General features: G+C 34.0%; 2 protein-coding genes and 1 long non-coding RNA gene across 3 annotated transcripts; 2 read left to right on the top strand and 1 right to left on the bottom strand.

Annotated features, from left to right (window-relative positions):
* The first annotated feature begins 14,611 nt into the window (after positions 1–14,611).
* Positions 14,612–16,557, top strand: LOC134277276 (uncharacterized). Its single transcript, XR_009994221.1, has 2 exons — positions 14,612–16,402; positions 16,441–16,557. It is a non-coding gene; the product is annotated as an uncharacterized LOC134277276 (long non-coding RNA).
* Positions 16,558–46,229: 29,672 nt separating this feature from the next.
* LOC134277284 (chromatin assembly factor 1 subunit B-like) lies at positions 46,230–63,543 on the bottom strand. The gene is made up of 13 exons (XM_062759599.1): positions 63,486–63,543; positions 56,944–57,068; positions 56,694–56,799; positions 56,511–56,537; positions 56,160–56,271; positions 55,964–56,067; positions 54,514–54,610; positions 53,762–54,031; positions 51,585–51,682; positions 51,338–51,389; positions 48,403–48,528; positions 47,659–47,845; positions 46,230–47,298 (listed from the first exon to the last, which is right to left on the bottom strand). The coding sequence occupies exons 2-13, from the start codon at positions 57,064–57,066 to the stop codon at positions 46,966–46,968; spliced, it is 1,635 nt and encodes a 544-aa protein (XP_062615583.1). The 5' UTR covers positions 57,067–57,068; positions 63,486–63,543; the 3' UTR covers positions 46,230–46,965.
* A 1,515-nt stretch (positions 63,544–65,058) lies between these two features.
* LOC134277275 (RNA-binding protein 28-like) lies at positions 65,059–71,275 on the top strand. Its single transcript, XM_062759590.1, has 12 exons — positions 65,059–65,209; positions 66,557–66,602; positions 66,694–66,896; positions 67,364–67,484; positions 67,646–67,776; positions 67,867–67,979; positions 68,261–68,336; positions 68,455–68,547; positions 68,654–68,851; positions 69,192–69,398; positions 70,777–70,828; positions 71,123–71,275. Exons 1-12 carry the CDS (start codon positions 65,059–65,061, stop codon positions 71,241–71,243), a joined length of 1,512 nt encoding a protein of 503 aa, XP_062615574.1. The 3' UTR covers positions 71,244–71,275.
* The last annotated feature ends 814 nt before the right edge of the window (positions 71,276–72,089 follow it).

Here is a 72,089-nt window from a genome sequence, read left to right as displayed (position 1 = left end):
TTGTCACGTAGGCATGTTTCATGAAGCGCGCTAGCTTAAAAACATTCCTTAAATAAATTTTGGACATACTCAACGCACTTTGAAAATTTTTTTTCAAAGTGCGTTAAGAGTGTAGATTCTACATAAAAATTTTTACCATGAAGGCATTCAACGCACTTTGAAAAAAAAAGAAATAAAGACTTTGATATATATCTTCTGTCTTTTAATATTCGTTTATGTCGAACATGTAGAAGGTGTATTACACTTTCTAAACTTGTAGGTAAACATCAGATTAGATGTCATGATGTCGAGGAACACAACAATTGATGACGTCACCGTATAAGTTCACTGCATAACGTGTAACTAAATCTTTTTCTTAATAATAGTACACACATCCTAGAAATCCTTTTTCAGATGTCTTAATTTTTTCTATACTTCCTTTTAATCGCATGCTTTGTGATATGGTACTTACTTAGTGAGTTTCTCACAGATGTTACAAGAAGAGAGAAAAGTTTGTAAGTCATCACGGATGCGACCACAACAGCGGCAGACCTGCGTTTTTCCTGAAAGTAAGTGAGGTAAAATTCAATGAATATTCACTGAACTTCTTTTTTGTTCCAGCTGCAGATACTATTGCGTGTAACAGTGAGAAAATATTCATACTACTATTGATACATCTTCCATAGTGTTACTAAAGATATTAAGAATGATCTGACAAAATCAAACAACCGTTTGAAGGAACGAAAATATTCTACTCAAGATGAACCAGATTTGTGAGGTCTTATGGCTTACAAATTTTTTATCAGAGTCAAAAAGATCTCTCACAAAAATAAAGCCTGCATCAGCATAACTTTTTAAAAAAATGAAGACGATTGTTCATTTATCCAATAAAGCATCGTTTCAATGTCCGGATCCGACAAAGCATAAAAACACTCGTACAAAATGTATTTAAAACCAACACGACAAATGGTAAGGATTTAAAGAAAAAACTAGAGGTACTGTGAGCAATGAGCTCACTAAATAATACCCCCGCCTCCCGTATGAATATAATGGCAGTATCCATGTTTTGCTCTGGAAAATTCAAAATATATGTCAGATCAAAAAGTAAAATAGGAGGTGCACAATGGCAATATGTAATAAAGATTCTGTGAAAGTTTCATTAAATTTTCTTCATTGGTATGAGAGGAGTTGCGGATAAGAGAAGGGTACCCCAAAGCGTAACAGACGGACGGACGGACAGACGTACAGACGGACGGAATTAACGATTACTATATACCCTCCCGCTTTTCACGCGGGGGGTATAATGAAACATGCAGTTAAAAACCAGAACTACTTTCTTGGTGAGCCTTTAATGTAATATTATTTCTTTGATTACTGGGTCCTAGAGACTTTAAAACTTTTTAAAACTTAAATAATTGTGCGTATATGTTATGCTCGCTCAAGAAAAGAAATATTATTCACTCTTGGGAAGTCACATTTATATGTGTTTGGTTCTAAGTGTTAGTCAAATGACACACTATATTTTTTTTAAGTTCATAATTTAAGATCTCCTATAAGTGATATATATGTTGTATGCTTCGCTCCACAAAACAAATACCAAAGAATTAATTTGATACCCTCGTGTAGCATGATTTAAATAGCTGCCTGGTATAAATATAGTTAATATAATAGAGAATAAATCGGATAGCATCACCTGAGTGACTCACGAAACTTAATTTTACATCCTCTATTTTCAGCTGGTTGTAGTTAAGCTTCAAAAATGCAAGTATGCAGCTTTATATTTTTTATGATTGATTAGCAATCCTACAACCTACATGCATGATATGTAATCAAAACGAAGTATAATTAGAATATAGAATTGTCATCTCAAGAATTGATTTCTTAATTCATTGTCTCATTCATTTAAATTTTATGTCATTCCTATAATAAAGATGCTTAAATTTTACTTTACTTTTAGACGCGGCGGGGAGGGGGGGGGGGGGGGGGGGGGGGGGCTATTTATCATTCTATTGGCAAAAAAGTACATGAGGGAGGTATTTTTATACCACCGCTCCGAAGGAGACGGGGTATACTGTTTTACCCTTCTGTGTCTGTCTGTGTATCTGTCCGTAACAAATTTTTGGTTTCAGTTTTCTAAGCAACTGCTCATCGCAGATGCTTGAAATATTAACAAATTTTCTCTGATTTTTGCCGCGGAGCAGAGATACTGACAGTTTCATTTTGAGAAGAATCTTTTTACCTTAATTCTTTAAAAAGTTATTCTGTATAGTTCTCTTTATTGATAATAGTTCGAAAGATGTTTTCATGATAAATAAATATATGTTCATGTGTGATAAAAAGTAGGTAAATAACGATGGGATAACTTACGCTCTCAATTCAGATGTCGTAAACGATTATATACCAAAACTAGAGGTACTGCGAGCAATGAGCCCACTAAATGATAACCCCGCCTCCCATTTGTGTATAAATGGCAATGTCCATGTTTTGCTATGGGAAACCCAAAATATGTGTCGGATAAAAAAGTAAAATAGGAGGTGCACAATGACAATATGTAATAAAGATTCTGTGAAAATTTCATCAAATTTCATTCTGTGGTATGAGAGAAATTGCGGATAAGAGATGGGTACCAAAAAGCGTAACAGACAGCCGGACAAATGGACGGACGGACATCCCGATTACAGTATACCCTCCCGCTTTTCAAGCGGGGTATAACTAGAGATGCTGGGAGCAATGAGCTAATGAATATAATGGCAGTATTCATGTTTTGCTCTGGAAAATCCAACATATATGTCAGATCAAAAAGTAATATAGGAGGTGCACAATGGCAATATGTAATAAAGATTCTGTGAAAGTTTCATTAAATTTCCTTCAGTGGTATGAGAGGAGTTGCGGATAAGATATGGGTACCCCAAAGCATAAAAGACGGACGGACGGACGGACATACCGATTGCTATACAAGATACAAGATACAAGATTTTATTAATCCAATTTGGGCCCCCGGACGAGCAAAAAGATTTACAAATAGAAGGAGGAGGATCCAAATGATAGAACAAGCATGATGATGATATTACAAATAAAGAGCAATTGTTAAAAAAAAAAAAAAAAAGTACCGTATATAAGAGATATACTGAATATACATACATGTATTGTATTGTAAGTTACATACAAATATATATAATTTATGCATATATATATATATATAGTTAAAGGCAAGAAACTGGGAAAGAGGTATATAATTTTTTATGCTTATCACAATATCTTCAATTAAGGTAAATTACTAAGGAATCCAGCAAGTGATCTAAGGATGTCTGGGTCTTCATTAGCCATGAGCCAATAAAATATATATTCTCCCACTTTTCAAGCGGGGGATAATATAAATGTGTAAAATTCAGTCAATATTTGTGACAGCTCATCATATATTATTCAATTTTACATATATTTCACATTTAATATGCATATTTTCTTTAATTGATCTGACTTGAAACTTGAACTTTGAAAGTAAATATATCTTCTTTATTTGCAAATAAAATCGAAAATCTAACAAATAGATTTTTAAGACGTCTTTTATGTAGCATTTCAGAATATTGGTATAATTGACAAACTTTCTAAAACCTTGCACGGTCAGTTTTTGCAGACCCATGAAAATGACATTTTTGTGCATCTGCGCTTGCGCTTGTTTCGGATTTTTTTTTTTCATTCTTAATTTCTTACTTCCGTTAACTTCGTTTTTAGAGTTCGTCTACTAAATATGCCAAGTGATTGCTCGACCGGATGAAATAGCAGGCAAACAGAGATTCATCAAACTTGCATAAGCCTGAAATTCCCTTCTAGTAGCCTTCTTTTTTGCCATAAAACTGTTCATCAAGTCCTTCAAACTACTTCAGGGGGCCGACTCGGGTTTCCAATGCGTAATACTTCGCGCATCACGGTAGAATAAAGCGTATTTACTGTTTTAAAGCAATTTTTTTCTGTAACGTGTACCCCAGCGTTTGGGTTCTTATAGGGGATGAAATTTCCCTCTTACTCTAACTGAGTTACTCTATCTGAGTATTTGATCTAATGATTTAAATATTTACAATACAACAATTTTCCTTTAACCTATCTGGGTTATTATTTCATTTCTTTAATCACAAAATATATACAAGCGTGGTTAAATTATGACTTGGTAACAAAGCACCGTGTACCTTGCCCCAGGTTCCTATTGATGGCGGATACTAGGAGTCTCGTTCTTATGCAGATCTACAGCCCCCAGTATCTCAATTCCCCGGGTTTCTCGCCACTGGTGCAATGTATTCTAATTTCTATTATTTCACCTTTTCTTATTCTTACCCAAATTATTCTACTGCTTCTGCTTTGCAAGTCCGCAAATGACTGACTAACTAACTCTTAAACTCCCAGGGCGTTCTTTTATATACCCCTTTTGGGCGAGTCTATTTCAACTCAGATAGGGGAGACAGGTTATTCCGTTTAACCCGCATTCTTGGTCTTCTTAGCGTTTATTGTTACCACAAATCATTACATTTCATTTAATTAACAAAATTTTACAAAATTAAGAAATAACAGGTTGAAAAACTTTTACTACAATTTTTATAACTGATTTTAAAAACGATTTCTCAACTGAGAGGCAGATTCACGTCGTAATAATGTGTTTTTGAGTTTCTAATAAGCTGAATCTCTAAAAGATGGGGAAATAATAATATTCTAAAAAGAAAAGGTATTAAACATATGCCCTTGAAATTTTAAACATAGAAATTGGCAATTTCATACATAATCCTTGGTAATTGTACCTGTATTTTGAGACGGTCCCTTTAAAATACCTGGACAACAGATTTTCCCCAAACTTGGCATGTACACTGAAGTTAATGTAAGTAACATATGTTGTAAAGTTAAACAGTTTCGCTATTGCAGTTTTCGCACAATAAAACCCTAGTCAGCTCCTTTAACTTATTAACTGGAATTCTTATCATCATTTCAACCGAAATTCAATCTAACTCAAGACCCAAAAAGGTTAGGAAAGTCAAAGGCCACACTGTTAAATACTTGCAAAACCACACAAAGATTTACATAAGTTTACCACATGTGTTACTATCCGCTCTTCCAGCAAACAAAAAGGCAACTAAGTAATGCGCCACAAATTCCTGATCAGATTGGTGTTTCAAAATCTACTCCAAGGATGATGAAAACTCCTCAAAAAGACTACAAGACTCTGAACAACCGTAGGCAGGCATTTGTGAAAAAAATAAATATCATTTATTTCAAAACCCAAAAGTTCAAGATCTGACTGTGAACTGGAAGCAATTTAACTGAAGACTTAAGGTCCATTTTACCTATTAAAGCTTTCTTTCCCAACACACTTAGTAATCCAACAACATTATTTAATAAAGAGTAATTGACTGAACAGAAAGACGGATCAAGAAGGGATCTAACTTTTGAATTTTCAGGATACGAGACAAATGATGAATCACCCTAAGTGAGCCGTCTTTATACGTACTAAGCCCAAAAGTGAAAGCCTAAGATTGGGAAAATGTCTTGAATGGAATAGACCAGCAACTTTTCCTGCATAAATTTCGTTTAACACTAGAATTTTAAGATCATTTTCTCTAGCAGACCTTAAATTACAACAACTAATAGCTACTCATGGACTATTGTAATTGAGTTTTAAACCTTCAGAAAACCTCTTTAGCAAGATTTCTAAAAACTTCCTATCATTTTCAGAATGTTGTAAACAAGCTGCAAGAACTTCCACATTAATTTGGGAAAAACCTAGGCCCTATAAATTGTGGTACATTGTGGTACATTGTGGAATCGTGCTCTTGGCTGTTGAACTTCTTAATGAAGGTACCTGGCTCCTGTATGGCAATGGGAATATTTGATCTGAAAAATCTCTTAGAAATTTTTTTGATATTTTGTAGTAGGGCCTACACATATCACTGAAGATGAAAGCCACCACATTTCGAACAATTGTGTAAATAATGACACGGCTGTTTACACAAACTCCATAATTGTTAAAGTCATAGCTTTTGAGAAACCGACCCTACCGAACATTTTTGCACAGGACCAGTGAATGATGTGGTACCATATACCTTGGTCAAAGTTCTGGTCAACAATTTGCCATTAAGCACTTGCATGTGATATTTTGCAATTCTCTTTTGAAATTGCTCATCATAAAATTACAACCCTATACCTGCACACCTGCTAGCCCTTGGTGAAAAGTGTGGATGCACTAAAGCAAAACAAAAAAAATGTTGGATGTAGAGTGGCATAAGTTGAAGAGAATATAAAAATTGCACCAGTCCACTGCTGTACATTTGAAATTTATATTGTAGCAAGTTGCGGTTTAATTGCTATTTGACCATTCGAGACTGTTAGTGTTTGTTTACCGACCGCCAAGAGCGGATTGGATAGTAGCCGATCTAAATTATGTATTCTCCCTAATAATTAACAATCTTTGCTTGATTGATTCTAAAACCTTTGCCCCCCAAGCTACCATATATACTAACAATTTTATTACCTGTTGTTTCTGCATGAGTAGAAGGATCTGTAACTTTGATGGAGGGGGTAGTTGTGGAACCAGTTGAAGAACTGGGTATATTCTCCTCTGATACTGAAGCAGAGATATCCAGTGTTGACACATTTGAGGATACATCAACTAATACCCTTTTACGTTTACCCTGTGGTGCCGGCTGGGTAGCGGATTTCCGCTTGGAACCAGGTTTTCCTCCAGGCATATCGAATTCTTTTAGATCCAAAACACGTCTGTTCTTTTGAGTTTTCAGTGGAAAAGGAAGTACTTAGGGTTCAACTAAAATACAAGAAGATTGAAAAATGGGGAAAGTACGGAACACCAAATTAACATATATTCAAATATTTGTACTTATCTTTAAATAATTGCACCTATCTTCAAATAATTGTACCTATCGTCAATTCATTTTTAGTAGGTACAATGATAATTATTGATCGAATTAAAGGTTGATAAAATAGAATTGAAGATAGGTGTGAATAATTATACCTATCTCTAAGAAATTATACCTAGGAACAAATGAATTATACCTATCTTAAATTGAATTACACCTATCTTCAATTCAATTAAAGAGAAGTTTTATTGAATTGTACCTATCTCTAACTTATTTGAAGATAGGTAAAATTGATTTAAATATAGGTACAATTAATTTAAAGATAACTTTACTTTAAATAGTCTATTGGAAAATAGTAATTTATCTATAAATGATATCATTAAAACAACGAGTTGCAATTTGAATGATACAAAATTCTGGGAATTGACTAATTTCCCACAGTTTTATGTGAGAGTATTTTCAATGTCTAATAAGTGCAAAAAAATCAAACAAAACAACAAAGTTCTGAAGGAAGAATTTTTATCCCAATTTATCTGGCACAATAATTTATTCCGATATGATTCTAAAACATTATGTTTTGAACAATGGATCAAGAGTGGTATATTATATGTAAAAGATCTTTTTGAATTAACTGTGAATATATTATGCTAAAAAAGACATTAAGACCTTTTTAATCCAGGCTTCATTGTTCCTATGCAAATTATGTTTACAGTCATAATGATGACTCGTTTTTGTGTAGAAACAATTGTTTTAAATCGATCAAATCTTTAAAAAGTGATTTTTATTATTCGGTCTTAGTTCAACCCAAATATCAGAATTCAATATATGAGAGTAAGTGGAATAAATATTTTAACATAGATGATAAGTCATCATGGAAGAATATATACATTTCAAAAATTTCTAATATGTATGACAAAAAGATTGCAGAATTTAATTACAAACTGCTTAATTGTCTGTTAAATACTAATGTAAGTGTAAATGGAATAAAGATGTACAGTAGCATGCACCAATGTGTGAGTTATGCAATGTATCAGAAGATAGTGAACATCTTTTATTTTTTTTGTACAATTACAACATATTTGTGGAGGAAAATTAGTATATTTTAAAATTTAACATTTCATGGAAACGTATTATGTTGGGATTTTTTTAGTGATTTATCAGAGAAAACATGTATTCATGTATTTGTTTTACAATCTATAAATATAAAATGAAGAGTCGATTCAATAATGAATGTCAGAAGATAATTTGAAATCATATGTTAAAAATTGGCTTGTTTTACAAAATTGGTAAAATACTGATAAAATAAGAAAAAACATGTACAATGACATAGCAAATTGTTTATGAACAAAAAAATTATGGTGTAGACAATAAAAAATTATGGTGTAGACAATGACATATCCAACACATGAAGAAACCAGACTTCATGTTTGGTAGCTAAGGGTCCTCATTATGGACAGTGCTGGTGTTGAATAGGACTCCCTTTGCTACCTGGATTCAGTATTTCCTTATTTTTCCCTATGTATTATACATTCTATGTTTATACGTGCTCTAAAAATAATTGCATTAAATTGAACAGACAAATTTGTGAATGTAATAAAAGGAAACAAAATGCTTTTTATATACCTATGATATGTATAATATATTTATATATATTTTTTCTTCTCTTTAAAAGTAATATAACTACTCTGATATGAACATAAAAAAAAACACACAACTTGTGATGTATGTTATAATTTATATCAACTATGTTGTATATTGCATATGCTTTTAATAAAAGAACAAAATTTAAGATAGGTTCAATTGATTTGAAGATAGGTTCAATAAAAAAAATTTCCAGAAAGGATTTGAAGATAGGTACAATTCAATAATACCTAGGTTCAATTATATATTTTTGTGTTTTGAAAATAATGAAAGGCTAATTGATCCCCACTGGAAAGGCTAATGATCCAATAAACCCAAAACTGTATCTCTCTAATAACGCCATTTAATTTTCATAAATTGAAATATTTTATTGTACATATGTCTTTCTTTTGAAAAAAATATAATACTTTTTTAATTCTTCAATTCACTTAAGTGTAATCGATCATAAAGGTTTAAGTTACATTTTATCAGAAAATTAAATTCGCAAACATGTTGCTCATATTCGGCCTAGGGCAACAGTTTTTCAGGTCTTCCCCATTATCGAGGGACAACGGTTTGTTTCCCGACTGTTTGAATGTCCCTCGTATATCCGAAGATTTTATATTACATTGTATTATTGCTCATGTTTAAAATTCAAAGTGTTCAAAATATAGAGTATATAAAAAAAGGTTGACATTTGCCCCTTTTATACCCGTAGATAGATATAGCGTGTATAACGTTGCATTATTCGATAATTTAGTGATGTATATTCAAAATCTTGTGATGTATGTTCAAAATCTTGTGATATATGTTCTTAATCTTGTGATTTATATTCAATATCTTGTGATGTATATTCAAAATCTTGTGATGTATATTCAAAAATCTTGTGATGTATGTTAAAAAATTTGTGATGTATACTGTAAACCAACTTTTAAGAATTCGCAACGTACTTTAAGTTGCGAATATTAAAATATATTCAAATATTAGCGACCTACTTTAAGTCGCGAATATTAATCGTCGCAAACCATTTATTTTGCTTTGTTTTGTAGAAAATGTTTCCTTATTCGTGAAAATTAATCGTCGTGGATTGATTTCAAACTGACGAATCGCGAATAAAAAATGGCGCGAATAGTTGATTTACAGTAGTCGATAGTCTCATGTTCTAAATCTTGTGTATATGCAAAATCTCGTGATGTATATTTCATAATCTTGTGATGTATATGCAAAATCTTGCGGTGTATCTTCTATAATCTTGTGATGTATATGCAATAATTGCATTGTGGGTAATATTCGATTCATTTCAATAACCTTTGTAAGGACTTTTTTCATAGTGAAATAGAACTAGACCAGAACGCTGTGAAAAGGAGAGTCGATGATTTGAGGTCTTCACTCTATTTATAACATTTACATCTTCCTCAATATATCTGCATACACAATCCATATCTTATGTCTCTTTTCTTTGTTTCAAAGTTCAATTGACCTACGTATTCAAGTCGAAAATGTGAAAAGTTTACGGACAGACAGACGGACGGACAGACAGCTAGACGTACAGACGGACGGACAGACGGACGGACGGACGACGGACAAAATGTGATCAGAAAAGCTCACATGAGCCTTCGGCTCAGGTGAGCTAATAAAAATGAAATTCATTTTGAAGATTCATATAGACTTGAACTACGACACTTCATTCCGGCATATTCTATGAAGCGCGAAATAGCGCTTCATGTTAAATATGCCAGTGTAACATTGAATATTGACCCGAGTTGAAAATTGGTTCATTTTTCAACGTTGAATATTGAACCGGGGGTGTTTTTTCTCCGTTGAAAATTGAGACAAAAAGTTGTTGAATTGATATCTGGGTTCATTTTTCAACAGCTTGATATCTTTTTTCTTATCCCTGATGACCTAAATAAGCTGAAAATTGACCATGTTGAATATTGACCCCACATCAGAGTTTGAACATTTTTTTTTAACTGGGAATTTGTTTTACAGGATATTATAGCATCTATCTCGCCCATATGCGAATAAGATGCTTTTATCTTGGCAGCGCAATATATCTCTCCTTGTTTCAGCACGAGTTATCTAACTTTCAATTATATAAAGAAAGGTGCTTGTGCTGCAAACTCTCTCTTTGCTGGTTACACGGTAGTTGCAAGGTTGGTGTTAATCAAATTTGAGAAAACAATGGCTAAGTGTAAATTTAAGAAATAGTTATTACTATTTATATGAATTCGTATGTTTACTTATCTATTCGATAACAAAAGTTTAAATTTAGATCAAGATGAGATTCATTTCAATTTGTCTTTTTGCATCACCATGTGCTAGCCGCCATCTTTGTCCCGAGTGAAAAAAATTTAAAGTAATCGATAATAATTTTATAACCCTATTTCATGCAATCTATGGCTAATTGACTCTTTTCAGCTTCATTACTTTGTAACTGATGACTGTTTATTTAACTTAAAAAAAAAAAAAAAATATATATATATATATATATATATATATATATATATATATTTCCAATTGAAAAATTGCTCATGTTTGCATCTGTTTACATATCTGCCCATCCAGATAAAGCAATAGATATCCTAAGTTTGTCCATACAGTTCCCTTGGGGTTTGAATATTTCACGCAGTATCGTCTTCGGAAATCTACAGATCCCTTATTTCTTGGGTCTCAGTTGATTTAAAACTGTTGTTATACATGAATCCTAGTTATCGACTGGAATTTCTCCAGACTCAACGCTCTCAATCAAAATGTGCGTTGATTTCAATTTTAAGGGGTCCTGCAGTCAAATCTGTGTCAGTACATGCGCACTCGTACAAGTGGTGTTGGCATGCACACAGTCATCCAATGCAATTTTTAAAGAGCCCAGGTAAATAAAATACTAGGAGCTCCTTCGGACGGACATCATACTCCTTTCGAACCAAGCCCATGCAACCACAATTATAAGTTTACAATATAGAAATCCTTATACAAGACATCAAGCTCCACCAAACTCCGACCAAAAACCTCAGTCCCACATCCAAAAATACAAGGGAAATGGCTAAAAATAATTTGGCCGTAGGAAACATACCAATTAAAATTCCTATATTAATAATGATCCGACACTAATCGTTATACAAAGAAACCTGTAGCAACAAATTGTTGAGTGCATGGGTTTTTCTCAGGGGTTCAGACTTTATAACTCAAGTCCAATGTTACATACAAAAAATATCAATTTAATTTCAGCTTATCAATACAAAGCAGGAATAATAATAATAATAACTAGATACGATCTCGTTGCGAGCAACGAGTGGGTCTTCCGTCCAATTCTTGATGAGATGAGAGATTTTGATTGAGATTTTCATTCTAAAATAATGATTTACCACAATCTGTAAAAAGACATTGAACATTAAAGACTTAAAAAATCGGCCTTTTGCCCCTAACGGCCCCTAATTTTAAGAATCGGCCCTTTTTATTCATATCATCTTAAAGTTCTTAAGATTTTGAACATTTTTTGTTCAACAACTATTCAGAAATTCCTTTTCGTTTTTGAGCTATTAGCAAAAGAAATATTTAGGGGCCAACCCTTCAACTCCTTAATGGGGACGTTTAGCAAAAAATGAAAGGTTGCATATTGTTCAGAACATTATTTTGAACATCTTTTGTTCAATATTGCTTATCAAAATATTTCTCCCTTTCGAGATATAAAGCATCAAAGATTTAGCATTCTGGCCCCTTGTGGCCCCTAATTATGTAACATACGACATAAAAACCATAATACATAGTTGAAAATGGTTGAGATAAACATCTTTGCTTCAGTAATGTATAACGAAATATTAAGTGATAAAGAGTTATCGAAAAAAGACTTTTGGCCCCTCTTGGCCCCTAATTTGAGTGCCCAGCCCCTTTTTCGGGATCTCATCTTAAAGATCTTAAGATTTTAAACATTTTTTGTTCAATAACTATTCAGAAATTCTTTTTTGTTTTTGAGCTATTAGCAAAAGGAATATTTAGGGGCCAACCCTTCAACTCCTTAATGGGGACGTTTAGCAAAAAATGAAAGGTTGCATATTGTTCAGAACATCATTTTGAACATCTTTTGTTCAATATTGCTTATCAAAATATTTCTCCCTTTCGAGATATAAAGCATCAAAGATTTAGCATTCTGGCCCCTTGTGGCCCCTAATTATGTAACATACGACATAAAAACCATAATATATAGTTGTAGATCGTTGAGATAAACATCTTTGCTTCAGTAATGTATTACAAAATATTAAATGATAAAGAGTTATCGAAAAAAGACTTTTGGCCCCTCTTGGCCCCTAATTTGAGTGCCCAGCCCCTTTTTCGGGATCTCCTCTTAAAGATCTTAAGATTTTAAACATTTTTTGTTCAATAACTATTCAGAAATTCTTTTTCGTTTTTGAGCTATTAGCAAAAGAAATATTTAGGGACCAACCCTTCAACTCCTTAATGGGGACGTTTAGCAAAAAATGAAAGGTTGCATATTGTTCAGAACATTATTTTGAACATCTTTTGATCAATATTGCTTATCAAAATATTTCTCCCTTTCGAGATATAAAGCATCAAAGATTTAGCATTCTGGCCCCTTGTGGCCCCTAATTATGTAACATACGACATAAAAACCATAATATATAGTTGTAGATCGTTGAGATAAACATCTTTGCTTCAGTAATGTATTACAAAATATTAAATGATAAAGAGTTATCGAAAAAAGACTTTTGGCCCCTCTTGGCCCCTAATTTGAGTGCCCAGCCCCTTTTTCGGGATCTCATCTTAAAGATCTTAAGATTTTAAACATTTTTTGTTCAATAACTATTCAGAAATTCTTTTTCGTTTTTGAGCTATTAGCAAAAGAAATATTTAGGGGCCAACCCTTCAACTCCTTAATGGGGACGTTTAGCAATAAATGAAAGGTTGCATATTGTTCAGAACATTATTTTAAACATCTTTTGTTCATTATTGCTTATCAAAATATTTTTCCCTTTCCAGATATAAAGCATCAAAAATTTTGTATTCTGGCCCCTTGTGGCCCCTAATTATGTACCATACGACATGAAAATCATAATATATACTTGTAGATTGTTAAGCTTAACATTTTTTGTTCAGTAAAATATACCAAAATATTGATTGTTAAAGAGTTATCGATTAAAGACTTCTGGCCCCTTTTTGCCCTTAATGTGATGAGTCAGCGCTTTTTTCTTGGTATAATATGAAAGATCTCGATGTTCTGCACAAATGATGTTCAGTATGTTTTAACAAAATATTTATACTTTAAAAGATATGATGCGAAATGTCTCAAAAAATCGGTCATGATTCGTCTCCTAAATTTTGACCCCTACCGAGCTCCCATACTAGGCACTTCCGGAAAATATCCTGACCCAGGTGCAATATGGCAACATGTCCTCTACCATCCCTGAAAATTTCAGCTTTCTAGCTTGACCCGTTTTTGAGTTCCATCACAGACATGGAGGTCATCTAAATTTTGATTAAAGGGCGATAACTTCCGACCGGAAGTGAATTTTTCAAAATCGAAGCGCCGGTACAAACTTCAGATAAAAGCACATCAACACCGAAAATTTGAACCAAATCGATCGAGCCATCTCCGAGAAATCTTCTGCACAAAATCGGTAAGGAGAAAAAAGAATAATAATAATAATAATAATAATAAAAGTGAAAAAGAAACCGAAGAATAATAGAAGGGTCTTCCGCTGAAGACGGAAGACCCTAATAACAATAATAATAATAAAATAATAATAACAAAGAAGATGCATTAAGGGGGGGTGGGGGTGTTTCCCATATGTAATCTCAGAGTATCTCCAGTGGGAGTGGTACCAAAGAGGAATAACTCTAGGTGGCGATAGATAACGCACCTTTCATATCCTGCAGTGAAAATCACTATATAAACCATTGTAAGTTCACAGTTATTATACATCCTTTGATAGTAATAAAAAAATGTTGGCCGAGGCTGGTGAAGGTGCATATTTTGTGAAAGTGGATATTAAATCAGCTTTAGGTTTCTACATACGTTCCCTGAGGATTTTGACCTTTTAGAATTCAAAGTTGAGGGTCTATATATTACTTTGATAAATGTCTTCAAGGCATCTCCCTCTAGATCATTATTCACATAGATGATTTCATATTTGCAGATAAAGAAAGCGAGTCATTCTTAAATTAATGCAAACATCGCAAGGGGTTTGTATTCAACTGTGGGTTCCCCTTAACTGATGACAAAACGGTTTATCCCACTCACTGTCTTGTAGGTTTAGAAATGAAACAATGAAAATGCTGATCAGAATACCTCTTGAAAAATGTATCAAATTGACGTCCATACTGTAGGAACATTAATTATTAGTTCTACGGCAGTTATGGTCATTGTTGCAGAAGCTCGATTTCTCTTACAAGTTTGTTAGGAGATAGTACGATTCAACCCGGGGGTATCTAAGTCTCACCATCATACTATGTTAAACAATGAAATGAAGCAAGATATATGCCCAGAACAATTTAATGGTCAAGATTATTTCCAAGAAAGTGATTGGTCGTCAAATTAAATTTTAGATCTATATACAGAGAGTGCCGTTTCTGCACATCTGGGTTGTGGAGCATACTTTTCAGGGCAATGGTGCTATTTCCCTTAGCCACGTGAATGGGTGACTACAGTTCTTCAGATGTATTGTATGACATGACAACACTAGATCTTATCCCAGTAGTTTTGGCTGTCAGTTTATGTGGTAGTCAACTTGCAAATAGGAGAATACAGTTTTATATTGATAATGAGGCATTGGTTATGGTTTTGAACATACAGTCCTCAAAATCCAGTAGAGTGATGAGATTAATTCGTTCATTTGTGTTAGACTGCTTTTAAACAATATAATTTTTCGTGCTGTTCACTTCCTTACTAGTTATAACAGTAGTGCCGATTCAATTTCTCGTCAGAAGTGGCACCATTTCTGGCAAACTGCACCACATAACATCACCACAACTTGTACCAATCGAATTCCAGAACCTCATATCTAGCATAAATTAAACAAGTTGTTAGGGGCAGCATTTTCTGAAAACACTAGCAAGGCTTATTAATTAGGCGTATAAGAGCATACTTCAGCTGCTGCTTGCAACAAAGATTAAAGACTATTTGGCTCCCCCTTGTTATTTGATTGTTAGATTTGTTGCACACTGGTCAATTAAAGGCCTTGTGTTTTCGACATTTCGTCCTAACTTAGCTTCCGTTTCTTATAATTGCAAACTTCAAGATCACATAGACCTAACAGAAGAGTTCATACTTAAAAGTTGCTACAGGGGTTAAAAAGCACAGCTCACAGCATTGACAATAGGTTGCCCATTAAAAGGTCCATATTAAAGCAGATTCTTAAAATTTTACCCTGCGTATGTACAAATTCATATGAGGTATCATTAATTGTTTTCTATTCTATACTAAAACTTTCTTTAAAAACAAAATTATGCAGTCTCCGACGAATCCTCAGATGGAGTTGTTGCCAATACAGAAACTCAATTTGACGGCACATCATTAATTAATTAAAAAAAAAAAAAGACGGACCAATATGGAAGGGTAACGACTTTGCAGATACATGACACAGAGGATTTAATTTGCCCCTGCACTAATCTTCAAAGGTTTTTAGAAATAAGACCTACCCAAAGGGTCAATTATTTTGTCAATTTTTCCGGATCTCCTTTCACTAAGTACCATTTTACTTTGAATTTAGCCAAACCATAAGTCTTAAACCTCGAGTCTTGGGACAACAGATCCCACTTCTTTCGTATTGGGGCAAGTACGGAATTGGGGATTTCATCTCAAATTATCCATAGAGGGAAACAACAGTGACAAATTAAAGAATGTCAGGTTTAAATACTTGAAATTTATTAAGGAGATTCAATTTCCTCTTGTGCACTTAATATGGTCTCATATTCTGCTCGTATTAATTGGCATTGTTCTTTATATAATCTGGCCATGGAGAATACTAGTAAGGGGTTTAATGCATTTTTCTTTAACAAAGTTTGTGAAGTTGGGGATTCTGTAATCCACTATCCTGACATCAAAAAGCCAAGCCAAGATTATCTGAAAGGGATGGGGACATTTATCCAAGTTAAAAAAAAAAAAAATCAGGGGATATAAAGCCAATTATTAGGCATGGATGTAAGTTTTATCCATCACAGTAATGACATATATCTGGAGAGGAAGGGTCACGGCTGTTTCAGGCCGCTCAGGACCCCCACTCGGAAAGTGGCGGCGCCCCCATTCGTATATGCTTTGTTCAAGAATATACGACTGGGGTCTTGTGGCGAACTGAGCGGCATTCATCACTTGAACCATGATGTAATATGGGTTCATTATTGGACCGCTGCACCACACAGGGTCAAAGTTGAATACCATGTAAATATTGTGACAGTGTAAACAAAACTATTTTATTTTCTTCCTGGACTTCTGCACCTCCCAGAGTCATGGATGTGTGAATATTATTCTTGCATTGCAAGTTTTTATTATTTGACCTTGACCTCTGCATCTCCAGGGGTCAAGGTCACCTGATATGTTGATGTACTGAAATGTTTGTTGACCTTGGCCTCTGCAACTCCCAGGGTCAAGGTCACCAGATATGTTGATGATGTACTGAAATGTTGTTGTTGAAATGAAATGTTGTTGTTGTTGAACTGAAATGTTGTTGTTGAACTGAAATGTTGTTGTTGTTGCTGGGCCTTCCCGTTGCTTTGGAGGCCCGAAATAATATGTTGTTATTTTATTCAGCCGTGCCCAAAAGCGCCAAATAAATAAAAAAAACTATAAATAAAAAATTCTCTTTGTTTTATTGCGTCTGTCCAAGATAATATAGCATCTATCTCGCCCATATGCGAATAAGATGCTTTTATCTTGGCAGCGCAATATTTTTTGGCGCAGTTATCTCTCCTTGTTTCAGCACGAGTTATCTAACTTTCAATTATATAAAGAAAGGTGCTCGTGCTGCAAACTCTCTCTTTGCTGGTTACACGGTAGTTGCAAGGTTGGTGTTAATCAAATTTGAGAAAACAATGGCTAAGTGTAAATTTAAGAAATCCCTCCCTACCCTAATCCCCCAATTGTACATTGTTGAATAAATACTGCTGGTCAATCTCTCACCAGAGGGCGCGCTCCGCTTACACCTCTGTTGTCGTCTAAAAAGTAGCGCGGGTTGTCAAATAATTATTTGTCGACAAAAATTGTTAGACATTGATTGTTTTGCATGATTTCTCAATAATGTTACGTGTTTTAAGCTCTCTGGTAGTAAATATTTCCTGACTTTGTCTCCTTGGTTTCAAAATGAAAATATGCGTAAAAATTCAGAACAAAATAGTGCCGTATATATTGAAGCTATTTTAACATATATATAAATTTTGAAAGAACAAAAGAAGTGCTACAGATTGATATTTCTTATTTCATTTTAAAAAATTACCAAGTTGGTGGAAATCTATAATTTATTTTCGTTTTACAAGATTCTTGTAATTTAGACGATAACAGAGGTGTTGGAGCGATGAGCGTAAAACGCCCTCTGGTGAGAGATTGACTGCTGGTTTCTGCTTTTCTTTTCAGTGAAAAATTTTACAAAGCAAATGGTCATTTGTACGTACATATTCGGCATGGCTGATACTCCTGAAGATGGACTGCGAACTGAGTTTTACAAACCAAGTGGTCATATGTACCTACATTCATACATATTCGGCATGGCTGTCACTTCTGAAGATGGAATGCGAACTGACATTTCTGAGTGTTACATAGTGAGTGGCCATTTATACCTACGTATTCGGCATGGCTGTTACTCCTGAAGATGGACTGCGAACTGAGTTTTACAAAGCAAGTGGTCATATATACCTACATATTTGGAACGACTCTCGCTTCTGAAGATGGACTGCGAACTGAGTTTTACATAGCAAGTGGTCATATATACCTACATATTCGGAACGACTCTCACTTCTGAAGATGGACTGCGAACTGAGTTTTACATAGCAACTGGTCACCTGCATCTACATATTCGGCACGGCTGTCACCTCTGAAGATGGACTGCGAACTGAGCGGCATACATCACTTGAACCATGATGTAATATGGGTTCATTATTGGACCGCTGCACCACACAGGGTCAAAGTTGAATACCATGTAAATATTGTGACAGTGTAAACAAAACTATTTTATTTTCTTCCTGGACTTCTGCACCTCCCAGAGTCATGGATGTGTGAATATTATTCTTGCATTGCAAGTTTTTATTATTTGACCTTGACCTCTGCATCTCCAGGGGTCAAGGTCACCTGATATGTTGATGTACTGAAATGTTTGTTGACCTTGGCCTCTGCAACTCCCAGGGTCAAGGTCACCAGATATGTTGATGATGTACTGAAATGTTGTTGTTGAAATGAAATGTTGTTGTTGTTGAACTGAAATGTTGTTGTTGAACTGAAATGTTGTTGTTGTTGCTGGGCCTTCCCGTTGCTTTGGAGGCCCGAAATAATATGTTGTTATTTTATTCAGCCCTGCCCAAAAGCGCCAAATAAATAAAAAACACTATAAATAAAAAATTCTCTTTGTTTTATTGCGTCTGTCCAAGATAAATCAGTATCTCTATATTTACAAGTATATTTCAGTTTCAATTTTTCCCTTTTCAAGAATAATAGAAACCTATCATCCCGTGTATACTGAAAGGAAGAAGAAACGCATGATAAACTTTTGAATAAAATTAAAAATTTTATTTCCAATATGTTTTCCAGTATTGTTATTAAACATTTTAATTCACTTTAAACAACAAGTAACCGAAATCTTGTGTAACTTTGACTGATAATTTTAGAGTTATTGAAGTTGATATGTCGATACCCTCAAAATTAAAATAAAAATTCTCATCATGTCACTTGCGCATCAGTAACAGTCTTGATTTTCTTGTGCATTGAGTATTTATCTTTCTCATAGTATTATTATTCAATCCTTCCGACGGTAGTATTAATGGTTGAAAGTAGATGTATTATTCAAAAGCCAACAAATCCCCCCGCCAAATGAATCCCACGAATTGACGATTTAGGATAGAATTTAGGATAGAATTGACCGAATGTAGCTTATTCGGTACACATGAATGTTGTATGGAAGTCTCGACAAACACTGACTACATTTTCTCAGCGTGAACATGCTAAAACCTTTACGCATATGGCGCATGTGAGAGTAAAATTAACGTAAAATTGCCAAGCTTGCGTACCAAATTAGAGCAGAGAGTTTCTGTCAGTATTAGGGTGAAAATATGAGTATGATTATCTGCAGTAAAAATATCGATTTCAGTAATAATGACTTGACAATAATGAAAAGCCCTCCCTTGATGTGACGTTGTTACGTGCCAACGTCACCGTCATGGTTGGTTGAAAACATTTAAAGTTACTCTCTGACAACCGAAAAACCTTTTTTTGATTGAGAAGTTAAAAACAAACTGTACAACAACATGGTGTTGCCTTTTTATTCAGTTATGCAACTCAATTACTAGACCCCATGTAACTTCCGTCAACAATACCATGATTGCAAGAAATTTTTACTGATTGCAAATACCGGAAAACGATGTCTGTATTTACTCAAATGCATCTCTTGGCACTACAAAATGTGATCACAAAATTGTCATCATCAACATGCACGTGTATTTGGCTTTTTATCACTTCCCCTACGTGACGCCATACATTTCATGGTTGAGTAATTTTGACCAGCGATTTTAGTGCACAGTAATCAAAATACACATTTGACCAATTTTCATAATTTTCGGCCACATAGTTAAATATATTTCGCTATTATGCGTTTCTTTTTCCTTTCAGTATATATATATATATATATATATATATATATATATATATATATATATAGAACAGGAATGACATGATTTAGAATCAGAATAACAAAAAAGTATAATATTGCAACGTTTTACCCGCATAACATAAATAGGTGATGGCGGAATATTACTTTAACAAGCTAATTCAGAGAATTTGTGTCCCCCACTTAGGGAAAAAGTAAACCATGCGCAGTTCGGGGGAGGGGGGGGGGGGTCGGATCCCCATGAATGAATTTGTAGAATTATTAAATGTACATACATACATGTATACAGAAGCAAATACAATATGCCAATATTGATATAAAGATTTGATTGCTTATTCTTTATTATGTGTATAGAAGATTCTTTTTATATGGAATATTTATTACACTGTAATGATGATTTTATGAGTTAGTAAAAGCCAGACCTAATAATTTTTTTTGTATCACATGCTGAATACTATCATTTAGTAAAAACAAAATTATTTCGGGAAAAAAAAATGGATCTTCTGGGTTGCGAACCCGGGCCCTCTCACATGTTAAGCGAGAGACATTTTTTTTTATCTTTTATTAAGCGAGAGACATACCACTAGACCACAGAACTGCTTTAAGTTGGCAAAAATGTATATGCAAAGATGATGTCACATACATGTATATATTCACGTTCGATATTGTCAAAATTTTACACAATGCATGGTGTCTAATTTAACCTTTGTTAAACAGATGTAATAAGAATATAAAGTCCACCGAGAACCTGTTTATACGTAATGACTCTCCTCATGCCCATGTGCTAAAAATAGCGACATGTAAAACAATAAATACTAATAAAACAAACAGGGCGGAACACATTGAGAGGGATGAGAGAGGTCCTAGAGAGTTTTGGTATAAAATTACATTGCAAAAGCTGAAAATCTTCTTGAAATATCGCCCGAAAAGGATAGTGTTTCATAAAGACAGAATGTATAAATTTACGACCTTGAACTCTGACCTTTTGACCTCAATATCAATAGGGGTCTTCCATGGGCCACAGGGAGTTAATATGTTAAATGTCATTGCGAAAGCTCAAATTGTCTCGAGATATCGCGCGGAAACGAAAGTGTTGTAAAAGACAGAATTTGCAAATTTATGACCTTTACCTTTGACCTCAGAATTAATAGGGTTCTTCTTTAGTCCATAGGGAGTTTCTATGCAAAATTTCATTGCCAAAGTGCAAAGGGTTCTCGAGATATCTTATGGAATCAAAAGTGTTACAGACAGAGAGAAAGACGGACAGACGGACGGACGAACAGACCCAAATTAATATCCCCCACTTTTCAAGCGGGGACAAAAATAAGGAACGTTCGCTTTGGAAAAGATGAAGAAGAAATCATTCCTTTTCTTATACAGTATATACATGTGGTTTCAGTTTGCCTTCATCTTCCAAAGGCAGTAAAACTTCCAAACATGAAACAGTTGTGGCACATTCAGTGGTGACTTTAATTTCAAGTTCATTGGCATTTATCGAGTCGACATATGAACTAAAGTAAAGTTCTATTATTACTTGGTCATACGTCATCGGTGTATCTAAATGGTGAGTCGAACCCCACAGCAAGTGTTTTCTTCTTGTCATGTAAAGTTTTTTTTTTTAATATTCTGATTCTGCTTCATAGAAATATTCAAACAGGTCTAATAAAGGAGCACAATTAGTGACCATCAAAATTACAAATTTTGAAGGAAGAATTGGTCTCCAAAGACTACAATTTGTTGATATTTTATTCTAAGAATATAACTTATTTACTGAATTGAATGTATATTAATTAATTGGGTCGGAGACAAATTGAAAGTGCTGGGGGGGGGGGGGGAGCTAATTGAAAAAGAAAGAAAAATTCAAATCTGAAAAAAAATTAACAAGAAAAAAATTGTCCATTGTCCAAACTAGTAGTCCAGACCCGAAAATCCTATTTCGGGGGGGGGGGGGGGGGGGGGATCCAAAGTCTTTTTTCTTTCAAGCAAAACCACTTACTCTTCTTTCTTTGACTACACTGAAACGTGTATGTTGAAAGGGGGAGGGGTTGAACCAATTTCACTTTGTTCAATGCCTATATTATGTCTATCTTTGCAAAAATGTGGGGGGGGGGGGTGGTAAGCATCCCTATCCCCCCCCCCTTTCCCGACGCCTATGGATTAAATCACAGTTGTGAAATCCAAGTCATAAATATGTGTTTTATACTGTTGAATTTAGAACCGGTTTCATGATCGAAATTCTACGACCCGACTCAGTTTTCTAGTGTCTAGATTGAACACCTTTGGTCTCAGTATTCCACGTTGAAAAATGACCCTTTGGTCAATTCTCAACCTGGGTCAAAATTCAACATTACACCGGCGTGAAGCGTTGAAGTTCATGTACCCCATAAATCTTCAAAAAAATTTAAGTCATGTCTTTTCTGATGAGTAACAACAGATTACGCTATTCAACTGTCATTTATAAAGCACAACAGTCTGCGCTATAGTTTTGACATCAAGTACGGTATTATGACGTATCAATGGTAATACATACATTAAAAAATATTCAAGAGAAAATGAACAAAAATTCTAATTTGTATGGAATGTTAAAGACAAACAAATGAAAATGTGAATATTTTCATTTATCAGTAAGTTGGACTTCTTGTGAAATATTTTTTACCAAAGTAATCGTATACTGTGAAATCACTTATTTTCGTGGGGGTTTTCAAGATATGTAGAGACCCACCAATTTTTTTTCACATAGTATATTACTACCGAACATATCTTCAACCACGAAATAAAATCCCCATGAACCAACACAGTTTCCTCAAACCACGAAACTTTGACCCCTCGAAAATATGTGATTTTAAAGTAACTTCTCCCGAGCACATTTCGGGTTCACAAGGATGCGACGAGTTTAAATATGTGACAAAAAGTTACTAATACGAAGGTTGTTGGAAAAGTTAGTGGACGATGTCAATCCTCGTTAAATGTAGCCTACTTTTAAGAAATTTAAAATAAGCACAATAAAATATGTAACAATATTTGTTTTGTTGATGTGTAAAGTTTCATTCCATTCGATTTAACATAAACGGCAATGTAGGATCAAACAGAGCGACAAGTATTTCTAAAAAAAAATACTATGCCTCTACGTTTCACACAGTATAATCCAATATCCATGCACTCATAAAAAACATTTCTTTCACTTGACATTTATTTTCTGACATGTATTCTCGTTGTAAAATTTTGTTTGTTAATGTTTTAATTTCTTTTATTAACACTGCTTCACAGGATAAGCAACTCTGAAGCGTCTATGTCTTTCTGTGACGTTGAACTTTTTAGCGTTCTGTTCAGACTCTACCAGATAAACCGTTTCATCACTGATTGTCCTTGTCCGATACAGAGTTTCTTTCACTCAAATACCGCCTATGCAATTTATAAACACATACACGACTTAATTGTGACATTTTTGTTATTCCTTTTAACATTGAGTTTAATCAGTAGAATCCCCAAGCATAACACAAAATTGCATTGATATTTGCAGCTCCTTGACGTTTAACAACGTCATCATTTTAGCGCTTTAGACGACGACTACATATCTTCTCAAACTGATTTCTTTTAAACGTAGCAAAATATTAAGCCATAATTTGGAATATAAATCAATGTAACAGTTCTGAATTTAAAATTGTAGGATTTCTTTTCGTTTTTTTTTCCATTTTACAGAGAATACACATATTTATTTAGTGTGCAGTTTGTGAATAAATAAATTTTGACCTGCTCCGCGGTCCGATTTTTTGAAGTTTTTAATTCTAGATAGGTTCTAAATAAATCAATATCTTTTAAATGTTTAATAGAAATCAGTTGAATTTATTGTTAAAATATTTCTACCAAATTTAGATAGTATATTACGTTAAAAAAAAAGGTATATGACAGGAGTCCACGAACTTTTCGAACAACCCTCGTATATAGTGTAAATCAGCTGGAAACACTTTAAAAACAAGTTAAATTGATGCAAAGCATCAAACCGGCCGCAAAAAAATTAGCATTGTTAAATGTACATTCACAATTTTAAAAAGCATTCATACAAGGAAAGCACAATATTGAAAACTGAAATAGTTATCATTTGTATTTCAATCTGTCTTCAAAGCAAAATACCTGTAAATAATTTTAAAATATTGAATGAATATTAAAATTTTAGTGCATTTGCTCATCAAATGGATTCATCAATGTAATGAAATCAATAATAAATGTAAAAAGTTTATTCTCATCAAATGAAGATGTAGGCCTCTAAAATGCACAACGTGCAGACACCTGGATCTTTGTCATGTGATAATGCCCATCGTTTTTGCAGAGTAGGCTACGCTGCAAGGCGCGGTGCAATATGCAGCATTTGCATAACAATATTTTTCAAAACATTTTTTTTTTCTATTTGAGCAACTTTTCATTTTTATTCACCATGCACTTTTACCACATCATTTAGTAGCATCATAATTTATTTCAAATTTTAAATATTATTATCAATATTTTGCTTTAATTTTCTTTAAAAAACGCAGATCCCGGATATATATTTGGTTTTATTACATTCAAATAAATCAACTCACACTTTTCTTTAGAATTTTTTAAAATAAATTTTTATTCAGTTTAATAGTTTTACAATATTTTTTTTTCAAAAGGAAGTAATTCTTGGGTAGAATACAACAAAATATGCAGGTAGGAAAAACAGATTATAGCCCTGGTGATCACTCAGGTGTAACATTTGAAATGTTGATTTTGGGGGAACAGGATTTTTTCAAAATGTTGGCAAAGTAAGAGAAAAAAAATTATGTAATAAATTGGGCCTTACCTTCTTTTGTCGAAGGTGACAGTCAACAAACAGTTAGGTCCAGGTAACAACAATGCAAGACATCAGACAAACAAAACAGGTGTGATAGGAAAGACTTCTGGACCGGTACTGAAGCTTCAGTAATGTGCTGATACAGGACATCATGTGACATGCCAACTACGCAGGTAGAACAGGGTCAGAGTTCAAAACAGTATTGAGAATGTGCAATATGCAAATGAGGCATTTGCACTACAGGTTTTTTTTTTTGTTATGTGGCATTGTGCAATGACAATAACTTTATGCTCATAAAACTCGCTACAGGTGTAGAGAACAATTATGAATTCGAATACATATGACAAGGCACATTTGCTTGGGAAAAAAATAACCATGAGAGCGAACTCTCTCGATTATCTTTTGTATAACTTTACAAACTTTCATTTACAACCATAGGGAGTCTAGCATTAAAAGTTCTACAGTTACAAAACATTCTCCAAAACTCTAATGGTAAAGATATTTACACTTGCAAAAGAAAGGGAGCATTCTCGAGATCATTGACGATATCACTCATAATATCATTACGTATACCATGTATACCTTGCAAAGCGCCGATAGATTAGATTTTAATCTGACCATGTGACAAAGGAGTTATTTCAGAGTTGTTGATTTCCACAGGAAATGTATGGTCAGACTCTTCACAGAGGATATACGTGTAATTTTGATACAAAAAACAAAATACCTCACAAGTTATACCACTACAGGCATCATAACTTAATCTTGCAATAGTTATAGCCGATTTCAGCACTCTTAAACAGTACCAAACATCGCTCATGAAAGGTGACATAAATTTTGTAGATGGCCATGCATGAGGATATCAAGAATTCTGTAACCAGCTTTATCAATTTACGTGTTGCTATCATTAATGCAAGACAAAAACTATACTAATTGGAGAGGAAATCTCTGAAAAAACTTTTAGCAGTTTAAAAGACAATTTAAAGATAGATAGAATTTATGCTTTCCCTGGTGAATTGTACTTGGTTACTAGCTGTTTTCTAGCTATTCAAAAATACGACGACATGTCTATTCTAATCAAAGATTTTTTTAATTCGACGAAAAGACCAAAAACAATCATATATATTAGAGTTGTGCAAACAAAAGAAACTGGTAAAGTCTCTAAATAATTTGAAATTAGAAAGGCAGTAGCGACTTCATGTTGGTTGAAGATGGATGGGAGGAAAAGACAAGTACAAGCAGTGGAAATCTTCCTGCTTTAAAAAAGATTATACATTTATTGACTGAGTTCGAGGGCAACATGCGTTTTGTCGGACCCAAGAACCAAACTGTCTGCCTGAGGCCGTAAGGCCGAAGGCAGACAGTTTGGTTCGAGGGTCCGACAAAACGCATTTTGCCCGAGAACTCTGTCAGTAAATGTTTTGTTATACCTTTCATTTTATTTTATTTTATTTTATTGATTTACATGTATTTTGTTCTTTATTCCGTGATGTAACATCAAATCTTTCCATGTTTAACACCAGCGAATGAAAATGAGATTAAGCTCCGCCCATTCTGTGACGTAAGCGGTCCAACATCTCACTCAGCGGTCCAACATCGATTTTTTTATGCCCGCTCAGCAAAACATTAAAAATGTTAGACTTTTTTTCGTATAGAATTGTATAGGAACAAATTTCTAAAGGTATAACAAAAACATTTGTTTCCTATAGTAATGGGGAGGTCAAAAGTGATGGTTACAGATATTCGTCGCTTGCAGGATTGGACACTGAATTAATTTAAAAGGAGTTGCAAAAATACAATTCAATGCATTGATTCACGTCAGCGTTTAAGTTATTCAACTGTTAAAACTCTTTTAACGAAAATAAAATGTCCAATACTTATTTAATAGGCTATTAACAATTCAATGCTGTGTTTGATAATCAGCATATCATTATCTTTCATTGTGTCACTAAATGTTCCATATCACTAGTATTATACATTTATTGACTGAGTTCGAGGGCAACATGCGTTTTGTCGGACCCAAGAACCAAACTGCCGAAGGCAGACAGTTTGATTCGAGGGTCCGACAAAACGCATTTTGCCCGAGAACTCTGTCAATAAATGTTTTGTTATACCTTTCATTTTATTATATCTTTTTTGACATACATGTATTTTGTACTATACTCCGTAATGTAACATTAGATCTGTCACTGTTTAAAACCAAAGATGAAAATGAGATTAAGCTCCGCCCATTCTGTGACGTAAGCGGTCCAACATCTCTCCGAGCGGTCCAACATCTCACTCAGCGGTCCAACATCGATTTTTATGCCCGCTCAGCAAAACATTGAAAATGTTAGACTTTTTTCTGTATAGATTTGAATAGGAACAATTATTTAAAGGTATAACAATGACATTTGATTATAAACCAATACAATTCATCAATCATAATAAAGAACGTTCGATATGCTGCAAGTGTTCTTCTTGAATAAGTCTTTTAGAAATACAAAATGTGTTACCCTGAAGGCCATTATAATTCATTAGTAATAAATTGATTTTATCAACATTTAATCACCAGTGATTTTGATTGCAGTATTATTTTTTAAATATAAAGAAGGAACAACATAAGTACTTTAAAAGCTATGCTATGATAGTGAAAACATTTCCTGTCGACCCGCCCTGTGATCCTTCTCATACTCGGACTAACGGAACAATATATATGTAGACAATCTAGTGTGTAAATGATAGTCTAACAATTTGTTATAATTGATAAAATCGTAAGCTCATTCTACCGAAATGTATGGATATAACAAAAAGTATCTAAGTTCAGAAGTCCATTAAACAATACAGAATTGGAGTAGAGCAAACACAAACCTCCAAAGCATCAGAGGTGGGATCAGGTGCCATGGAGGAGTAAGCATCCCCGGCTGACCGGTCACATCCACACTGTGCTCCTTTCCATCATTGGGCAATAACAAAAATATCCGTCGAGAATTTAATGTGTATACAATGACAAAACAATAAGTCAGAATTTGAGTTAATGATAAAGTGTATATGCTGACAAGGTCATTGTATGGACCATAAAACGTACAATATTATGCTTGTTTCAGAAACATGTTTGTCAATGATTTAATTTGCTTTTAAAATAGTTAATTCATACGTAGAACATGCTCTTGCATATCGAATCAACTGTGAGATATTATCCCCAAATGTAGATGATGAAGGTTAAAATTGCTATATACGTAAGGGAAGTTGACGATTGAAATGTTATAGTCAGCAAGTTTATCATAGAGCTTGGTTGTTATAGATTACCATTGACGTCTTTTTCAAGTTAATTATTGAAATATGTAACAGATGTGTCTGACTCTAGCTGTGGTGTTTTTTTTATTTATTTCAGCTACACTGGACTCCAATTTCGTATCGACGTCGTCGATATACTAAATGTTGGGTGCCTTCTTCTTTTCACGTATGAGAGTTTGCACATATTAGGTCTGCTAATAACGAGGCGATCGGTACCCATGGGAATTTTAATAGACTGTTGGAAGACCTCAGGTATCAAAACCACATTGATTGTCGATCAGAAACTCGAGTATCTTTTTTATATCAACTTCAGAGTACTTGTGTGTAAAATCAGAATGTTTTTAACAAAATGATTTTGCAAATGACCATTCAAACGGTTAGTGAATTTTCGATTTCCATTTTTATCAATAAAGCAGCTCTCAATGATGTAAAAAAGCCTGGACTTTATCTTGTTGATTGGTTGTATGGATATAAAGGTGAAAGTCGTAAGGTGTAATGCTGTTGACTTTGGTAAAATATTATGATTTCAATTCCGCAGCACTGTCAAGGCCTACTAAGAGAAATCAACGGAAAATAGACGTACAAAAAAGGAAGATTTTTTAAAAACTGAATTCATTTTAATTCAGCTGGTTTATCATCACAGAACTTAAATACTTATATGGAAATAGCATAGTATACCCCACTCTATACTGTATGAAGTTTGGTCCCATCGATGGACAGTCACGTGATGAATGTTTAGTTCGTGTACTGAATGTAGGTCATGAATAAATTTATTTCAATAATGCAAGGGCATACCCCAGTTGAAATTAAAAATTCAAGCTATCAATTGTTTTTGCATACTTTGTAGTTTCTTAAAAGTGCTGCTGCTTTGAATTCGCGTTTTATTAGCTAAATTTTCAGGTAAATAAGCCAATGTCGAAATATGTTTGACTTTTACCAAATATTTTGTGTATTTATAAAATCACGCCCTTGATTTAATGAAAGCAGCAGTACTTTTCAAGTTAAAAAAATATCCTTTATCTATATTTTAAAAAATGGTTAAGATCTCTTAAGTGTATACCCTTGCGAAAGTACGATTTTATGAGGCATTTCATTGTAAAATGTACGTAACCTGTACATAAAACACGACATAATTAATAAAATGCATTTTCTTGATAGTTAATGAATAATCGCACGAAACAAAGGATATGCATTGGTGTTAAAAGACAATTTAAAACCTGTAAATAATATTTCGTTTCATAATAAAACACATTTTTCATTGTTAAAATTTTTTCAATTAATCTGCCTATCAAAGCACATGAAAAACGTCATTTTTACCAAAATGACGTCATGTTTACAAGTTAATCGCTATCAGTGCTTTGTTTATAACTAGCTACATAGGATTTCCCTCAGCAGGTTTTTTTAATGCATTGATAAGTTTTATTATTGTTTATTATGCTAATACAGTTAAAAGTTGCAAATCATTACATTTTGAGGTATTAAAAGAAATATATAAAAGTCATATTTTTATGTGCATCACAGTAAACTTTTCCCGTATAAATTAGGCCCGCCCCTCTTTTCAAGCCTTAAGAATGCTGTGTTTTCCTTTTTTTTTAATTTTGAAGTACTAGTATCCACATTTGATTTCCACCTCCTGAATTTATTGTTACACAGTACTCCTGAAGTTGTTAAAATTTCAGTGAGGAGTAAAGAAAAAGATTGGTAGAATAAGATTTTAGACATATTGCTTTTTTTACGGTTGGTGTTCTTATTTCATTAACTTGATTTTTAATAGTTGTCTTATTTTAGAAATTGGTTGTACGTTACATAAAACATGATCTTGTATATTAAATCACCTGGGAGACATTAAAGCTAGATGAATGTGATAAGGTATATTGCCACATGAAGAAGGGTAGTTGAAAGTAGAAAAGTTGAAGACGCCACATCAAGTCTTTAGAATACGATGAATGCTTATTTAGCATACAAACATACAACAGTTGTGTAAGACTTGTGTCTATTAATTCAAATTACGAGGGATGTATATCGAATCAGAGGAAAGAGAAAATGAATATTTTTAATTAATAAATCTTCTTCTAAATAACTGAATGAATGTTGCATTGGCCGCTACATTTCACAGCAAAAAACCTCTTCTTTTAATGTTGAAAGTTTTAAAAAGAAAACAAATACTTTATATGAATAAAAAAATAGGTCTGCAAATGATGGGCTGCAAGTTAGTACTCATAGGAATTTCAACATATTGTGATCCATAGATCTAAACCCTTGACAAAAATGAATTCATCTTAGAGACGTTATCTTCAACATCTGCTTCCTATGGAGATAATGTCACTGTGTCTGAAATCAGTGGGCAGGTGCTACTGAAATTGACCTGAAGGTCTCGCGTAATTTTAATCTACTTAACATGTACAATTTTATTTCACAATTAAAAAGCAAATGAAAGTCACCAGCCTAGCTTGTTGGGTATGCAAAGGACATCAACGACAATTGGAGCGACTGACTAACTTTGATAAAAAAAAAAATGGGTGGCAACTGTTCCTTCACCATGGGCTCGGCACCTTGAAGTGAACAATATAATGTCGGTAGGCAACAAAAATTGGTTTAATACAGTTTCCATCTTGAACAATGAAATGTCAAGATTTGGAAAAGACTGGGTTATGCCATATTTGGCAATATCATCTTTATTAAAGGTCCAAGTGAATTTAATGTAGGACACGACACATTTCCTTCTAAAAATGTATTATCTGTGCAAGTATTCAAGTTATGAACCAGACACCAAAAATAAACAACAAACAGACAAAAAAATTATGATTGTATAATAATACCACCCATGGCAAGTGAATAAAGATTTAGAAGGTAATAATTGTGTTTCTCTGCCTGTGCTTCAGAAAACAGCAAAAAATTACAAAATTTTAATGGCACTTTTTTTTTTATTCCTGCCTCTTTTTAAAAAGTTGGTTACACATGCACATGTACTGTATTCATAGCATTAAAAATCTAACTAGTACATTTGTTCACAAAAAATACATGTAGAAATAAACACATGACATATGTAAATGACACTGCTTATTAATTCAAGTCCAGAATTCATTTAACAAGTGTCATCATACAGCAAAACACATGAATACACTCAAGTCTCTCTGGCCCAATAGAAGAAATAGCGAAGCTACCCAATAGTGTAAAATTTTTACTGTATTTCTGACCATAAATAAATGTTTTTCCTCTATATATTATTCATATAAAAAAATCTTTTCAAGATGCTTTCCCACTGGACAGAGTAATAAACTGAATACTCCTTGGCTGGCCAATAGGGGTTCCTTTTTCCCCTGCCTCACTTTTACTTCTTACTTACTTACTTCTTACTTCTTGCTGAGGGGGTGCTAGAATTTTGTTGTCTGGTCCCCTCTTTTCCTGGTCCTTAAGGAGTGGTCTGGACACCCGAGGGTGTGCTAGCCATGACTGAATCATTAGCGTCCTTTTGGCACTATTTTCAGACAGGTCTGTCTGGTTTTGTGTGGTTACTGCTGGTGAGGTAGCATCGTTCGGGGTCTCAAACACCATGATATACAGGTATTGGGTAAAATGGATTAAAAAGCACACGATTGGCAGCCGTATAGTCGCTTTAAGTTTTGAAATACATTTAATTTATCCTCATTTCTATATTGAAAGACCGGTTCTTCGGAAGAGACCGTATAAACCGAGGTCCTGTGTCGCAGTAGGTGCTGGCATGAAAAAGGATCCCTCAATGCTAAAGGGCCATAAGTGCCGAGGCTCCTGAGAGTGGCATTAAACAACAAACAAACAATCACTCATTCAATCCAACTAACAGAAAAAGAAAATATATTTTCATTCAAATTTCTATGAGAGTAAAAAATAAGAATATTCATTCCAAAATTGAGTTATTTTAAAAACTGGTATTAAAAGAACAGCCATACACATATAATTTAATATATTTTGAGCCATTAAGACCTCAAATTCTAGATCCGATGTGATATGTACATGTTTTTTTATTTCCTTTGTTAAAATTCCGGTTTTAACCAAACGTTTTAAATCAAGTATTAGAATCGTGTTTATATTTACGGACCAGTAACTTCAGAAACGAACAAACTACACAGGAAAGTACAGGTCTGATCACTCAATAGTGAAACTCATTTACTGAAAGAGATATTGTTTCTGATAAGCCATGAAAGACTCGGATGAATCTAAGATTGTGAGTTTTTTATATAACTTTCTTTTTATAGCATAAAATACGCATATTATGTATCATTTTAATTGAAGAACTGCAATTCAGTGATTGGATTAATAATTTTAAGAATGTTAACATATAGCACATAATCAGATACCTAGTTTGGTTATCTCTGAGTAGGTGCAACAAAGCATATATAAATACAAGAGTCATCACAATAATTTTTTTTATATGTTATAGGAATAACAGCTAAAAAACAGTTAAATATTGTTTGGGCTGCGATAAAACAAGGGTGTATTCTGATGCCCCGGTGTTGTACATAGACCAATAGTGCATGATAAGAATAATACTTCAAAACTTTTACTTTTTGTTGGAAAAGTTTAAAATAGTGAATCCATTTCTTGTCAATGTTAAAAACTTGTAATTGTTATTTTATCTAACGTTTTGGATTCAAATCATTTCATGCTTCGTTGAAAAGATTTTGAAATCACGCAAATTCTCTCATTGGAAAAGCAAGTCTTTAAAACATGAAAGTAAATTTATAAGCAAACAGAAGAAAAATAATTTAACTAGCCTTGAAAATTCCGAGTAGGTTAACATTTAAATCGACGTCATTGTAAATATTTTGTCTAAAATATAGTGTTTCTTTAGATTTCAGATGAGGATCTTGCAAAGGTCTCTGAAATAGTGTCAAAGTCTATGTTTTTCACCATGGCAAGCACTTGTAAAACAGAGGCTCAGAAGAATGCAATACTTCTCTATGAATTCCTGTATTCTTCCAGAAAAAAAGGATTGATATCGAGATATTTTGGGGGAAGTGCTGCAGAAGGGACCAATCTGAAAACAAGTGATATTGATAAAATGCTCGTTGGTCCCAATATGTGTGTTTGCTACGAACGAGAGGATGTAAGTGAAATTCCAGGTTATGTTTTTCTTATTGACAATAGTGCTTCTTCCCAAGGTTATGCAAAACTCGTTCTTTTGAAGGAAGATTCGGATTCACAAACAATATTTGAAATTCGGGGGAAAACTGTGTCTGATATGCTTAAAGAAAGTCAAGGTCGCAAGCTTCTTTCTAGTGAAGAAGTTGTTTCATTTTGGATCGATTTACTCCAAAGATTAGGACCAAAATCATCAAATGGCCCACCAGAAACCTTTCGACATGGACCCTGTGCAACCTCAGTAAGAACTGATCCAATATGGTATATAAAAAAAGAAATAGGAGGTATCATAGAGGAAGATTTTGCCTACGGTATTCCATTCTATAGCTTACCCCAGGAAGGAGAAGAATGGTTACAAGACAGAGTAAAATACCATTGGCCATCCAGGAAAATTGTAAAGAGAATAAAATCATTAAAATGTCATGTTGTCGCTGTTGGTGAAAAGGGGTCTAAATGCTACTCCATGGAATGGAGAATATCATATTTATTGTGGGAAAGAGAGCTTATTTGGAGTTTTAACGATGTACAGCTCCAAACCTATGTTTTGTTAAAGGTACTGCTGAAGAAATACATAAATCCAGTTGCTCCAGATTTATTGAGCTCATTCCATATGAAAACTATCGTTTTTTAATTGGGAGTCGGAAAAGACAGAGAAAAAATTCTGGAATGCGGGATATTTAATTTCATTTTTCCGGCGTTGCTTACTTTACCTGAAAGCATGTGTCGAGGAAAACACACTTTTACATTTTATAGACCGAAGAAAAAATTTGTTCCTGTCTATATTGCATGATACAAAAACGAAAGAGAATATTCTGGGAATTATTGATAAAATAATTCACAATATCATTGCGTACACCTTACAATGCGCAGACGGACTAGATTTAATGTCCACGTGGCAACAGAGTGATTTCACTGTTATGGATTTCCTTAGAAAATGTATGGAGACCCTTCACACAGGATTTACATGTGATTTTGATCAGTACAAAATCCCTCACAAATTATTTCATTACGGTAATCATAACGTCAATCTCGAAATAGTGATAGCCGATTTCAACACTATTAAACAGTACCAAGCATCGCTCGAGCAAATTGACAGATATATTGTTGATGTCAATGAAGATATCAAGAATTCTGTCATTAACTTCATTAACATACGCTCAGCTATCATCCAAGCTAGGCAAATGCTACCAAAAGGAAAGGAAATCTCTGAAGAATTTCAAGAAAGCGTTAGCATTTTAAAAGAAAATTTAAAGATAGATGCTTTCACAGGTGAATTGTACTTGGCTACTTGTTTCCTTGCTATTCAAAAATACGACGACATGTCTATTCTAATCAAAGAAATTTTAAAATCGACGAAAAGACCAAACACAATCATATACCGGGTATTCTGGTTTTTGTTCAAATTGCAGAATAATACGTTCAACGGGTGATACACTGGAACTAGACTCAGACCTTCCACCATGCACATTACCTCAAGCTGGATATATGTCTGTTATTGCACAAGACGTAATTTTCGCAAAAGAGGATCACCCACTCCTTCCCGACGCACTGAAATGGGAATGTTTGCTAGATAAAGCTTTCTGGGTTCATCCGGCTGTTTATTTGCTTTATCTTAGATTTTTGTGTTGCAAGAAAGAAGAAAAAGAAAGAAATATTCTGCATTTGCATAACACTGTGAACAAATGCAAAGATCCAATACATAGCTTTAGACAGTATAACATTCTGGGTTATTGTTATTTTCAATTGGAAAACTATGAAGTGGCATTTCAATGTTATGGAATATCTTTCGCCCAAACATATGCAAATAATACGCCAAATTCTGCCGTGTACATGCTCCTCGTTGTGTTATTCAAAACTTTAAGGAGTAGAGGACTTATAATGTGATAATTTATCAAACACAGAATAGTAATTAAATCTCTTTGAATATTATTTTTAAAAAATTGAACAATATTGACACCTACAATACGTTTTACCCTTTATCGGTAATTGATAGTGTGTAAAATTAACACTCTATAAGCTTTTTTTAACAATGTGCAAGGTTGAAATATTTCATATAAGTTTATAAAGACACATAAAAAACGGTAGGGTAAACTTCAACGAGAAGATGTGTTTTTTTTGTAAATATCCTTATGGAGAAAAAACGATGGTATTGAATATCATATTTACTTATGCAACATACAAAGTCATTTATTGTCGAACTGAATCAGTACTTGAAACGAAAATGTTCAAATAACATATAAAATTATTAAATCATCAGTAGTTTAATACTCATCTTTGTTTCTGTATTAAACATGCCATTCCATGAATACACAGTTTTTGGGAATCTTGCCAAACTTTCTACATAGAAACTTGTATTTTCATTCTGTTTGAACTTTAAGGTAATAAACCAAAGAGTTAAAATTTAAGTGGAAAAAGGCCAACTTAATTGTACCGTAGCTCAGTAAAACGCACAATGACCCCCCCCCCCCCCCATTTTCTCTGCGATTTTGAGTCAGTACCATATGAGTACTTATCCAAAATATACTTCTTAAAAATCCTTGATTTAACAAATTTCACGAGTGACATACCTTAATATCATTTTCTTATAAATCCTGAATAAAGCATGAAAAAGGAACAATTCTTTACTCTGCCTAATTTCTTGGTAAATAAATGATTACTTTTTTTCTTCCGAACACAATGTAAATATTACATAATACAATTTTCAATAAATGGTCAGATTCTTTATTCGGTCAAGGTAAGTCTATATCCAATATGACGTCACACTTTTAACAAAACTTCAATTCCAACCAAGGAATAGAAATCTTCATTTTTTGGAATTATTGAGTTCTCATAAAAAATTCTAAATTAGCACCAGTTAAAATTCTAAATGTTTGCCGAAAAATATGACACAGATTCTTTGAGAACATTGATATTGAAATACCAGAATACCCTCAAAGGATGTCCTGAGCTTGTGTTTTTTACTGGACATCAATCCGGAATGGTAAAATTTGAGCAGGGTCATTTTTTCTTCGAAAGTATCAATGGTTACTACTTCGTTCTTTTTATCTTTGGAAGAAGTGCAAGTTGACACACATACCTAAATACTTCTGTTCTAAATCTTGCGATAAGAAATTGTATTTTCCTCAAAGACTTACTCTCTGCGAGGAGGTGAAATTCAATATGGTTTTTGTAATCCTGTTTGTTGCCTTCTTTTTGTCCTCAGGTTCATGTCTAGAATCTGATTTCAAGTCACAGAAGCCATTGACTAAGGAAGATATTCATTTGCGATCCGACATTGAAAAATTGCTTCAAAAAGTAAGTGTACTTATTGGCAAAAATGCCGAGCTGGAATTGAGGATGTCGCGTTTGCAAAATGAATATTTCGAAACCGTCAAAGAACTGAAAGAAGATTTTCAAAAAAGTTTTGAAAAACAGGAAAACCGTATTTCGAATTTAGAAAAAGAGTTGTACAAACAAAAGAAGCTGGTAAAGTCTCTAAATGATTTGAAATTGAAAGACAGCAGCGACTTCACATTGGTTGAAGATGGATGGGAGGAAAAAGACAAATAAGAGCAGTGAAGATCATCCTGCTTGGAAAAAGGATAAACAAGAACAGCATTCAAGTATGTTACCTTTACTACAAATTATATTTAGACTAGTGAGATTGCTTAGTTGTGTGTTTTTCACGTGCCATTCGAGAATTTTTTACTCATATAGAGACTTTGCATTATATCGGCAGAAAGCTTCAAATTTTGATCTTACTCGACGCTCAGCAAAATTGAACAGTGGGTGATGTTTATTATACAAACGCCGAAGGTAAAGCAACTTTTGCTTCAAAGTGTCAAGTACCATACGGAGGAGCATGTGCTACCCATGTTTTATCGATTATTTAAGTCCGAGCTTCGAAATTACGTTCTTCCAATCGATCGAGAAAAAAATGAAATACATTGTATGCAAGTTAATCTTAGAATTAAACACTTATAATGATTACGTATTTGCAGAAAGATTATTGGTTGGACCGTCGACAACAATGCAAACGACAACATCGACTTCTGTTGTAGCGTTTTATGCGTATATGTCCAGTACCCACAAAGAGCAAGGTCAACACACGCTCGTATTTGACACAGTGAAATCAAATGTTGGCCAGTATTACAACTCAAGCTCTGGAGTTTTCTCCGTACCTCATTCTGGTGTCTATGTTTTTACTTGGACAATACATCACTCTGGAAGATCGGACTTGTTTACTCATCTGATGGTAAATTCTGCTCAAGTTGGAGCTGCCTACGCCTATACATCCGATCAGAATCAGAAGACCGGGGTTGTTTATATCGAAGTCAATAAAGGAGATCATGTGTTTGTTCGAACACTCGCTTCTTGGAGCAATGGAGAAATAATAGGGTGGTCGTCTTTTGCAGGATGGAAGTTAAATTGAATTTTTTCTGTCATTTTACTTCAAGTTGAAAAAAATATAAAAAATCAAAGTATTAACTCAATGTTACCAGTGCATATTTTAGTTTTTATACAGTTATAGCCACAGGTACTTGTGGACAGGACCCCCCTCCCCCCCCCCCCCCCCGATTTTCAACCCCGGGGCTTATTGGACATTTTTTCAAAAATTATATTTATTACACTTATTCATCATGTGTACAATATGAAAAAATCGTCAAAACCCCAAAACAATCGCTCCACAAAAAAAAATAACCCACTATACATTATAAGGGATCTCCCTTATAATGTATAGTGGGGTATTTTCTTTTTGGAGCGATTGTTTTGGGGTTTCGACGATTTTTTTCCTATTGTACACACGATCAGTTAGTGTAACAAATATAATTTTTGAAGAAAATGTCCAATAAGCCCCGGGGTTGAATATCGGGGGGGGGGGGGTCCTGTCCACAAGTACCTGTGGTTATAGCTTGTGTTTTTTAAAATGAAAAGACAAAAAATAATTGTGATCCTTAGGTGTATCATCCATGCAAATTTGGTCAATATAGGGCTTATAGTTACTTGGGAATGAGACCTGCTCCAGAAACTTTGCCATAATCATCATCTGGAAAATATACGTCAGAACCAGCATCTGAAGCATGTCCTGTTGTCTAGCATCAGTATGTCTGTCTTTCCGTCTGTCTACCTGTCCGTCCGTCTGTAAACTTTTCATTTTTTTTATATTTCTGAAGAACCACTCGAATAGTTGTAACTAACTTACTGTTAATCATTCTTATGTAAAGGATATTACAAATTGTTCAAATGAAAGGCCAAGCCATATTTCAAGGGAAGATAATCAGGAAAAAAAATCAGAATACGGTTAAGTTTTGCTTAAGAATCACTGGGCGAGAAGAGATAAAAATTGTGATAACGTTTTCTGAGGTTATTAAAATCTCACGAACACTTGACCTTATTACATGTTGTTGAAAATCTCCAAAATTTATATTTCAGCAAACATGTAAAACCATTGATATTCATAGTTTCTTCTTATTTCTTCATTTAAAGTATCTAAATATACATACATTTGTTTGTATTGCAAACACCTGATATTCAAACATTTTATATACCAAAGTCAATGAAAACATAGTGCTGTAAATTCTTTTAAATTTACTATATGATGGCAATGCAAATTCTAATCACTGTGTTGGATAATTTAGTACATTTTTCTCCTTCTGATCAATCAAAATTTTCAGCAAAAAAATCCGAAAAAGGGCAACACTTGAATTCTATCAGAACACTTTACACAATGGATTCTGTCGCTAAAGAATAGACTTTTAATAACCCTTACCATACTGATAAGTTTGCTGCATACTTACAGCAAGTCTGCTGCAAGTTTGCAAGTTTGCAACAAAAAACGGTCGCAGGAAGAAATTTTTTTTCCATAGATGACTGCTTCTAGGGGCAATAATGCAGCAAACATTGCAGCATATTGCTACAAGCTTGCCGCAACTTTGCAATAACTCACTATATTCACAGGAACATTGCAAAAAATATATACACGCCAATCTGTTGTTCGCAACAAACATCTAACAAATTAAATGCATGTTTGCAGGAAGTTCGAAAGAACAGTAATCAAGTCAAATCAGTACTGTCAATACAGAATTTTGAAATGTTTGAACTGAAGGTGTAGATGTTTCAGTATTTTATCAGGAATATGATACCATTTTGAATTATTACAAATGCCTAATTCTGGATGGCGGTATGCTTTTATTGGTACACAAACTTGGAAAGAACTGATTTTGTTTTGATATCAAATCTCTCGAAAGCATGTTAATCTTAATTATAATGTAGGTCAGAACTACAATGTATATATGAATTTAAATCTTTATTTAAGTATCATGTTTATATATGTCATTAATGTATTAAAAGTCTCAAGTCAACAAATAAGACATGTCTCCAATTTTTCACATATAAGAAGTAACTACTTTTTTAAAAATAATCAAAGTACTGAAAGTACTGCAACGAGTTGATGGTATTGTTTGTAAGTTGTTTAACATCCCTCTGGAGAATTTTTACTTTTATGACTTTAACCCCACCACTTGCCGGTGTAGAGCTGCAAATTTTGCCCTATATTCGGCACTTTACGGCCATTGATCAGTGATGGATCTTTTTTCGTGCCAGTACCTACTGCGACACATGACCTCGATTTATACGGTCTCATCTGAAGGACCGGTCGCCACGTCCCATAGTGGGATTCGAACGCACAATGTATGGATCGACTACTTACTTCGCGACTCTAGAGCAGAAGCTCTAACTACTGCACCATACATGTTAAAATGAGTTGAGGTCTCTGATCCATATTTGGGTTATATGTGTTATGATGAAAAAATAAATGAAGCAGCTTTTCACAGGGGATAACGCAGTACAGAAAGAGCACAAATGAAAATGATCATTAATATGCACATCAAATTTTTCACTATTTTCATAAATTAACAAATAATTTGACATTTTCAATGCACATCAATAAGTTTCATTTCTAGTGATTGATCCCCTCTTAAATTTCAAATCCTCTATTTTCATTGATATGCATATTACAAAATTCTTGATTTGGTTACTACGCCTAACGGTTATTGAAATTCAGTTCCACGTCTTTCAAAATTTGCATCTATATTTGATATTTTCTTGATTTACCCACTCGTGAAATTTAACTCCTTAACTTGAATTATCTTTGATATGAAAAATAAATACCCCAATTCTCCAGATTTAGCTGCTCTTAAAATTCAACTCATTTTGAATTTTAATTGAAATGAACATTTTAATTTTATGTTTTTTCGTTTGGTTAATTAAGTCACTCTTGAAATAAATCTACCTGACTTCAATTGATATGTACATGTAATATTACGTTTTATTATTACTATTATTATTATTTCTATCAATTTAGCTCTTGTAATTCATTTACAGGACTTTCATTGATAAATTTATGCACGATTAATATTTCAATTCCTTTTGGCTTTTTGACTGAAGACTAAAACTCTATCACAATGGCACGGTATATTAATCTTTCTACTTTTGAATATACATGTATATTTGATTTTTCAGTCTCTTGATTCACATTTATGACAACATTTCACATTTTATTTATGTTTATTTATGAATACCACCCCATTTAATCTTTTTGGGGTTTTTTGTTATTATTTTTTACTGTCTTCTGTACTTTTAATTCACTGTATCACATTGCCAACATCTGATAGTAAGACACAGCTGGATGTAGTAAAGGAACTCTCTTTCCAGAGTAGCGCCGACAATTAATGAGATAAGAATCAAAGGCATGTCAAGTGACCTTTACTGTATATAAAGCTTGCTGTGATACAGATCTAAATTGTGGAAAACAGTGGTTCTTTTATTGTTTTCACAAGAAGTTATAACATTTACATGAAAAAAAATTTTATCAACTGGTACATCTCATTGATTAACATTTGATTTACTTCGACCATCTTTACTGGGTGTTTCTTGCTTTGTTTACAAACATAGGTAGTGTCGGTTATGTGTTAGACACTACATCACTAGTTATCGCGGGAAAAGTGCACTGTTCATTAGCATACTGGATCAGCGCAAGGATTAGTTTATTTATATACCACTAACACGTCAGTCTTGTAAAAATAACCTGGTTTGTACAATATTTAATTTTGTGAATTTTCTTTCAAAATCTGATTTCAAGTTATTAATTATTGACTTATAATAGAAAATATTTATTATTGACTTAAAAATCAAAACTTTATTTGCACGACATATAACAATTTTTGACTGCATGCCCCTTGCACTATTTTCTCTCGCGGACTGACACAAATTCCAAAAAAAAATAAATGATAAATATTTAAGTTTATAAACACTTCAAAGCAAATCTGATAGCACATTCTTATTCTGTAGATCAAGAATATTGTAAATAAGCCAATACTATACAAGAACCTGTACGCAAAATACTCAAACGAAAATGTGATTAGTTTCGATACATGGGGAATCCCTTACAAATAACATAACATGAGTTGATACCATCAACTCGTAAAAAAACATAGGTTACCGGAGATTACAGAGCTCACCTCATCGGATGTTGTCTTTAAGTAAGGCAAAGTCCCACAGTGACACTAAGTAGTAATCTAGTAGTGAGCACATCTAGGTGGATCATTCATGCATTTTTGGTCTGAAAGGGCTTGTAGTTACTTGGGAATGGACTAATCTAAAAACATTAAACTATTCACTTGTCCCGAAAATGTAAGTTAAATTCAGCATCTGAAGCAAGTTTTATAGCGTTTTCCCTTGATGCAATATCTATTCAAGTTTGGTTCAGATAGACATTACAGTTTCTTGGAAATGAGATCTGCTCAAAAAATTATAATCTGGTCACTCATCCAAAAAAAAAAAAAGGTCAGATCCAGCATCCGAAGCAAGTTCAGTATTATGCATCCTTAGGTGTATCATCCATGCCAATTTGGTCAATATAGGGCTTATAGTTACTTGGGAATGAGACCTGCTCCAGAAACTTTGCCCTAATCACTCATCTGAAGCAAGTCCAGTAGTGTGCATCCTTACACGTATCATTCAAGCAAGTTTGGTCAATATAGGGCTTACAGTTACTTAGAAATGAGATCTACTCCAAAAATTTTAAGCTGGTCACTCATCCAGAAAACGTAGGTCAAATCTATCTAGCGTCGAATGCAAGTTCAGTAGTGTGCATACTTATATGTATCATCCATGCTAGTTTGGTCGATATAGGGTTTCTAGTTACTTGGAAACGAGACCTGTTTTAACAACTTTAATCTGTTCCAAAAACTTGAACCTGTTCCAAAAACTTGAAGCTGGTCTTTCTCTACCTGAAATTGCACATCTGAAACCTTGATTGGTACAATGAAGCACTCTGTTACAACGCACTTTTGAAAAATTACGCACTTTGAAAAAAATTTTCAAAGTGCGTTAAAATTTGGGACCAAGCTAACGCACTTTGAAAATTTTTTTTTTCAAAGTGCGTTAATATCGACCATATTAACGCACTTTGAAAAAATGTAAAGATTGATCAATATTCCTTCAAATAATCGGTATGATAAATAACAGATCCTGGTTTAATAACTTTTTTATGATAAAATCACTGTAGGACCTGAGATATTGACGTTTAAAATATTTAAGGTTTCGATAAAATAAAAGGGAAAATTAAAGGGTCTTGAAAAAAAGAGTGACGATTGTTTAAGTTCATCAATTCGTTTCTTCTTCTTTTTTTTTATTCTAGTCTTTGATAAGTAGATGTTAAAGGTGTATAGGGGGGCACTAACAGAGGACAGCTTCAAGCAACTTAGCATTTATCATAATAAAAAGGGGCCAATTTGATTGTTCAAAACTATGAAAATTCTTTCTCTGTCATACGTTTTACTGTACTTAAAAAAGTAGTTTTCATCTGTTTTGATTAACTCATTTATTATTGAAAGTTTTCAACGTCATACCAGTTAGGTAAATACATAATTATATGGATGCTTTGAGTATAGCATAGACATCGAGACTGGGCGAAGGGCCAGGGAAGGGGATGGGGGGCTAAGCCCCCCACTTATTTTGGAAAGATATATACATGTACATCGTTTTAACATTGAAAATGCAGCATACCCTTTCTAGGTTTATTGCTCCCCTACCCCGTTTGTTACCGACACCTATGTATTGGAAAGATAAGATTTGGACTGAGGGATCTTATACCCTTCTTCTCCTCTTTTCGACGGGAGTAAATCAATTCATTTTTGAGGTTAGGGTAAGGCTTTGTTTTTGAAAGAAAAATAACAAATAAAATCTTTCCATGAATAAAATATGATTTTTTTTTTCAAAGTGCGTTGTCTCCATGGTAAAATATATTGATGTAGACTCTTAACGCACTTTGAAAAATTTTTTCGAAGTGTGTTGATTTGGTCCCAAATTTAACGCACTTTGAAAAAATTTTTCAAAGTGCGTTGATTTTGTCCCAATAATTACGCACTTTGAAATTTTTTTTCAAAGTGCGTTGCCACAAAGCACATCAGAAGCATCCTCCATGCATCTCTGATTAATATAGGGCATAGAAGTCCTTGAAAAGAAAACTGCTCCAAAAAACTTTAACCTGGGATGCAGACGACAAGGGTATTATATAAGCTCCCCCTTCTTCGTTGAGGTGAGCTAAAAAGCATTTTCTTGACTTAACTTTTTTTAATAATGATAGTTCAATACTCTTATATATTTTGGGATAAAGTTAAGTTAGCTCACCTTAGCCAAAAGCTCAAGTGAGCTTTTCTGATCAAAATTTGTCCGTCGTCTGTCGTTGTCGTTAACTTTTCACATTTTCATCTTCTTCTCAAGAACCACTGGGCCAATTTCAACCAAACTTGCCACAAAGTATCCTTGGGTGAAGGGGATTCAAGTTTGTTCAAATGAAGGGCCAAGCCCACTTCAAAGGGGAAATAATTATGAAATAATGAAAAATTAATGGCATTTTAAAAAAAAACCTTCTCAAGAACCACTGGGCCATGAAAGATGAAACTTAAGAGGAAGCATCCTCAGGTAGTATAGATTCAAGTTTGTTCAACTTATGACCCCCGGGGGTAAGGCGGGGCCACAATGGCCGACCAAAGTTTTACATAAAATTATATAGGGAAACTTCTTTTAAAATCTTCTTCTCAAGAATAACAAAGCCATGGTTGTTCATATTGATATGGAAGCATCCTAAGGTAGTGTAGATTCAAGTTTGTTCAAATCGTGACCTCCCGGGGGTAGGGCGGGGCCACAATGGCCGACCAAAGTTTTACATAAAAATATATAGGAATATTCTTAAAGAATCTTCTTAAGAATAGCAAAGCCATAATTAGTATGTATACATGTATTTATATGGAAGCATTCTCGGGTAGTGTAGATTCAAGTTTGTGCAAATCATACCTTCTCACTGGTTAGGACTACTTTTGGGTTTAAACTTTTCAATAATAAACTAATTTCTGCTTTAAGCTAGCCACAGTGCTCAGGTGAGCGATGTGGCCCATGGGCCTCTTGTTAATTTCACAATGAAGGTCACAATTACCTTAAGGTAGGTTGCAACACACCTTCTACATGTACTCAAAATGCATTAAGGTCATACGCAACGTAATTTGAACTTTTTTGGATTCTTCCCTAGAGTTGAAGAGTTCCAATAAATGAAGGACCCGTTTGCAATATTTTTAATCTCTATATATGGATTTTTACACTTCTAAAACAATTTTTTACGAAAAAATCTGGAATTTATGTTTAATAATTTTTGTACATTTTAATTTGAATAATGCAGAATTTTTCAAAATTCGATATCTTTTCAAAACCCCTGGTAATGCATGCTGATTTATTGTCTAGGAACATGTAATGATATTACAGTTTAAAATTAGAACATCTTGGAAAATTATCAGTAGGTAAGGTACGTTGCGTACATGTATGTCCTTAATTGGCCAAGTTTGATGATTCTAGGTCTAATACTGTATGTAGTTACAATAGCCCACTTCATATTTTAGCAACTTGGCTGCGTAAAACAATGCGCTGATTCATAAATTATTTATGAATACAGTATATAGTGCATTTATGTGTAGCGCAAATTCATGTATATGCCCATTGATTGCGCTAAATTTTGAGAGCCCCAATTCACGTACATGTAGAGTAGTTTTCAAGTTATGAGCCAGAGAGGATTTTTAAAATATATTTGGCCAAACAATCCTAATTAAAGGTCACAAGGACCTATAATAAATGTGGGACACACCTTCTACCAAAGATGTATCAGCTGACAAAGTCTAATTCTAGGCCTAATGTCACCGGGTTCACAGGTGCGTGAACGTCTGTCAACATATCGGGTCTCAATAGCTCAGTGGTTAGAGCGCTGGCACGGTAGGCCAGAGGCCCTGGGTTCGAGTTCCGGTTGAGACTTGGTTTTTCACCACCTGTGACATTTGGCGCCCAACGAAATGACCCACTGTTCCCTTGGAATATGCTTCACGCATTTCCTTAACTCATAGAATTCGGGGACGAATTTCTACAAAAGAGGGGGAATATGTCAACAGGTTCAAAGGTGCGTGAAAGTCAGTCAACATATCGGGTCTCAATAGCTCAGTGGTTAGAGCGCTGGCACGGTAGGCCAGAGGCCCTGGGTTCGAGTCCCAGTTGAGACTTGATTTTTCACCACCTGTGACACTAATAGTATTAAAGAAATGAGCAGGACACAAACAAGCTAAAAGACAGACAGATGGACATGAATGCTATAACACATCTCATCTTAAATGGGCATATTAAAACCTTGTAGACACACAAACAGCTGGACGGACAGGATCACTACACCATTATATTTCCTGTCTATGACAAGCGTATAAAATTTCCTCAGTCTGTGCTATAGTGAACAGCAGAAAATACAAAATTGTGATGGCACTTTTTTATTTCCTGCCTCTTCTTAAAAAGTTAGTTACATATGCTCATGTACTGTATTCATAGTATTAAAAATCTAACTAGTAAATTGGCTTACAAAAATAATAAATAGAAATAAACATATGACATATGTATATGCTACCACTTATAAACTCCTTATCAATCAAGCCAACTAACTGTCAGCAAAGGGCAAGTTTTATGCTACTGTCAACATGAAGTATACATCATGAGTTGTTCCATTTGATTTGCAGTAACAAAGGGATAAACTTTATTCTTACTGAGCAAGCAGAATTGCATTTACATGTAAATACACTCAAGCCCATTCCTACTGAGAAAACAGAATATCATTAACACATAAATAGACTCAAGTCTCTTGGACCAATAGAAGAAACAGCGAAGCTCTCCTGGTGCATAAAATTCCTATTGTATTTCTGACCATGTGGACAGACTGGCACCTCGTCGACAAAAACGAACAGTTTCACCTAAAAACAGCACAGCCATCTACAGTTTGGAATACACCATGCACAGTTCAATCAAATTCCACCCACATTATTTTCTCTTCCAAGTACACAACATTACCAGTAAGTATGACCAATAGCTTTCAATACTTCTAACATCATATATGTTTTTCCTCAAATATTCACGTAAAATTATCTTTTCAAGATGCTTTCCCACTGGACAGAGTAATAAACTGAATCCTCCTTGGCTGCCCAGTAGGGGTCCCTTTAGCCCCCGCCTCACTTTTACTCCTTGCCGAGGGGGTGCTAGAATTTTGTTGTCTGGTCCCCTCTTTGCCTGGTCCTAAGGGAGTGGTCTGGACACCCGAGGGTGTGCTAGCTTTGATTGAATCATTAGCGTCCTTTTTGGCACTATTTTCAGACATGTCTGTCTGGTTTTGAGTGGTTACTATTGGTGAGGTAGCATCGTTCGTGGTCTCCAACACCAGATTTAGATCTCCACTATCTGTATCCATAATGACTGGTTCTTCCGACTGAAAACAAACAGTCAGAATTAAATTTTCATTCTTCTTTTTTCTTTTAAACTAGTATCAATTAAAACAATGGAAGAATGAATTATTTATACTTATCCATCAAAATTAACTAAAACAATTATTTCCTTTGTTTCTCTTCTTTCTCTGCCAAGGAAACAGGTTTGAGAGTAACTGCTCTTAAAGATTGAAACTTTTGTGTTTTAGGGGGAGGGAGGGAGGCTTGGTCCAACAAAGAACCTTACATGATTTTGAAACAGCTCTAAAATTTGAACAGTATGGATGGATTTTCTAAGATTTTTAAAAAATTTCTTGTCATAATTCACAACAAAACTGAAATGGATTCAACTCCCAGCAGCTGACCTTTGAACTGACTGAGGAAGCAGTTGGACTTGACTTTTCCGATGGTGTATTCTCTTTCTCCTCTTTGACCTCTGAACTTTCAACTTTTGTTTCTGTGTATAGTTCCCCAAGTTCATCTTTGCCAAAATGGATAAATGTACAGTAACCATCGGTGGAGCTAACCAGGAGGGTCCGTCCATCTGGACTCCTAATGTAAAATTCATAAAGAGCAATATTATGTATAATATGTATCTTATTTATATTGCAATACAGTACTTTAAAATGATGAATACAAATACATTTACATGGTGTAACTCAGAATTGTTACTATATTAAATCATATTTAATCAGGGGTTGGCATAAGCTCATCTCAACTTAAGTGAGGAGAGCTAACAACTCCAGCTTACATTTTTCAGAAGCTCGAGTAGGGCATGCTAGAGACAATGTGTCTGCATGAGAGATCATGATCTACTGTAAAGTGAACTGTCCTGTTTTTAGAAAGGGAATATGAAATTCACAGTTTTGGTTCCCCTTTCCCATAGATGCTATATGCCAAAATTTGTTAAAATTGGTTCCATAATTATAAAGAATCTAAAATTGTTCAAATATTGATATTAGATGGATATCTCTCATGGTGGTGAATAAAAACCTACAGCAATAGGTCACTTTGGTCAAAATAAAAATTCTAATCCAAACATTTGAATATAATACATGTATGATAAAGTTGAATGTATGATATAGTTGATGAAAGTACAGATAACTCACCATGCTAAATCACTGAGTTGATGATAGTGTATATTACTAATGTAAGCAAATGGAGACTGTTGCTGAGTGTCATACAACAAGACAGAGTCCTCTGTACCTACTGCAAATACCATTCTGTACGGTAACCTGAAAGGACCAGAAACATATTATAAATCAATGACACTAAAGGCATTTTATTTTAGATCTGTTGATATAAAAGCACCACAGCATAAAAATAATTCTAGTCCTGTGATTGGTTTGCCAATGCAGCAATGGTAGTAATGTATCCATATTGAACTAGACAGTTTACTTTCTGGTGAGAATTGTACACATTTCCTTTAAACAAGAGGCACATGGGCCACATCACTCACCTGAGCACAGTGGCTAGGAAAAAGCAGAATTGGTTTATACTTGAAAAGCTTAAATCCAAAAGTAGTCCCATGACCAATCCTGGCTTTGCTATTCTTGAGAAGATTTTTAAAGAATTTTCCTATACATTTCTATGTAAAACTTTGGTCGGCCGTTTTGGCCCCTCCCTACCCCTGGGGGTCATAATTTGTACAAACTTGAATCTACACTACATGAGGATGCTTCCATATAAATATGATCAATTATGGCTTTGCTATTCTTGAGGAGAAGATTTTTAAAGAATTTTCCTATATTTGTATGTAAAACTTTGGTCGGCCGTTTTGGCCCCGCCCTACCCCTGGGGGTCATGATTTGAACAAACTTGAATCTACACTACCTGAGGATGCTTCTATATAAATTTGATCAATTATGGCTTTGTTGTTCTTGAGGAGAAAATTTTTAAAGAAATTTCCTATATATTTCTATCTAAAACTTTGGTCGGCCATTTTGGCCCCACACTACCCCTGGGGGTCATGATTTGAACAAACTTGAATCTACACTACCTGAGCATGCTTCCATATAAATATGATCAATTATGGCCTTGCTATTCTTGAGAAGAAGATTTTTAAAGAATTTTCCTATATATTTCTATGTAAAACTTAGGTCGGCCATTTTGGCCCTGCCCTACCCCCGGGGGTCATGATTTGAAGAAACTTGAATCTACACTACCTGAGGATGCTTCCATATAAATATGATCAATTATGGCTTTGTTGTTCTTGAGGAGAAGATTTTTAAAGAAATTTCCTATATATTTTTATGTAAAACTTTGGTCGGCCATTTTGGCCCCACCCTACCCCTTGGGGTCATGATTTGAACAAACTTGAATCTACACTACCTGAGGATGCTTCCATATAAATATGATCAATTATGGCCTTGCTATTCTTGAGAAGAAGACTTTTAAAGAATTTTCCTATATATTTCTATGTAAAACTTAGGTCGGCCATTTTGGCCCTGCCCTACCCCCGGGGGTCATGATTTGAACAAACTTGAATCTACACTACCTGAGGATGTTTCCCCATAAGTTTCATCTTTCCTGGCACTGTGATTCTTGAGAAGAAGATTTTTAAAAGATGCTACCAAATTTTCATTAATTCCCAATTATCTCCCCTTGAATGAGGGCGTGGCCCTTCATTTGAACAAACTTGAATCCCCTTCACCTAAGGATACTTTGTGGCAAGTTTGGTTGAAATTGGCCCAGCGGTTCTTGAGAAGAAGTCGAAAATGTGAAAAGTTTACAGACAGACGGACAGACAGACAGACGGACGCCGGACAAAATGTGATCAGAAAAGCTCACTTGAGCCTTCGGCTCAGGTGAGCTAAAAAGTGACAAGAAAACAATTGAAATTCAGGTGTGCAATTAAACTTTTTATATGTGACAGCAACAGCAAGTCTCTATCTGACAAAAGTTGCAACTGGTAAACTTTAGTACAAAACATCAATCCTTACTGAATACTTCTACCTTATATATCTAAAATGAACTTTTACTTTGACTGATTAGGCTCTAATTTGTGGCTGATAATCCAGTTTTTGTTGTTTTTTTACTCCGTTTTTGTGATAAAATTGCAAAGAACATGTATGAACAGAAACACTCTATGTATGTACAGTATAATTTGTCCAAACCGGCCTCCGCCGGTTCCATAAAATTTGGCCGGTTTAGACAGAATCCGGAGTGCAGGAAAAATGCAGGAAAATATTAATTTTGAAAATGTCGTTGTTTATTTACAAGTTCATTATTATACATAATATAAGATATAATTAAATGATGAAATCAATCAATATTTTGGAGTCTAGAAATTATAAAATAGTCTCTTATGACTTACTGTATTTTCTTGTTTGTTCACGAAGTTTGAAAGTCGGGTGAAATGTTACCTAAATCAAAATCTACAGGCACGCATAATATAGGCATACTACATGTATCTATCAAGCAGATCAGGTTTCGCTTGTCAAAGAGCTCATTCAATGTAAAAACAGTAATTCACAAATATTTACGATGTGCTAATTATTAGATTGAACTTTTAATTTTTATGTAAAAAATTACGTCTTCCCCCACAGTGTTATGGCGCCATTTTGAAATGCGTTCGATTTTCGATCCCGATTTATATATTGATTTGTAAATCGCGTACATATTTATTTTTTGTATGATTGTTATAATGTGATAAAAGGAGTTAAAACAAAATTATTTTTTTTAAAATTGTAATTCAATCATATACTAGTATTTTTTTCAACTGGGCTGTGTCACCGCCGTATTTCACTGAGTTCGTCTCATGGCACTGCTAATGTAAACACAGATTATCAAATCCACCACGAAAGGTGTTAATTGCTTTGAAGTAACCCAGGTGTGGCCGGATTAGAGGAAATAATTACCGTTAATTATGAGCAGTTGGGACCAGTATGACCGTTCGGAATACAGAATAGACAGTATCCGGACTACACAGAATTTTTTCTAATGAATTTGTTAAAGAAGTGCATGGGACTAAAATTTATAGACGGAATGGACAAAAATCCGGAGTACTCAGAGTCCGGATTAGACAAATTTTACTGTACTTACGCAAATAATGATGAGCACTTTTCCCATTCTTTCTTGTTATTATTTGAATGATCTATAAGAAATAAATGCAATTTCATAATGCATCAATTACAAAACATACTGCTAAATAATTTTTCTGAGCAAACTTCAACTTTGGTAACATATCATTAAGGTGTACTTCCATGAAATAACAATACATTCTTGTTATGCCATATATATAACAGTAATTACAGTACATGTTTGTGATACTAATAAAATAAACACATACCTGGTGAGTTTTCATTGTTTTTCTGTAGTTTGAAATAACAAGGACAACACCTGACACAGATTGTGATTTTCTGAGGACTAGGTAGGTAAGCTGCGGGCCTGAAAAGAAAACTGACCATCAGCCAAGGAGAAGTCATATACATTGTGCAATACTTTTCATTTAACAAAAGTATTCGGATTTTGAATGTTTTTAATTATTTAGCAATTTTTCATCAGGGCTATTCCAGAAAAAAATGTATGGGAGGGTTGGACGGCACGTCATATATTTTTGTATGGGTAATGGGGACTGGAGCAATTAAATTTGCATGGGTGGTTGTCCTCATCCGATATATTTTTAGATGGGTGGTTGCACTTACCCTCACAAATAATCAACTGCAAAGAACTTCTTTCCTTTCATTTTGTATAAGCCAGTAAATATTGATATTTATTTTTAAAAAAAACGTCCAAAACAGTTGAGAAGTGTGTTTACATTGAAAGTGAAAGTAGAATCGAACAAACCGGAAACAAGGGCAGATAATTATAAAAGCACATGGTGTAATGACAGTGGAGGATTGGAACACAGTTTCTTTGTGTTCTTGTGTTCTTTGTTGCTTCCAGCTCAAGTTTCAATCCAGCAATTTATTCAAGCGTGATTACAATGGTAAATTAAATGATTTAGAAACAATCAAAGAGATCGTTTGATTAAAACCGAAAGTAGAAAAAAAACGTATCTGATAATAAATATCCTGTTGAGTGTTACCAGACTAACCTTGAATATATTTTAAGCCCGGCCATAACATACAAATGAAATATATTTCAGAAACAAGTGCCTGCACGGTTGTTATGTGGGATTGAGACTTAATTCATTTTTTTTTCACGTCCCACTATGCCCTACATAACTACATAACTTTGGTGCCCCCCCCCCCAAAAAAAAAGAATAGAAACTTATAGGCTATAGCAGGAACTCTGTGGCCTGTGTTACAAAATAACTTTGAACTTGAACTAAAAAAAATTAGCTGATTGTAAAATCTTACAAAACTTTTGTTTCTGTTAAAATTTGCATAAAAATATCTTTCTAAATTCTTTTCAAAAAAGATAAACTATTTTCAAAGTAATGAAAAAATGAAAGTTTTGTGCTTAATATTTCGATTTGCATCATATTTTTTTTTCTTTTTAATTGAGTCCATCGTTTGGATACATTCCAAATGCAAACACTCAGTTCAAGTTGCATATTAAAGTGCAAATGCTTCAAAAAAGTACCGGTACATAAAATTTTATTTTATATATACATAACTTAAAACACAATTCTTTAAACAATTATTTTAAATTTAGATGGGTGGTTGTATTAAAAGCATTTTTAATTTGATGGGTGGTGGGGGAGAAAGCAATTAAAAATGTATGGGTGGTGGGGTAAAAATAAAAGTGCCTTCCAACCCCCCCATACATTTTTTTCTGGAATAGCCCTCAGAATGTAAAACCTAAGAACTAAAATAATACTTGCCCATTACTTTAAACTTCCATGTTTGTTATTTAACTTATAAAAGAACTATATGCGGTATTAACCAACATTTGCCCCCCAAAATCAAACTTTGATGGAGTAATATTTAGTTAAGTCCTTAAACAGGGGAGTATATGCTGACTTCAAAGTACTGAATAATTTCATAAGTAATGACTTCATATGTACGTAATGACGTCACAAAAATATGACGTAAATTTCAGTTTTTTATGAATTTTGCAGAAAAATGTACATATTTCGTCGATATTTTAAATAAAAGTCACCGAGCGCATGTGTGTTCAGGATTAATATTTTGATATAATGTGTAGAATGATAATATCAATGAAAAATGTCAATATTGTTCCTGAACACACATGCGCTCTATAAATTCTAAAGCTTAAATTGTTGAAATTTTGTCCATTTTGTCCTCTTTCTGAAAAAGGATATAAAATCGGACTAGTTTGTGACGTCATAAAAACAGAAATTGTGAATACACTGCTCTGGAACTATAATATTTTCTGTTAACTTATATTTCTCGTACAATTTATTGAATTCAGCACATTTCAGGAAGTTTTCAAAATGTGACTTTTGTGGGGGCAAACATATGCAATATACCGCATATAGTTCTTTATGTCCTGCAATACACTACAAAACCAAACTTCTTGGCAATTTCAGCTGCACAAGTGATAAATAAACTCCCTTACTTGTTCAGACAGGATCTTGGCAGTAGGTATGTGGAGTTGATGATTTTATTCTCCCCCATTTCCATACATCCTGCTGGAACTATAAGAATCTCCCCATCAGGGGAAAAACTTAGCCGTCTGAAAAATGACCTCATCGTGTCGTCATGGAACATGCGGAAAGACTTTGGCTTTACGTCAGGATTACCCTCTGAGTTTTTCGGAACAGGCAGAGACATCTTGGAGACATTGTAGACACAGGATTTGCTGGAGAGATTAAATATCCTACAAGACCTGTGGAAGAGAAAATTAATTGGATTTCATTAACACAGAGCAAATGGATTTTTGAATCCATTTCTTTATCATGACGTTAGCCTTCATTTATGGAAGTGAAAGTGAAAAAGATTGCTTTGATTAGGAAGTAAATTTTACCTGTTCTATGAACTGTATAGATCAGCAATTGACATATACATGTGCTTTCAATTTTCTTTTTATTTCGTTATCCCCTCCCAATGGAGTTTGTGGGAGATGGAAATGATCCCCTCGCAACAGAGTTATCCTCTGCGTAAATTGGAAGGAATGTAATTTGCTTCAGAATCAATGTCGATTGCTGTCTTGATTTATAGGTATGCTTTAAGGGAAAGGATACTCCGCATTGCAGTTCCCTGGTGTTTCTTCAGTTGGTTGAGACTGGTTTTTTTTTTTAATAGATAACAGTGGAAGCCTATCAAGCTGGCAATATGTGAGTAAATAGTAAATAATAGTAAGTAAATTACCTGTCTGTGCTCATGGTGGCAATGTATTCATTTAGTGGATCCATGGCTACTCCCTGGACAAAACTTCTGTGCTCATTAAACATGGCAATTTTTTGTTCTACAAATATAAAGCAGGTATTGTCAAAATAATTTCTTAATGAAACATCACTTGTATTCACATGATCACTGTATCATTCATACCTTCAATGAAAGATTGGGCCACAATTAAAATATTGTTGATTTGTCGTTGCCGACTCAGTCTTACTACGTTTGGGTCGGTAGGTAGGGGAAATTTTTTTTTTCCAATTTCAGAAATGTTGTTAGTTTCTGGGTGTCATGGGTTTCCGATTGTTTAACAACAACTGCAGTCCGAATTAATTTCCAGTTGTTATTTGTTTTCAAACCCTATTAGCTTTAAACCATTAATAAATATGGTATAAAAAATCGCCCAATATTAAATTATTAGAAAGTTGGTTTCATATGCATGAATCCAAGCATAGCCGCTAGGTTAATCTAGCAAATCGGACAGGACGTTGTACCTTGAAATTTTTAATTCAAACTGGTATAAATGATTCGTCAGTATATTTTTGCCATTACACACATTACCGTGGATAGTCATGCCATCAACTCCTGTTATAAAGAGTTTACTGCTTTCGACAACCATGCTTGGATTTGTGATATGCATTTTCAACATCACATAGACACCTCTGAATGAAAACTGTTCAATCAACAGGGATTAATCTAGGGCATATTTTCTACCAATTTGGTGTTGATCCCTTAGATAAAATTTCCCCTGAAGATCTACTTTTCCCCTTTTGATGAGTAAAATATTCCCCTTAAAGTAATAAAACCCTGAAATATTTATTTTCTTTCATAAAATCTGAAAATTTAAAGTAAATATTTTCAGTATATGAGAAATATGGTTTTACTTTCCTACTTTATATGCTTTAAACATGTTTAAATGGTCATAAAAATGCTGAAATTGATTTTGCTCCCAATCAGGGCTTGCCCTGCACTCGCTTGAGTAGTTCCCAGACCCTGGCTGATATTCCCAATTTCTCAAGAAAGGGTAGTTTCCCCAAAACCTAGATTAATCCCTGATCAATCAAGCGTTTACGTGATTCTTTCCCAGTTTGTATATTACTCAAATGTACAGACACCTAAATCCGGATATACAGAATGAAAAAAGTTACGATTCGTAGCAGCTGAAAAAAATTCTTCTGACCGCACCGATTTACCTGTGTTGGCCGGCAACACCAAACAAAGCTAATTTTATTTTTGGCCCTGTGTTCAACAGAATTCCTCATCAGTGATATTCTATTCAACTTCATCTAACTTGCAGACATTACAAACTACAAGCTTTTCAGACTTCCAATGAACAAGAGGTTTGCTACGCTTACATGTATGTTTGCGAGAATATTTTGTTTTAGTTTATGCATTTTTTTGTCTTGAGTGAGTACACTTGTCATACCTTTGACAACATCCCATAAAATGGCTGTGTTATCCATAGATCCTGATACTATTCTCTTGCTGTCTGAAGACCAACTCAAGTCATATACCTCCTCTAAGTGGCCTCTGTCAAAGATGAAATAACAAATAAACTGCTGTCAAAACATTGTAGTTCAATGATTATACGTACTAAATACGATGATATTTAAGAGCAGTACCTGAAAACTTTACAGGTGACCCAAGTTTCTTTGTTGTCTTCATCGTCCTCTTGGAAGAGATTTCCGGGGTTTGCTGTAGAATCACTCAACTTCCATAATATCACAACTTCATCTGAAGATGAAAGATGCCATGTTAAATTGGATCACTTTTCTGAATATCTCTTTAAAGTTTACATTTTTTCAATAAGAAATTATTTTTCTTTTACATTTTTCAAATGGGCGAAAGATCAACTTGGTCAAAATGAGATAAATTTTGGGTTATTTATGTCAATGATCTTCCATTAACACATACATGTATAATATTATATGTAAATTTATCTAAATCATAAAACATTCTTTCAAATACATTACCATCACCAGCTGTTGCCAAATATTCTCCTATAGAAAAGAAAATACAATTAAATAAAATCTAAGACATCCTTAGAAATTGATTATTCACTGATTATTTATCACATTCATATGAGGATTTTCTTTTATTTCTTTCAAAGATGAAAAATATAAAAAAAAAAATTTGAATAAGGGATTAGAACAAACCATCTGGAGAAAACCGGCAGACATTTACAGACTTTGAATGTCTCTTCAAGTTGGATAGAAATTCCACACTGCATTTTCCCTCTGTATCAACAGATACTTTCCATATCTGAAAAGAAAAATTCTTTCAGCATACATCCATAATTTAAAGATACAAAATAGATTGCAAATAACGGTCATTGATTTTTTTTTTTTATAATTAAGACAACATTAGTGATTTTGCTGGGGATATGAATAAAAATGGCTTCATTACCCTGGCATATTTGTCAACACCAGCTGTGACGATTCTCTGGATGTTGTGTTTTCCGGGTTGGAAATCGGCACTGTATACAGGATCACGTTCATGCCAGGATATCTCGGGGGTTGTTACCTTCATTTCTATCAAATATACAAACATAGGTAATCAAAGATTACGAAGCTCACCTCGACGAATGTTATTAGTTAAAGTAATGCAAATCTCACATCATATTTTCTTAATATTTAGTATTCATCCCAATAACAATATTCTTGCAAGTTGTGTTTAACCCCTTACATGACATATACACATTTCTATGCGTGTAGCATGAAAAACATGTATAGTGTAAACAAATATTCATAACTGTTAATACTGCAGATATCAAGGACTTCAAGTTCTTTTGGATTGATCTGTTCCCAAAACTTAAACCTGGTCTCTTGTATGGAAAATATAGGTCAGATCCAGCATCCGAAGCAAGTCTGATAGTGTCCATCCTTAGATGCATTATGATATCCATGCAAGTTTGGTTTAGCTAGGGCTTATAGTTACTTGGGATTGAAAATGTAGGTCAGATCCAGCATCCGAAGCTAGTCTGGTAGTGTACATCCCTAGATACATCATCCATGCAAGTTTGGTTTAGCTAGGGCTTATAGTTACTTGGGAATGAAAATGTAGAGTCAGATCCAGCATCCGAAGCAAGTCTGGTAGTGTCCATCCCTAGATGCATCATCCATGCAAGTTTGTTCCAGGTTGGACTTATAGTTCCTTGGGAATAGACCTGCTTTAAAAACTTTAACCTGATCACTCAACTGGAAAATGTAGGTCTGATCCAGCATCCGAAGCAAGTTTTGTAGTGTCCTTTCCTAGATGCATCATCCATGCAAGTTTGGTCCAGGTTGGGCTTATAGTTCCTTGGGAATAGACCTGCTCCAAAAACTTTAACCTGGTCACTCATCTGGAAAATGTTGGTCAGATCCAGCATCCGAAGCAAGTCTGGTAGTGTACATCCCTAGATGCATCATCCATGCAAGTTTGGTCCGGGGTAGGGCTTATAATTCCTTGGGAATGGACCTGCTCCAAAAACTTTAACCTGCTCCAAAAACTTTAACCTGGTCACTCATCTAGAAAATGTAGGTCAGATCCAGCATCCGAAGCAAGTCTGGTAGTGTACATCCCTAGATGCATCATCCATGCAAATTTGGTCCCGGTAGGGCTTATAGTTCCTTGGGAATGGACCTGCTCCAAAAACTTTAACCTGCTCCAAAAACTTTAACCTGGTCACTCATCTAGAAAATGTAGGTCAGATCCAGCATCCGAAGCAAGTCTGGTAGTGTACATCCCTAGATGCATCATCCATGCAAGTTTGGTTTAGGTAGGGCTTATAGTTACTTGGGAATGGACTTGCTCCTAAAACTTTAACCTGGGACGTCGACGCCAACGCCGGGGGTATAGCATAAGCTCATCTCGACTTCGTCGAGGTGAGCTAAAAACCATACTGCATTTATGTTCAACATCTCCCACTGGATGGACATAGGTCACTTGTTTCAAATCCCTCCTCTCCTTTATTTAAATGTTGTTTATTGTAAGGTTGAATTAACTTGTGAACGTTAACATTATGAATTATTTGATGATATGAATTAGGGTTGTCCCCAAGACCTGGGGGCCAGGGAATTTCCAGACCATACATGTTAAAATGTAATTTTTCATTACTTTGGTATTCCTTCTAAACTCCCCATTAGGAAAGGAACCCTGGGTATCCTTCTACTTTTTAAACGTGAATCTCTTTGTCTCTGCTATAACAAAGATAACACATTTGGTTGAAAACTATTGGAAAACCAATAACATGTTAATTTATTGTGCACAAACCACCTGCATAATCTTAGAGACTTTTCAGATCTTCATTTATTTTTAAGGGTACAGACTTAAAGTAATGCTAGCTGTATGATCTTAACCATTCAATCAAGATTTTATCTAATACTGTTTAAAAGCTAAACAATTCTAACAGCCAGTTAATAGCTTCCTGGTTCTGAAGAAAAAGAGCATAGAAATCTTGTCTTGTCAATATTCCATTCTTTTTTATAGACTACCACTAATTCACAGATCGGGTGACAGGAAAAACCCGAAACCCCCCGATTTTTGGAGAATACCCATACAGGAGGGGTGAAACCCCAATAAAGTGGTGGAAACCCCATAAAATTGAACGTAATGGGGTACAATAAGGCCTAAGGTGATGTTTAATTGAATGATATTGACATCCGTAAATTTTTATAGCCAATTTTACCTCAGATTCGACGGAAATCGGGCGCCATTACGAGTTTACCGTACACTACGCCCGATCTAAATTCGAAGCGAGCTGTTTGTCAATATAATATTGTATAGATAATATTAAAATAATTCATAATGATTTCCAAAAAGATTGACTAGGAATAATGATCCAGTATCTTTAAGTTTTTTAAAAATCTTTTTAAATTTTTTTTTAATTTTTTATCTTTCAGTCCTTTCAAGTTGGTTTTAATATTTTTGTTTCAAAATTCAAATCATGGGCTTTGGCTCTACACTTAAGGAGGCTTCCACATGGCTTAAGAGCTGGGAACATAAGGAAACTATGAATATTTTAAGTTATCACTAATTTAAAAGGACTTTATTTATTAATTTGTCATGAATTATCAAAATTCATATTTTCCTTATGTGTGTGCTAACGTCCTTAAAATGAAATTCTGTAAAGCATAACTGTACAATTGAGAATAGTAAACCCGCAGGGTTGCAAATAACCACTCGCCCACTAGCAAATGCGAGTAAATTTTCTTGTGGGCGACCAGCTCTTGAGAATATTATCGCCCACATGGCGAGTAAGAATTTTATCGCACCTTTTCCAGAATCAGATCGTAGTTTGGTTCAACTATCCAATATACTTTCGTTTTCATATCCCAGGCGGATTTTTCTGTATTTGATCATTAAGATGATTCCATTTTTCAAATATTAATTGTAGCTTTATTTGAGATAAAAAATATGTCAATCTAGTCAACGTTTACCTGCATGTTTAGTGCATGTACACACACAGGGGTGCCTGTCTATCCCAGTACAAAACAACAGAGCTAGCTGAGATGTGAATAATATTCTCACAATAATGTTACAATGCCAACTGTACAAGGATTCACATATGCAACATGCACATTTTTATTATTTTTTATCAGACTTTTTTATTTCATAGACCTGGATTCTAATAATTTCATTGTAATGGATACATGTTGCTTTCTCATATAAATGAGTATATTTTTTTCTATTACTTGCATAAAAAACAAAACAAATCAAAAAACAAACCAAAAAAAAAAAACAACAACACACTCTCCAAAAAAAAAAAAAAAACAAACAAAAAAAACAAAAAAACCCAAAAACATTAAAACAAAAAATTAGTGACTGGAAAATAATAATGAATGAATACTGAATTTAAAAATTAATTATTAAACATAGAAGAAAACATTTCAAAACAAACACCTTAATTAAAAATTAAATAAATTAACAAATTCATTCATTAGTTTATTTAATTTAATTACATGTTATAAATGATTGGAATTGAGAAAAATTGCTTTAATCCTTGATTAATGGACTAGTTAAATTCATAAAAAAAAACATTCAATTAAAAATTTCACTGTAATGTCTTTCATTATAATAATTACATTAACAGATTCATTCATTCATTAATTTAATTTAATTACATATTATAAATGATTGGAATTTATAACAAGAGGCCCACGGGCCTTATAGGTCACCTGAGTATCATGTAACAAGTTTCCAGCGATTGTATTTGCTTCGTGTTTTAATCCAAAAGCCATGAAATTCACAAATTTTGAAAGAGGCACCATTGCTTATCAAAGGGCAGATTTCAAAGCATTAATTTATTTTTAGTCAAAGTACCCCCCTGGTACCCCTGACCCAGGGGCCCTGAAATTATCTATTTTGAAAGAGGCCCCTTTCTTCATTATAAGGCCAGCATTTTTTTTATGTGTAGGTTTAGTTATGAACATGAGAATAAAAAAGTCCCAAAGGAGAAGGAAATAAAAAAAAATTTGGATAAATCAATTATTAACATTTGTACATTTTGCTATTCTAATAGGCTCCTTACCACTGGACACATGATGCTTAGACTGTAAGCTATAACAGAGACCTAAACAATGTCGCTGGCAATATGCAATAGCTACCACGGGCAGTTTAAAACCTTGGGGAGGAAAATAATTTACCGACAGATACTTTTGAAACGAATACATAATTATCTCACCAGCATGTCATTGTGCAACAAAGTCGTCAGCATTTTATTTGTCCTTTGAACAGGTGAAACGTTTTGAATGTCACTCGTATCGATGAATTTTACACTAAACCAAGCTATCTTCATTTACCCACCGTTTCATCTTAAAACCGGAAGTGCGAGTTCGTAAATTTGAAATCTCGATCCCGACTCAAATTTGACATCGGAAAGAAAAAAATTGTTTTATTTTTTCTGAAAATTCAAAACCTTGAATTGAGGGTTTGTAAAACTGAAAATAAAATCCTAGCCTTAAATATGTAATTAGATCATTAGTAGGAGCAAAGGATAAGATGTTCAAAGAATTCATGCATTTCACTGTATAATCATTAGAGCCCCACCCTAAAACAAGAAACCCCTGCCCCTGGGGCCATAAAATTCACAATTTTGGTAGAGGCACTCTTGCTCATCATAACTATGTACTTAGTTAGTTTATTTAATACCCAGGAGCAGAGAAGAAGATTATCAAATAATTCATGTATTATCACTACATAATCAATAGAGCCCCGCCCTAACACCAGAACCCCTGACCCTAGGGCCATAAAATTCACAATTTTGGTAGAGGCACTCTTGCTCATAATAACTATGTACTTAGTTGGTTTATTTAATACCCAGGAGCAGAGAAGAAGATTTTCGAAGAAATAATGCATTTTCACTACCTACTTATTTAGCCCCGCCCTAGCACTAGAACCCCTGACCCCAGGGCCATGAATTTCTCAATTTTGGTAGAGGACTCATTGCTGATTACAATCATGTAAACAGTTTGACTGCTTGATGTCCAGGAGTAAAGAAGAAGATTTTTAAAGATTGCATTAATTTTAGTGGTTTTGGCCCCACCCCTCAGGCCCCAGGGGGGCAGGGATCATGAAATTCACAATTTTTGTTTCCCTTCACCCATAGATGCTTTGTGCCAAATTTGGTTGAAATTGGTTCAGTGGTTGCAGAGAAGAAGCTGAAAATGTTCAAATGTTAACGCACGACGAACGACGCACGACGCACAACGACGGACGAAAACGGATAGCAATAGGTCACCCGAGTTTACTCAGGTGACCTAAAAATGACTTTATTTCTGGATTAATGGACTAGTTAAATTCTTTTTAAAAAATTCAATTAAACATTGCACTGTAATGTCCTTCAACATCATAAATATTTCATACTTCTTTTATATTCTTAAGGTTTCCTTACAAATAATTTTTTTAAAAATAATAATCATACATAATATAATATTCATATTGATCAAGATTACAGTAATTATTTCCACGTATTACTAGAAAGGACTTCAGCGATCGCGAAATTAGATCGGGCGTGGTGTGCAGTATATCAAGACAAGAAGAAACCCGTCGATTCTGAGGTAAAATTGGCTATAAAAATTTACGGATGTCAATATCCTTCAATTAAACATAACCTTAGGCCTTATAGTACCCCATTACATTCAATTTTATGGGGTTTCTACCACTTTATTGGGGTTTCACCCCTCCTGTATGGGTATTCTCCAAAAATCAGGGGGTTTCGGGTTTTTCCAGTTACCGCACAGATCTGCTGTTACATACATTTCCTGGCAATGCATTGATCATAATCCAATACATATGCAGAGTTTGAAATTACAGTGCGTCCCACCACCTGAGATGCACAAATTTTGTCAGGGGCTAACAAACTAGCACATATATATATTGATGCTGGCTGGACGAGTGAATTTTTTTCTTAAATTTAAATTCATATATTTGATAAAACTCTCTCACATCAGCTATTACTGGTTGCAAAGTATAACAAACAAATGGGTAGAATTCATCAGCTTACAAGTCCGGGATCAAATATATAATGAGCTGGCCCCATTCACAATATTGCTAAAAGAAACTTATAAAAAACAATTATTTTTTCAGGCTCGTACTGTATGTCTAGCTAATTTTACAGCGAGTTTCAAACACTGACATATGATAAACATTCATGGTCATTGTCATTAATGACAATCTGCCCAACCATCATACTTCTGAGCTAAAGCACATAGGTTGGCAGATATTCAAAAGTAGAAAAACACGTTCGCCATAAACAGATCTTAGCAAGAACGTCCATTGTTCTGTCGTCTCTAACTCCTAGCATGGAATGATGGATCAGCTGATTCTCAGCACACTTTTCGTCCTGACAAATAAACCGTTATTAACTATAGCAATACACTATTCCATATTCTGACAATGGCTATTAAATTCAAAACCTATATTCTGATACCCTGTATTTGCTTTTTGGACAATATAGCACTCATTACCTGGCACTACTGTGTTTACAACAATAAATTTGGCGGCAAATTTTTCTCTTGTTCTTGGTTTTTCAGACGCTTGAATAAGAAACAAAACCAGCTACGGTCAAGGTTTTTAGTTCCGGTGCGTTGTTCGAGAAAAGAAATAATTTTATGGAACACAGATAAGCATGAAAAGGGGTTAAACTTCTGTAGTAGCGTAAGTTAAATTTGGCACCGAAAGAAGTTGGACCACCTTTCCCCTTCAAAAAAAAAAGGTTTTGCTTGTCTTTTTTTTGTGAGGTGATTTTTTTTTTCTTTGACTGTCCCAAGTAGAGAACACCTATTGAGAAAAACTGACAAAGACGATTGGAGTCCTTTCTTTCTAAAACCACACTACATTAATCCCCGCCAACCGCCAAATTGAGAAATTTAATAAAAATCGAAGCAAACTACCTTTAATTCCCAATCTCTTTGAGAGTAAAAAAACAAAAACAATATCATTTTTTTTTTTTTTGTTTTGTTTTTGAAGGCACGTAGCAACCGGGGGGGGCCAGGGGGGGGGGGGGGGCTGCCCCCCACTTTTTTCCCCAACATTACCTTTACTATATAAAATGTCTATTTAAAATTTGGTTTGCCCCCCCCCCCCCCACTTTTTACCACATTATGTTTATAGCAAGGAAATATAGGAAAAAATTGGAAGTGAAAGGAAGTTTGCCTTGAAAAAAGTTGGCCACTACCCCCCCTTGTTATTATTTACTTTAAAAACTTTAAAAGGTGTAATCTCTCCTGGATCCTATTTCCTTTCAATTTTTGGCCTCCTGAACATTTTTTTTTTCTTACACTCAAAACATTGCACATCTTACCTATATAGGTAGGGACTGACCCAATCACTAGGCAGGATGTGTATTGATGAGGAACATATATGAGTTTTTTTTTCTCAATTTGGTTTAGCTATATCTGTGAATTTTAATTCTCTAAACTTTCAAATTTATTTAATTATTTTTTATTATTATTAATAATACAATTAGTTATTTTTAATCTGACTTCATGGGTTAAACGTAGTGCTTAATTTATATTACTGTCATGTCACTTTTATTTATTTATTTTTATATAATATTCACATCATTTTTATTTTTGTTCCTCTTAATGCAATCATATTGCTTTTCAAGTTTGTCTTTTTTTTCTTTAACTAATTCTAAAAAATTATTAATTCTTAAAATTCGTTTTATTTGCTATATGTATGTGTATGTGTTTTTGCATGTTAATTTAAATTTGTAAATGTTTTCTTGTGATATTTTAACTGTGATAGTCGGTTTAAGAGCTCTACAGAGTTCATGTTTCTTGTTATGTAATGTATACAATGCCGACTTTAAATAAAATTTACTTACTTACTTACTTCTAGGAACCGCGCAGTATATACGTCATATCAAAATTGATAAAATCATAAATTATCGAAATTTCAAAGTTTTTGATTGAATAAAATATACATAATCATATTTATTTTCTAATTTTAATTTTCATTAGTTTTATTTTTAAATATCAAGATATGTACATTACGCCTGAAGATAAATGAGCTCGGGATCGAGATTCAAAATTAAACATGGCCGCTAACGTGGGGGATGAACATGTGGAAAAGAAATCAAAGACACTTTTTGTGCGAAATTTACCTTTTTCGACGACAAATGATAAACTTGAATCATTGTTTAGTGAAGTGGGACCAACCAGATCATGTTTTGTTGTGAAAGAGAAAGGTATATCTCGCTGCAACTTTCAAATTGTGGGAAATTACTGTTCATTCAATGTTTACAAATTTATATATTTACTCAAGCCCTAGAGGGGCTTGAGTTATCTAAAACGATGCTAGGTCATCGAATTACTCAGTTTAAAATTACAAAAATATATTATTTTTGTAGATAAAAATATTTCTAGAAACAAAAATAAAGCTTATCTTGGAAACGTCTGTATATTCAAAGATATTAAGTGTTAAATAGCGGATTATTTTCTATGGCGAATGAACAATGAGTGAAGCGTCGCAGCCGCAACAGTTTCTATACAGAGATTTCACGCTTTCCTTTGCGTATGAATCTCAGGTAACTTTTTACAGTCCCCGACAAAGCATCCTTAGACGAGTCCACTACAGACTCTGAAAGGTGACGCAGGTTACCCCATCGTTAACAAATTCTACAATGCATGGCCAGAAAATGTATGGCTGTACCCCCCAACTGAAATTGCTTTTCACGGGCCTGCAAATGATGTGTAATTTGAGAGACAGTAAAATAAAAGCACAAAATCAATGTTAAATTCTCGTATTCAGCTTTGGTACCGGAAATTATATACTTCTTTTGGTTCGTACCGAATATGCATTGGACATGCTGCTCAGATAGATGAACCCCATCGTCTCAAGCCACGGTCCGAAGTAGGAGAGGATCGTACATTTTGTCCGTGGTTTGCAACTATGAATGAACCCGTAGTCACGTGGATTTTTTTAGAGCCTGGAGCCCCCCCCCCCCTTTCACTTTGAAAAACTTTTCTACAGGCTTTTAGCAAGCTATCTTAATTGATGTATGTAATGAATGAGATGTACGTCATTAAGCAAAAAATACAAAAACGTACTATATAGTTTGAAGTACATGTATACTAAATGTCTACATAAAATATTTCATGAAGAAACGGAAACGTTACTATGCTCTATAAAATATTCCTGAAAGTGTGTCACGTAAATTCATCTTAAAAAGTAAAATTTTAAGTACGATTAATAATGTTTTTTTCTAATAAAATTCAATATATGAATGTTGTTTCATGTATACACTCATATAGTTTATTCAACAGAGGATTGAACTCAATATATAGCTCTCATCTTAAAACCATTTTAGGATATAATGATACTTCCTATTTGACTTTCTATAGCTTGAGTATTTCTGACGTTTTGTCAGTATATACTTGTTTATAAATCGAACAGCCGTTTAAAGGAACATCATTAAATTTTTGCTTATGATGACTCTATATAATAATTAATCAATAAATTTTTGCTTATGATGACTCTACATAATACATAATCAATAACTTCGTTTTAATTATTTGGCCTTCTTATTTTTCAGACTCTACGAAATGTAAAGGCTTTGGTTATGTTACATATTCAATGTTGTAAGTATATTTTTACAGTGTAACTTCTATTCCATGAATCTCATTTGTCATGTGATGTAAATCTAACACTAACATGTGCACCTTTTTCTAGTGAAGATGCAGAGGCAGCAGTATCAAGAATCATGTCCATTGAGGGAAGAAGACTTTTTGTTTCATATGCAAACAAAAAGAAAAAGGAGAAGAGAAAGCCTAGAGCTAAGCGTGAAGAAAATCAGGAGGAAGAGTCAGATAAAGAATGGGATGAGGAGGAAGAAACAGTTGATAAACCTCAAGTTAAAGACATTAATATGCAAAGTGAGTAAGAGGTTATACTAGTTTTAATGAAGGAAAGTTTTAGAAGATGTTCAGAAATTGTTTCAACACAAGCGTTTGTTTGTTTGTTTTTTTTTTCCAAGTATTAGTATACTATATTTAGATGTGATTATGTGTTAAATGATAGTACAGTCCAACTTTGTTATCTCAAACTTTATAAGTCAAAGAGAAATAAGAGAGATATATGAGAATTTGAGATACTCCATCGTCGGAACCCACAGGTTTTCTCTCTTTACACTAAAATGCAGTGTAACAGAGAGAAAACCCGTGGGTTCCGACAATGGAGATACTCAGGTTAAAAATATATCCAGTGGTTAGGAATTCCAACTTACTTTGATATGTCCATGGTGTTCGAGATACTGATGTTTAAAAAACCGAAATAAGATATATTTTTGTAAGGCACCATGATCCAATTTTATGAAATGACATTTTTCCTTTCTCACTTACAGAGACCCCTGATCAACATCAGAGTTGGCAGGAGCTGAAGTATCTTAGAGCCAAAACACTAGTCATCCAGGGCTGGTCCCAGGAGCACACACAGACTGATGTGGAAGATATTTTGGCCAAACTGTAATTATTGGCTATTTTTCTTTAAAAAAGAAAATATGACTTAATCATTCTCAAAATTACTCTGTTTTTTATTATTTGCAAATCATATTAAGTTTCATATTTATTTTTGCTATTAAATTCTTGCAGTTTCTTCATTCATATTTTGTTTGTATAATTTCTAGAAATGTGAAGAATGTGGCCAAAGTGAAGTTCCCAGTCCCTGACCGAGACCCACCCTGTGCTTTTGTGAGGTTTAAATCTATCAGGGACACAAACAGAGCACTCAGAAAAATAGATGGAAAAGAAGGCAAAGGTTGGAATAAAGTTTTTCTTGAATGAAACTATTGATTATTGTTAATTTATTCTTTAAATGGTCAAGCATTATATTTTTTCTAATTTTTAGGATGTACACTGAAGGCCTGTCAGCTAAGTAAAGAATCAACCCCTAGCATTTCCAATAAACCACAGAAAACAGTCAAGAAAGCCAGATTAATTATCAGGAACCTATCATTTAAGGTAATGTGAGAATCAAGGTTTGATAAGTTTTTACTTTTGTACATGTATAAACAGGAAGGTAAAAAGAAATTAAGAATATTCATGATAATGATGTTGCTTTTGCTAGAATTTTTACATTCACAGAACTTCATTAATTTATTTAAAGCATATTAAATATGAGTGACAATGAAAATTTTAAAAAGAAAAACAAAGTGTACTCGTATTATTGAGATTTAAGTATCATGATGTTTTCAAAGGAATATTTAGAAAACTTTTTAGATCACTCAATCATGTTCTTGCAGTGTTCTGAAGAAAAGCTACGGGAGACATTTGAAAAGTTTGGCGAAGTAACTGAAGTGCAAATTCCCAAATTAAAGAGTGTGTTTTTATTAAAGACAGATATATTTATAAGTTCATACTTAACTAAACAAAGATAAATGATAAAGTTTTTTTCCTATATGTTCATATGTTTGAAAAATTCTTTTGTTGTTCTTAGATGGAAAGCACCAAGGTTTTGGAATTGTACAGTTTGAGAAAACAGAAGATGCTTCAAAGGCCCTGAAAGAGATGAATGCCAAACCTATCTTAAGTATGTGATATTTTTCTTTTATCAAATGTTATGGAACAGAAAATATATTGAAGTTATCTTACTTTTTAGTATAAAATAAATAATAAAGGAAATTAACCACCTGTAGATCGCCCAGTAGCCGTAGATTGGACCATTCCAAAGGATAAATTTGAAGCTAAAATGAATAATATGCCAGAGAAAGAGAATTCAAGCAAACAGGAAGTGAACAACGACAGGGGAGATAAGCAGAGAGGTCAAGGCCATACAACAGGAAGTAACAACAGGAAGGAAGTGGAGAGGGATGAAGAGAGCAGCGGGGACTCAGGTGAAGGGCTACTGTCAATGTCATAGTGTTGAAAGGTTTTGTCAACAAAGAGTGATACATGTTATATTCAGTACTGTTTAAAAAGAAAAGTTCTCATCATATTTGCAGTTGTGACTTTATGAAAATTTGGAATCTTTTATCCATATTGTATATTCTTCAATACATCTACATTTTGTAATTTGGTAAGTTTTACGAAGTCTTACTATAAAGAAGCTGTAAAGGAAATAACATTGGTAGGGGGATTTTAGTTTAATATTCACATGCATCAAACCTATGCTATAAAATACAGAAATTTTAATCAGTTTTGCCTATTTTTTAGTAAGAGTGTTTTCTGTTTTAGAAGAAGATGATCAAAGTGAAAATTCAGAGGACAGTGAAGAAGAAACAGAGAAGAGTAAACAAGAGGAAGAAAGCGAAGAAGACAACTACGATGAAGATTCAGAGGAGGAAGAGGATTCAGATGAAGATGTGAATGATTCTGTTGATTCTGATGATGAGAGTGAGACTTCAGAGGATGATGACGATGATACACCTGTAAAGAAAAAAGGTACTATAGATAGTGTTGTTTTTTTTATTTCCATATTATACATGTATAAATTGTTGTTTTAAATTTTACATGAGATGAATCCTTTTTCAAAGATTTTTCCTTAAATGATTTTTCTATTAAGAAATAAATAACAAGTTTATAAAATTCAATGGGAATTGAAGTGAGTCGGTCACGTGAATAAATCCTGTGAAGGCCGAAGGCCTTCTCAGAAGATTTGATCACGTACCGACCCACTTCAATTCCCATTGAAGTTTATAAACTTGTTATTTATTACTTATATATACATTTGAGACAGACAATTGAATATTTTCGAATTTAAATTATTGCACTAACCGTCCGTCGTAGATTTTGAAAATGACGCAAGGTGTAAATCGGCTTGCATGGCGGATATGCTTCGAATTCGTCAGGCTAAGGAATCTATTTCGAAGGGAATATTTTGTGAAAGGCTACTTGTGATCAGTAATAGTGAACAGATTGTTGTCTGGGAATATTTTATTCGTGAAAAATGATAATCGATGCTGAAAAGACACAAGAAACACGTCCGAAGTTCGATTATAAGAAGTTGGAGGAATTTCAGTCGCTGGAAAGGGATGGATGGATCCGATGGACTGAGACACCTGTCCGAGCCAGTTAATTTGCAGTTTGATCAAAAACATTTCACGGTTTCAGTAACTAAAGGCATACTTATCGTAAAACACTGATAAACACAGAGACAATGGCGACAGCTTTACATTGAACTACGAAAACGCCTAGGTGTTTTGCAGCTGTTCATGGCATGATTGCAAATATATTTTCCAAGAGATTTACACATTTATCGTGAGTAAAATTTAAAGATAAAATAAAAGTTTATCATGAAAATTTAAGCAAAGGTCTGTCCAAAAAATAAGGATGAACGTTAGAGACTGTGCAGCTGACAAAAGTAAAGAAAAATGTAAACAAACGCTAGGCTCCTAGTTTTCTCTATGTTCACAGGTTGAATCGATAGCCCAAAAACTGTATGAAATACTTGTTTACATTTAAAATAAAATAATTATCATTTTACTTGCTTATTTTATTCATTTTCATACATGAAAAGCAAGTAGAGCAGGTCGTTTTATAATTTATGTACCGGTAGATGTTATTGCGCCGTGTGATTAGGTCACGTATTGACCTCTGACCTCTGACAAACTTCATACAGAATTGAAGATATTTTCTCTCTGTATGTTTATATAATGGAGAGATACCACAAATGTATATATTTTAAGATGAACATGTTGAATTGTAGGAAATAAGCATATTAAAGGTATACATGCATGTTCATTTTAACATTCATTAAGGTCTTTGTTTGTTTTGTTTTTTTTATTTGTTAGTGAAAATCTAACTTTTCTTTTATTTATAGGAAAATTTAACAGAAAAAGTGATGTAGGAGAAGGAAGGACTTTGTTTATAAGGTAGGAGATATTCGATGTGGAAGTTGACTTAGAAATAATTTTAAAATATTTGTTTAAATTATATGTATGAGGTAATTGACACATACATGTATGTATTTTTTTTTTTTCAAATCTATAACTCTATCATTTAATGTTGATTTCATCATTTTTTAAAATCATTGTCACCCCTTCCTAAAAGTGATGATGTAGTACACAGTACACAGTATGCACTTGACTTGCATATCAACTTTGTAGAATATAATATGTAGTAAATGAGTAGCAAGAAATTTAATTTCATTTGTGTATTTATCGCAGAAATGTTCCATTTGAGGCAGATGAAGATAGTTTAGAGGAAGTGTTTTCAGAGTATGGGAAAATTAACTATGTTAAGATTGTGATGAACCACCAGACAGGCCAACCAAAGGGTAAGGGATAGAGCCTGAATTCAGCTGACAGATGAATAATATAACAGTGTGTTGTATAAAAAAAAAAATACAGAAATATAGGTGATGTGTTCTCAAAATTGAATTAAGAATGGAAACTGAAATTTTATAGTACCATTGCAACAGGCTTTCACAAATGCATGCACATGTATGTAAGAAGCACTTTTACCTTTAGACATGCTGTTGGCATGTTACATTGTGGAATTTAAAAATCTTATGTTTTAAAGAAATGATATTCATTTCTCTCATATCATCAAAGTAATAATACACTTAAGGAATGTTTTTAAGTTTTGTGTGCGTTATTATGTTCCCCAAACGAAGTTGGGGAACATATTGTTTTTACTCTGTTTCTTATTATTAGGGTCTTCCGTCTTCAGCGGAAGACCCTTCTATTATTCTTCGGTTTCTTTTTTACCTTTATTAGGGTCTTCCGTCTCCAACGGAAGACCCTTCTATTATTCTATTGTTTCTTTTTCACTTTTATTATTAGGGTCTTCCGTCTTCAGCGGAAGACCCTTCTATTATTCTTATGTTTCTTTTTCAATTTTCTTATTAGGGTCTTCCGTCTCCAACGGAAGACCCTTCTATTATTCTATTGTTTCTTTTTCACTTTTATTATTATTATTATTAGGGTCTTCCGTCTTCAGCGGAAGACCCTTCTATTATTCTTCGGTTTCTTTTTTACCTTTATTAGGGTCTTCCGTCTTCAGCGGAAGACCCTTCTATTATTCTTCGGTTTCTTTTTTACCTTTATTATTATTATTATTTTTATTCTTTTTTCTTCTTACAAAATTTGTGCAGAAGATTTCTCGGAGATGGCTCGTTCGATTTGCTTCAAA

This window comes from Saccostrea cucullata, unplaced genomic scaffold, assembly GCF_032062105.1.
Source record: "Saccostrea cucullata isolate Sc308-1 unplaced genomic scaffold, CSIRO_AGI_Scuc_v1 ctg373, whole genome shotgun sequence".
Taxonomy (NCBI): Eukaryota; Metazoa; Mollusca; class Bivalvia; order Ostreida; family Ostreidae; genus Saccostrea; species Saccostrea cuccullata.
This window is presented reverse-complemented; position numbering and strand designations above follow the sequence as displayed.

What these genes read in the sequence shown, in the direction of transcription:
- LOC134277284 (XM_062759599.1), bottom strand. Translation starts at nt 57,066, where the DNA reads ATGAAGGTAACAACCCCCGAGATATCCTGGCATGAACGTGATCCTGTA. An exon ending in GTGTTGACAAATATGCCAGG is followed by an intron (nt 56,800 to 56,943) that starts GTAATGAAGCCA and finishes TTTTCTTTTCAG; the next exon opens with ATATGGAAAGTATCTGTTGA. An exon ending in TTTGGCAACAGCTGGTGATG is followed by an intron (nt 56,272 to 56,510) that starts GTAATGTATTTG and finishes TTTCATCTTCAG; the next exon opens with ATGAAGTTGTGATATTATGG.
- LOC134277275 (XM_062759590.1), top strand. Translation starts at nt 65,059, where the DNA reads ATGGCCGCTAACGTGGGGGATGAACATGTGGAAAAGAAATCAAAGACA. An exon ending in TTTTGTTGTGAAAGAGAAAG is followed by an intron (nt 65,210 to 66,556) that starts GTATATCTCGCT and finishes CTTATTTTTCAG; the next exon opens with ACTCTACGAAATGTAAAGGC. An exon ending in TAAAGACATTAATATGCAAA is followed by an intron (nt 66,897 to 67,363) that starts GTGAGTAAGAGG and finishes TCTCACTTACAG; the next exon opens with AGACCCCTGATCAACATCAG.